The sequence below is a fragment of the Physeter macrocephalus genome, chromosome 3 (assembly GCF_002837175.3).
Source record: "Physeter macrocephalus isolate SW-GA chromosome 3, ASM283717v5, whole genome shotgun sequence".
NCBI classification, from domain to species: domain Eukaryota; kingdom Metazoa; phylum Chordata; class Mammalia; order Artiodactyla; family Physeteridae; genus Physeter; species Physeter macrocephalus.
This window is the reverse complement of record NC_041216.1, coordinates 18,485,033-18,546,693: the sequence shown is the minus strand read 5'-3', so window position 1 is coordinate 18,546,693 and position 61,661 is coordinate 18,485,033. Positions and strand designations below refer to the sequence as shown.

The 61,661-nt window shown below is 40.3% G+C and overlaps 2 protein-coding genes across 23 annotated transcripts in view; both read right to left on the bottom strand.

Moving 5' to 3' along the window:
• Window positions 1-9,921: 9,921 nt before the first annotated feature.
• HP1BP3 (heterochromatin protein 1 binding protein 3) lies at window positions 9,922-45,990 on the bottom strand. 8 transcript variants are annotated; one of them, XM_024125346.3, is made up of 14 exons: window positions 45,879-45,990; window positions 43,557-43,668; window positions 40,798-40,993; window positions 40,254-40,353; window positions 37,257-37,410; window positions 35,778-35,937; window positions 33,244-33,387; window positions 31,315-31,395; window positions 29,931-30,085; window positions 20,356-20,446; window positions 15,517-15,676; window positions 13,743-13,854; window positions 12,178-12,291; window positions 9,922-11,699 (listed from the first exon to the last, which is right to left on the bottom strand). In XM_024125346.3, exons 3-14 carry the CDS (start codon window positions 40,891-40,893, stop codon window positions 11,405-11,407), a joined length of 1,662 nt encoding a protein of 553 aa, XP_023981114.1. In that variant the 5' UTR covers window positions 40,894-40,993; window positions 43,557-43,668; window positions 45,879-45,990; the 3' UTR covers window positions 9,922-11,404. The 8 variants fall into 8 exon arrangements, with proteins under 8 accessions (XP_023981114.1, XP_007120691.1, XP_007120694.1 ...); XM_007120629.4 differs by lacking the exon at window positions 45,879-45,990 and adding an exon at window positions 43,789-44,705; XM_007120632.4 differs by lacking the exon at window positions 45,879-45,990 and adding an exon at window positions 43,789-44,705 and having other exon boundaries at window positions 40,254-40,350.
• Window positions 45,991-57,938: 11,948 nt separating this feature from the next.
• EIF4G3 (eukaryotic translation initiation factor 4 gamma 3) overlaps window positions 57,939-61,661 on the bottom strand; it is a 384,857-nt gene continuing 381,134 nt past the window's right edge. For all 15 annotated transcript variants that reach the window (XM_024125370.3, XM_055083733.1, XM_055083722.1 and 12 more), the window contains 2 exons: window positions 60,441-60,587; window positions 57,939-58,727 (listed from right to left, as the gene is read on the bottom strand). In XM_024125370.3, coding sequence (XP_023981138.2) covers window positions 58,546-58,727; window positions 60,441-60,587 — 329 coding nt within the window. In that variant the 3' untranslated portion in view covers window positions 57,939-58,545. The remainder of the gene's footprint in view (window positions 58,728-60,440; window positions 60,588-61,661) is intronic.

The window sequence follows — 61,661 nt, the reverse complement described above, 5'->3', positions numbered from 1 at the left end:
GCGCTCACTCACCGCGGCCGCCGCGTCTCGACTCCCGTCCTGCAGCTCGGCGCTGCTACCCCCGCGCAGCCCCGAGCGTCTCCAGCGCCCACCCGGGAGCCCGCCCCGCCCCTGCCGCCTCCCTCCCAGAGACCCCCTCCCCGCGCGCCCCCCACGTGGCCGCGGGGACCAGCGCCCAGGTCACCTCGGCCCTCGCCCACCCAATCGGCGCCCGCGGGGCGGCTCCGCTAGGCCGCACCGTCCAATCGGCGGCCGCGAGGGGCCCTGGCACCGCCCCCGCCGCCTCGCACAAGGGCGCTCCGCCTTAAAGGGAGGGAGGGGCAGCTCCCTCCCGCCGAGGGCGCCTCTTCGCGGGTGGGGGACCTGAGTGCCTCGGGCCTCGCCGAAGGTTCCCTCCTCCTGGAGAGTCTTTCCCCTCCCGCCGCCTAGCTAGCTCCTCCTCGTCCTGTCGGCAGCGGCTGCGGCTGCTACTCCTCCGAGAAGCATCCCTGACAACCAGTGACTCCTCCACCTCCTGAAGAGCCCTCGCCACTCCTGCCCGTCATCCTACTCCTCTTACTAGAGTGCGCGCAGCCTCGGCCAGAAGGGCCTCCATCCCCAGTGCGCAGGACAGCCTGGCCCGCAGGAGGCCTTCAGGGATTGTCATCTTTTTTTTTTTTTTTTTTTTTTTTTTTTTGTGGTACGCGGGCCTCTCACCGCTGCGGCCTCTCCTGCTGCAGAGCGCAGGCCCAGCGGCCACGGCTCATGGGCCCAGCCGCTCCGCGGCATGTGGGATCTTCCCGGACCGGGGCACGAACCCGCGTCCCCTGCATCAGCGGTGGACTCTCAACCGCTGCGCCACCAGGGAAGCCCAGGGATTGTCATCTTGATGAGCGAATGAATGCGCGCAGGGCCCGGCCTCCGGGGAACTCGGCCAGTCTCTCTCTTCCTTCCCTCAGCCCCAGAGGGGTGGGGATGTGGCGCATCCCTTTCCTCGCCCTCTTCCCGCCGGCCGTTTTGGGCCTTTCTTGTAAGAGAGTTAACTAAGCCTGCCCAGCCCGCTGGAGAAATCTCCGCACGAACGTTATCACTTATCACTGCACGGGGCCGTGACCAGGTCCTTCGGGTTACACGGAAATCCACTGAGATGGGGGAAAACTGGTGAGCAAATCCAGCCCAGGGTGTCAGCCACAGCTTGGAGATGGAGAGCGCTTTTGTTCCCAAAGGGCCCAGAACCTTGTAAGTGCCAAAAAATAAACAGCAAGCCCAATTCAGTCCGGCCTTTGGCGGGTATGACACCTGAATTCTGCAGAGGAAACACCAGCATTGCCACACGGCAGGAAAGCAGGGGCACAGGGACGGCACAGGCTGCACCCCCGCAGGTGGGCACCCTGACAGAGGTAGGCGGGCACAGCAGAGGTCTGAGGGCCTCAGGGGAGTTGGGAAGGAGGCACGGGTGAGCCATGCTGGCCTGCGGGGCATCGCTTTGTCTCCCCAGAGCACCTGGATGCCCTTCCAAGAGGCCTCAGTGAGGTGTAATGCTTCGAGGCTTGGTCCCAAATCTGGGCACTTCCTCTGACTAGGTGTGGGACCTTGGGCAAGCACCTTAATCACTTTAATCCTCCAGCGCCTCATCTGCAAGCGTTACTAACACCTGAATCATAGGGATGTGAGGGTTCCCACGAGTTAGCGTGGGCAAAGGGCATGGCACAGTGCCTGACCCACGGTAAGTGAAGTGCTCAGTGGATGTTAGCTGCTGTTAGACTTTGCTGTTTTTCTTGAGTTTCTTTTATACATTATTGAACGGCAAGTGTTTGTTGAGTTCGCATGCCAGGTGCTCTGGAAAACCCTTCACTGAGGCCATGGGACAACCCCGAGTCCATTGATGAGAAGGACAGATTGATTTACAACTTGGTCCTGCTTTCTGAAAACCCCAATTTATGAAACTCAGGGTACACAAAGGATGAAGGGTTAATTCTTACTAGCTTTCCTAAAAAGCATGTAAATTTTCAATAGAGGACTCGCCACTTACTAGACCACAGTCCCCATTTTGAGGCTCTTCAGAGAAAACAACACAAGCCACAACAGAATTAACTACTGGCTCTCATGAGTTCCTGAGGCACACAATTCATCCTGATGCCTATAATTTTAAAAATAGCAACAGGAATTTGTTTCAGGTCAAAATGAAAAAAGACCAAGGAATTAAATTCAGATGGTGAAACCGTTAAAACCAGAGGGAGAATTTTGCCTTCTAAATCTTTCTCAGGAGAAAGGGACAGAGGGTGAAGATCTGAGTGGCAGGCACTGTGCTAGATCCCCGGGATACAGAAATTTACAACAGAACACCACAAAAACCAGACCTGGGAAGATACACGTGTGGAAAATGTATGTGACATTGACTCCTGACTTTGTGACCACCAAGGATCCTCTTCTTATTGGTCTTCACCAATACCCTCACTCAGGAATATGATGTTTCAAAACCAAATGGATTTATACATTTGAAGTTCATTTCTTCATTTTTATCTGTGTACCAGAGTAATGTAACTGCCCATCTGAGCTCAGGTTACCAAACTCAGTGGACCTAATTCCACCAAAAGCACAGAAACTCTGAGCTTCTACCATGCATGTAGCCTTAGTAAATGTACAAGAGATGTACAAGCTCAGAGGTTTGCACCAAGGGAAACAAACTTCAGTGGGAGTCAGCCATCTCCTGGGTGAGCCAAGCTAGTTCCGCTCAGGGCTGCAGCATGAAACAGCCACCACCGCATCATTATCTGCCCCACATATCTCATCCTACATTCCTGACAGCTCTTGGGAGCCATCAGGTATAGAACCTCAACCACTGGATTAATGACTCACTTTTGCTGGCAGACCAGAGAAATCATCTCTATTAAGCAGGGGAAGGAACGACAAGGCGAGTTAAGGTGGTGGGGTTGTGATCCCTGAACAGGTGAGGGCGCATGGCCCTGTCATGGCATTACCTGATGAGTCAGTGACAGTGACTAAACCATACAGGTATGATCTTGCTATCACAATCTTCCCTTTTCACTAGAAACCCCAGAATCTGGTACTGGAGTTGCCAGCTGATGAATGTGAGTGGCAAGTAACATCACATCCTTTCCCAGCCCGTCTCCAACAAAAGGACTGAAACTGGAGCCAAGATGGTGAGCTTGGAACAGGCCTCAGCACAGCATCCCACACGCATCTGGCTTTTACAGCGCACGTTTCCATGTTTCCTCAGCAATACCTTCCCATGTTGGTAGCTACTTTCAACCTTGAGCGCCATGCTTTCCTTCCCTCGGGTGTGTCCTAATGGCCATCCCTGCAACTTACCCCCCTCCCCCCAACATCTTGCACACCCCCTCAAGTAAGTGACCTAGAACAGAATTTTTTTTTTTAAATTCTAAGATATGTTATGGGCTGAATTGTGTCCTTTCTCCCCAAATTAATATGTTGGAGTCCTAACACCTAGTACCTCAGAGCATGACTGTACTTAGAAACAGGGTCTGTAAAGAGGTAATTACATTAAAATGAGGTTATAGGGTGGGCACTGATCCTATATGACTGGTATGCTTATAAGAAGAGGAATTTGGACACAGACACACACAGAAGAAAGATGATGTGCCTGCAGGGAGAAGACAGCCAACCACAAGCCAAGGAGAGAGGCCAGGAGCAGATCGTTCCCTCCGCCCTCAGAAGGCGCTAACCCTACTGACACCTTTATCTTGGACTTCTAGACTCCAGAACTGAGAAAATAAATTGCTGTTCTTCAAGCGCCCTGGTCTGTGGTATTTTGTTATGGGCCAAGGAGACTAATACAGTGATTAAAATAAGATTCCTTTCCATTCATTCACAAAGCAGACCAGACCACAACATTCTACAGCCAGATCCTCTCTCTTTCCGGTGTTTTCTGGGTGGCAGGAAGTGTGGAGGTTACAGGATCAGAGAAATGTTATCTAATCTAGTTCAACTCTCGTTTCCAGTTGAGAACCAGAAGGTTCTGTGGCTTGCCTGAAGTTGCAGTCTTAGTTCCAAAGGGGCACAGAATGCAGGCACCTCCACCCACCCTCTCACTCACGGTTAGGGCAGTGCTTCCAGTGTTTTTGGAGAAGAGGGAACGGGGACTCCCTGGGGATCACCTGGTAGAGCCTCAGTGCCTCCGCTGCTTTATTTCTAGGAAATCTCGTTTTATATTAGTGACTATTGTGGACTTTGTACTTCCTTCTACTTCTTTTGATATTAACATAAAGCACTGCCCCCAATACTTTGGAATAAAACGAGTGCCCCAGAAATAGGTACTTAATCTTGTTGCTACCTGTACCCCATTTAAGAAGCAGGGGAACAAGGAATAGTTCCTAGTACTTTTCCAACTGAAAAGTACAGGTTTAAAGAGGACCCCCCCCCGAAACACTCGTTAGAGGCTTTGTTGTCAGACAGAATAGGAGTCTAGGGATGCATTTCAGAAAGTGAAGAAAGGCAAGTAATATCAAATACTATCCAAAATAACGTCTGTGTTGAAAACATAAGCTGGTAATAATATTTAATGGAGATTTTAAAAAGATTGCACATCGAGTAGCTGCAGTTTCTCTGCAGCCCCGCTCTTCATCCACAGCCAGCTAAGGCCCCAGGTTTGGCCCAGGTGGCAGCCGATGGCTACCTAGGCCTCTGGTGACCCCAGCCTAGAAGGAACTCACTTCTCTCGTCCACCTGGCTGCTCTTCTCTCCTGCTCCCTGACATCTGTAACTCAAAGCTGTATGTTTCTTTTTTCCTGCTCGTCTTTTAACAAGTAAGCTCCTAGTGGTTTAAAAATCTGCTAACTGGAAAAAAAAAATTCTGTTAACCACTGCCCATTCATCTATGGTCTGTCCCTCTTGTAACTTGTTGCCAGACATCTTCCTACCTGAGCTCTCAGTGTACAAACCCGCTAAGGAAGGTGGGGCAGCAAGGTGATTGGTCGAGTCTGCCATGCCTTGGTTTACATCTAACTCCACCACTTACTACATGTTTAATTGGGGGGAAATTAGCAAAATTTGCTTCTGAAAATTGGGGATAATTTCACATACTTTTAAAAAAATAAATTTATTTATCTATTTTTATTTTTGGCTGCATTGGGTCTTCGTGCGGGCTTTCTCTAGTTGCGGCGAGCAGGGGCTACTCTTCGTTGCGGTGCGTGGGCTTCTCATTGTGGTGGCTTCTCTTGTTGTGAAGGACGGGCTCTAGGCACATGGGCTTCAGTAGTTGTGGCACACGGACTCAGTAGTTGTGGCTCACGGGCTCTAGAGTGCAGGCTCAGTAGTTGTGGTGCGTGGGCTTAGCTGCTCCGCGGCATGTGGGATATTCCTGGACCAGGGCTTGAACCCCGTGTCCCCTGCATTGGCAGGCGGATTCTTAACCTCTGCACCACCAGGGAAGTCCAATATCACATACTTTTTTTTTTTTTTTTAATTTATTTATTATTTATTTTTGGCTGCATTGGGTCTTCGTTGCTGCGCGTGGCTTTCTCTAGTTGTGGCGAGCGGGGGCTTCTCTTCTTTGCGGTGCGTGGGCTTCTCATTGCGGTGGCTTCTCTTGCTGCGGAGCACAGGCTCTAGGCGCGCGGGCGTCAGTAGTTGTGGCTCGCGGGCTCTAGGGCGCAGGCTCAGTAGTTGTGGCGCACGGGCTTAGTTGCTCCGCGGCATGTGGGATCTTCCCGGACCAGGGCTCGAACCCATGTCCCCTGCATTGGCAGGTGGATTCTTAACCACTTCGCCACCAGGGAAGTCCTCACATACTTTTGAGAATATATTTGTGAGGATTTGAGATAGCGTGATTAAAGTGCCTAACAACAGGAAACTACAATGAATGGTAGTTGAAACAACAAAACCACATTCTTGTGAAATTAGATGTTCTGTCTCATTTAAAAAGTCTTTCCTAAAATTCTAAAATGCCTTAGTAACCTCAGTGAACATGATTCAGTCTTTCTTTGATACTTGATCATCTCCCATTGCCTTTGGATGGCTATTCTAAAAAAACCCCAAGAACTGTGGGTTTGAACCCCTTTATTTTACAGATGAGGAAATCAAGGCTCAGGGAGATTGTCTTAGCCAAGGTCACATAGCTGGTAAGTGATACAGCCCCCAAAGACCACTGTGCAAGACCATAGCTAAAGATGTTATTAGTATGCTGGGCTGAGTCATATACTCTAACCAGGAGTCAATCCCAATTTGGAATTAGTAAAAATGTCTTATTCTACATACCAGCGAATTTAAGTTACAACGTAAGGATTTAGGTTTGACATGAGAAGAATTTCATCAGAGTAAAAGTTCTTAAACAGTAAAATGGATGAGCAAGGATGTTGTGCAACTCTGGGTTTTAGGAAAAAGAATTATCTGTTGCAATTGGGCGAACAAAGCAGACAGAGATGGTAGGAGAGACCGGATGACTAAGGTTTCTTTCAGAATCAAGGGCAAGGATTTCTAATATTCCAGTTCATGATTACTAAGCCGGTATTCTATACAAAAAATTCAGTTGTCAGACAATCCCCATTCTGGAATTTCTCTTGGTAGCCCTCATGGAATGCAAGTTTACAGTCTATAAGGGGTAAGAGCGCTGCTCTTAGCAACATAAAAGTTCTGATAGAAGCTGTGACCCCCTGGAGGGAAAGTGCTCACAACTACCAGCATCCTGTGAACTCACAGAATTTGCCTGGAATAAGTAAGTTGTGAGGAAACCAGAAAGTGTCCCATGGCTAGGATTTGAGAGTGATCAAGTGCCTGCATAGTGTCCTAAAAGAAAAACAAACAAAAGACTACCTTAGGGCAGCCTAGCTAACATTTTCCAGTAATCCAAGATCTAATTTTAATAGTTCTTACCAAACTTCTTAAGACAAAAGTCACACTGACTCCTAATTAGCAAATTTAATAATTTAATCTCATTTCCAAATCCTCTGCACTCTTAAATCCTTTCTTTTCCATGAATAGAACATAGAGACATTGTGCTGTAAGATAAAGGGAGAATTCAGAAGCTTGAAAAATTGTCAAGGGGAGACAATGGAGCAGAGCAGCTAGAGATGGCTCTGCATTCAGAGTGCCCGGGTTTAGGGTTTAATTCTGTCTTTGCCACTTTCTGTGTCCTGAGGCAAATTTCTTAGCCTCACTCTGTGCCTGAGTTTTCCCTTCTGTAAAATGGGAATAATAAACAATGACCATTTCATAGGGTTGCTGGGGTTAAACAAGGTTAATGTATGTACAGAGCCTGTCACATAGAAAAAATTCATTTAGTGTTAGCTATTATTGTCACTATTATTATTTAAGTAATAAGTCAAACTAATAACGCTTTGTCAAACATATTCAAGGCCCCCTAGAGAAAGAACTCTTCTCTAATAAACAAAGATTTAACAGCAAATGGTGTAAATTCTACATTTACATACAATATCGAGTTGCAATTTGTGTGTGTGTGTGTGTGTGTGTGTGTGTGTGTGGCTGAGCTGCGGGCATGTGGGATCTTAGTTCCCAGACCAGGGATCGAACCTGCGCCCTTGTAGTGGAAGCGCGGAGTCTTAACGACTGGACCGCCAGGGAAGTCCCACGAGTTGCAATTTTTGAGGAAAACAGCTTGGGAAGGTACCTTTAGAAACCTCCTTTGACATACCTGTTGTTGACAAAACAAATTAGAAGCAGTTAAAACTAAGCTAATGAATTTAAATAAAGGTAGAAAATTACTCCAACAGAAAAAAAAAAAGTTAAGAATCTTGTGGAAATGATACAAAGAATACAGTAATAAAGATGGCAGAGATTAGTTTCTTAAAAAAGGAAAACTCAGCACAGCTGAGGGATGCCGTTTAGCATCTCTCCTGGCTTCCAAGCACGTGTTCATCAAGGAGTTCCTAAGCCAAGAGCTTCAACAGTTCTAGCTCTTCAGCTTCAGCTCTGCAGAACTGAGTGACCATCTGTTCTACCACAAAAATGCAAAGCAACTCTACACGCTGGAAAGTAATGTCAGTCAGAACCTCTGACTGACTGGGGGAAACAGTTTAATAATGGTCTTTATCCAATTAAGAATAGACTTTCTCTTCATGGATAAGATTAGAACTTTTGCTTAACCCAAAGAACTGATTTATCAGGTTCCAAAGATGAGAAACTTCAACTATAATCCTAAATTTTTGGATTAAGGTTTCTTTTAGTTGGCTAAGTACAGCAGTTCACGTGTAAGGCTGGCTTAACCTCTTTCTCCTGACAGATCAGGATGGCAAGGGAATCTCGGCCTGAGCAAGAATAACTTCTTAGGTTCTTTAAAGTAGGTATAAGGGGACCTCCCTGGTGGCACAGTGGTTAAGAATCTGCCTGCCAATGCAGGGGACAAGGGTTCGATCCCTGGTCCGGGAAGATCCCACATGGCGCGGAGCAACTAAGCCCGTGCACCACAATTGCTGAGCCTGTGCTCTAAAGCCCGCAAGCCACAACTACTGAGCCCACACGCCACAACTACTGAAGCCCGTGCACCCAGAGCCCGTGCTCCACAACAAGAAGCCACTGCAATGAGAAGCCCGCACAACACAATGAAGAGTAACCCCTGCTCACCACAACTAGAAAAAGCCCATGCACAGCAACGAAGACCCAAAGCAGCCAAAAATAAATAAATAAATAAAAATTTAAAAATAAATAAATAAAGTAGGTGTAAGGATAGGTTAGCAAGCCTATCCTGGGGCTGACAAAATTTTATAAAAGAGCAACGATGGAAAAAACATCAACGTATTAGTATATTACCTAGCTCTTGTTTCCAAGTAATTTTCCTGTTAGTTATAGGCAATAGACATGACTGGACCAGGCCTCCTTTAGTTAAATCTGCATGGATGGTTAGGATAGAGTTCTACCTGTGTTGAATGCTTTTGTCACATCACTAAGGAAAGGACTCCACCCTTCCTGTAGTGGTATATCTCTTCTTTCTCATTTGAGCTTTAAGAAGCCAACAATCTCTCTCCCAGCACTTTGTGAGATTCATTTATCAAAGGCAGTTTGTAGGTGGTTTAAGGACATATGAAACACTGTAGCTGAGCTCACTAAAAGCCACTAACAGAGAGTACTGAAGCCACTGATCCACACGAAGAATTGCTGGGTTATCTCTTGGGTTTGCTGTTTTCCTTTCTGTAACATGGAAGTAAAAATTGTGTTCTGCTCCTTGAGAATGGCTGGAAGGGAAAAAACCCAAACACCTTTTTGTCTCAATGTCAGGAAGGTGCATGTCTTTGACAGCTGGGGATTTTCCCTGGAAGAGTGCAATGGCCCTCTTGTCTTTTCCCATGCTGAAAGCAAGGACAGTTTTGTTCTTACCTGAATTCTGTGAATTTAAGAGTGCCAGGGTAGGAAGGGACCTTAAACGATCTAAGTGTCTCACTCTATGGTGGAGTACCTGATATACAACATAGCCACCAGGTGACTGTTCAGGCCTTCTTTTTAAAATAAAATATCATAAAACACAGAAACCAACCAAAATCCTGTCACTTTTGATTCCAGAAGAGTATTCTTAGCACAGGTTCCTAACAACTGTACTATTAAGAATTATTACCTGCTAAATAGCATAACAGAAAATTAGAATTACTTTTAGAATTAGGTCTCTAGGGTTTATCAATTCTTTTGCAGTGCTGTATTTTTCTAGTCCAAGGACATATGTAGACATTAAACATGAAAAACTGGAATTTATGATCTTGAAAACAAGGACCTTAATAAAATACAAAATGATTTTTAAAAATCTCTTATGCCTTAAATAATCAGGTTCAATGTAGTTAGAAACATTTACCATCCATATAAAAATTCAAAAAGCAAATAAACTGGAGCTTGTATTTAAACAGAAAATGGTGGCTAATGCAAGGAGTGGAGCGGAAAAGACTCAAAGTAAGTGTAACACTTATGGCTACTTCAGAGGATATACTGGAAACTTTTAAATATAAGCTACAGTTCAGCAGCTTTTAAAATTTCATGTTTATTCATATTTTTCAAAATATATGTACATAAAAAAAGGAAGATTTACAACAGGAAAGATTGCTTTACATGCAACACAAATTCCAATAAACTCATGATGGGATCACACATGATTATGGATCTAATTCAAGCCAATCTTCTCAAGTCCAATTCCCAGCCACACTTTAGGCTGCAAATGGGATCCCAGGAGACAATGCAAATGGAATGAATTAAACAAACATCTTTCGCCTCTGGCAGCACTCAAGGGGCCAGAAGATGTACACCAAAAAGTTTAAGACAATTAAAATGTCAAGTGCCACAGGGAAGATAAATGATAACCAGAAATCAGTATTTCTTAGAAAGCTAGTGCTATTTAACACAACTTCACAATACTAAAACAAATACAAATAAGAAAGGGTTAGGTAGTCGGGCTTCATTTGTTTTTTTTTCTCTTTTTAAATAACTCAAAAAGGAAGCCACTTGCTTGTTATCAAAAGTGCTATGGAAAGAAAGAAGGGGAAAAAACCCACAGTTTATTTTAGCAAATTGTATGTTTTTCCACTTAACATTTCTACATTAGCAATGGTGTAACTCTCCAACATTTCCTTATAAAAAAGGCAAAGAGGAAGTGACAACTCATGCTCCAAATATTAAAAAATATATTTAAGAAGATTTTATGTTTTGATTTTTGGTAACACAGGTAACACCAGAAATCACAAATTCAGTGTGTTCCTATATTTCCCCTTCAGTCAAAAAACAAGTGGTGGAGAGATCTTGTGCTTGCTATTGAGGGAATGCAATGCCCAGGGGCCAATGAAAAATACCTAGAAATTGATCAATGTGAAAAGGGGCCCAAAGGAGTGGTGCATCTTCAGAATTGAAAGAGATCATAATGTTTTTGGCCTCTTCCCAAAGCTAAGACATCTCTGTGTTTATAGGTGGAGAGAAGGGGCTAGTGGAGTGGTTTTATAAATAAGATTAGTTATTAGAGCTATAACTGAAGTCTCCAGGCAGGAGGCTTTATGATTCAGTCAGTGCTATACTGCCTCCTTTTTACTTCCAGCACCTGACTAGCATCCCATTCTTGATGCTTTCTAACAAATATAAAAATCTTCGCAACTGTTTAGATAAAACTAGAAGGGAAAAAAAAAAAAAAAAAAAAAAAGCCAAAGCTGACCATAAAAAAAGAAAGAGGGTTGGGGTGGGGGGAGAAAAAAGGACAAGTATAGATTATACAGTTCAGGGAAGTCCAGAATTATCGCAGAAATTAAAATGACTGGGAGGGAGGGTGCGGGGGGAGGGGCAGGCACCAAGAAGAGCACCTAAAGCTAACAAATGGCTAAACTGGTTTATTTATATTCCTTCCCCATAATGTTCACAGGGGAGGAAAAAACTGTAATTTTAAAAGCATCAAACTAAAACAAATGCACACTGACCTTAGAAAATAAGATTTTGAATTTCATCATGATACCCTTTTTTCCTATAAAATTTACTTTTTTGCTTTGAAAGATTTCTTCATGGTGGATTTGCCCTTGCCAGGCAGTTTCACTTCCTTTCTCACACTAGCTGCAGGCTTCTTTGAAGAGCTACCACTAGGTTTTTTGATGACTGGGGGTGAGGGTCTGGCTTTCTTGGCAGGAGTTTTGGCCTTAGGAGGGGCTTTCTTGGGCAGGGGCCTAGCTTTCCCTCGCTGGGCAGCTGGGACTTTAGGTGCAGGCTTGGACCCTCTCTGCTTCATGGATGCAGCCTTCCCTGGCGACTTGGCTGGGGTTTTCTTCTGCAACCTGTGAGAACCAAAGAGCAAAGGCAATTACTTAGTACTTGAGAGATTCACTTCACCAGGATGACCAGATACTTTGCCAAAAAAGAAATAGCACACGTAGAAGTCACCTAGGTTAAGAAGAGGAACGTGGGTTATTACTTTTTACCTAAAGGCTTTACTAAAATTGTATAAAAACTCAACCAATTCCTGAAGTCTACACATAATTCCATGTTTTTCCTAGAAAAATATGGAATTTTCTTCAAATAACCAGACAAACTATGGATACACACACACACACACACAAAGAGGTTTGACCAAAGAGTAATTACATATTCACAGTGTTTCACAAGTTTAGAGAGCCTCTAAATGCTCAAGAACAAGACAAATTCAAATGTTACACAAAGAATCTGAGAAGGATCCTGAACTGTTACAACACTTTTCACAGCCTCTCCTAGTGCTGTCATTTTCAGCTCTAAGAAGGGTTTTCCACACGTCCCCACCTTCTCTTAGGTGGTGGCTCTTCATCCTCAGAGTCCTCCTCTGATGACTCATCTTCATCTTCAGCCTCATCTTTAGAATCATCTGGCTCTTTCTTTGGAAACAGAACTCCTGGGCTAGTAAGAAAAAAAAAAAAAGTTAGGTAAAGAGAAGTCCCATCAGGACAAGGAAAAGAATGTGAACCTAGATATGCTCTTCCCTGGACATGACCCACTTCCTCCCACCCTCCCCAGTTATGTTACAAATATCAGGTACAATTTAACCTATTCTGAACAAACATATGAAGTTATGACAAATCTATAAAAGTCCCAGACCATACCTCACTCCCTTCCTCCCTCCATTTAATAAAACTGATACTTCCATCATTTATTTAGTGAACAATTATTTAAGCTCCTGACATGTGTTTGGCACTGTTATCAGCCATTGAATATATAGCAGTGAATGGTCTATACAGCGGTGAACAGCCTACACAGCAGTATATATTTTTTGCCTTTATGATACTGGCAAAAGACCTCAAAAGTGTCATAAAGCCTGAATCTCTTCAAAGTTTTTGAGAAATTCAGCAAGGATATTCTAAATTTTCTTTGTCCTTAATGGTAGAAAACTTGATCCCACTGATTAATAAGTCCTTAAATTATAACACTGTACGTGCATGATTTTAAGATTTTAAGAATATTTAAACATTTGAAAAACTCAAATAATATACACTTATGTTTATGCACAAAGAACAATATAAGAAAGCTACACTATACTGCTGAAATAGGTTTTAGTGGTACATGTCATGGCACTTTACTAGAAACGAAAGTGTAAAAAGGCGAAAGCACGGGTACACAGAAAAATGCTTGGTCCATAGGAGGTGCTCAATACATTTTTTTGGTTAAATGAATAAATAAGATATGTATAAGAGGGCTTCCCTGGTGGCGCAGTGGTTGCGAGTCCGCCTGCCGATGCAGGGGAAATGGGTTCGTGCCCCGGTCCGGGAAGATCCCACATGCCACGGAGCGGCTAGGCCCGTGAGCCATGGCCGCTGAGCCTGTGCGTCTGGAGCCTGTGCTCCGCAACGGGAGAGGTCACAACAGTGAGAGGCCCGCGTACCGCAAAAAAAAAAAAAAAGATATGTATAAGAGACAAGTTTTCAAATAAATAGCCTTGTCTCTATAGTATGAAGAGGCAGATTAGGATTCTTAGAAGTAGCCAATGCTCTCCCTACTTGGTGCTGGACCATTAAAACATATATAATCCTCTAATAATCTTCCTGTCATTACCATGTACTTTATTCTTTATTAGAAGGAATGAACATCTAATCGACTGGCCAAGGATCTCAAAGAATTCAACGCTTGATTTCAGGAACATGTGCCTAACAATAAGTTCCAGCAGGATAGCCCCAATCCCCCTGTTCTTATATGAAAACCTTCAGCTCTAAAACAATACTGCCTTAAGTAGTCTTTATTTTCAAGTATATTCAGTTCAGTGTTAAGGGCAAAATAAATTAAGCCAAACCTGTAATCTGGAGTCAGATTTTAAATTTTCAATGACCAATACTTCACATTATGGGCTAGGTGCTTACCTGGGGTAATAGGGAAAACAGAGCTGGAAGGTGCCACTGAATCCTTTACCAGAGATCTGTTCCATCCACCCATTCTTTTCGCATCTCTGTAGGGTTTTCTTCAGCAAATGCACTGAACAATAAATTCAGAAATGAAGAAAGTACTTTATTCAGATTTGATAATTCCCTCAACCACAATCAGTTATACATCAATTTATTGTCCTGACATGTGCTAAGTGAATCCCTTGTGGTCACAGGGATTTTTAACTAATTCACTAAATTATTATTAAGTGTCCATAAATTTGGAAAGAGTTAAATTATAATGGGAAGAGACTTTACAGACCATTGTGTCAAATTCCTCATTGCACAGAAAGTGGAATAGTAGCCAAGGGTGGCTAATGACTTGCCCTACAGTCGCACATAAATGGTTAATAGCCAACTTAAAACTCAATCTCTCATTTCTATTCATTCGAACATCTACTGAGTGCCTATAAGTACTGATAAGCATTTAGAAGGATATCTATAAAGAGAAAACCAATTTCTCAAGAATCAGCAAACAGTAACAAAACAGTATCATGGCTCCTAAAGGCCTCACCAGTTCTCATCTTTCATATAAAAACACATAAAAATACACTTTATAGTGATTCAGTGTCCAAATAAACAGCTGCCACAATTATCAGTGACACCGAAAAGGTTAATAACCAAATTCATCTTCTAACACTTGGTCAAAAGAGAAAAACCACAGAATAATCTACAGGGTCAATATGCACAATTAAACACATTATATATCTTAAGTAAAGGAAGAGAAAAAACAGCCATACAGGGGCTTCCCTGGTGCCACAGTGGTTAAGAATCCACTTGCCAATGCAGGGGACACGGGTTTGAGTCCTGGTCTGGGAAGATCCCACATGCTGTGGAGCAGCTAAGCCCGTGTACCACAACTACTGAGCCTGCGCTCTAGAGCCTGCGAGCCACAACTACTGAAGCCCGCGCGCTTAGAGCCCGTGCTCCGCAACGAGAGAAGTCACCACAATGAGAAGCCCGCGAACCGCAACGAAGAGCAGCCCCCGTTCGCTGCAACTAGAGAAAGCCTGCGTGCAGCAACGAAGACCCAATGCAGCCAAAAATAAATAAATACATAAATTTATTTAAAAAAAATAAAGACTTCAAAATTAGCTTTTCATTTAAAATAATATATTCTAGTTTGCATTTTCTGTTACTTAATTTTCATATTCCTCACCCTACACCACTGTGCCTACTCTCATAGTTCACTGAGAAAATATACACTCTCACTAATCTGTATGTGATAATGCTGCTAGGGCAAGGTTTCTAATCTCAAATCACCACCTGACAGGGTAAATATACTTTACTGAAAGAAAGTATTTTCTGTTTAGGGCTTAAGTCAATAAGAAATAACCTAAGTGCTAAGTATTTTAAAACAATGGCTTGGATTCTGGGTGATATTAGATATTCTGGCAAACATTCAGAATTAGGTGAAAAGATACTATACTTGAGAGGTGTTTCGAACCTAGAAATTTGTCTCTATTACAATAAAAATAAATATCAGAGAAATCTTTATAGCAAAGTAAAATCAAATTCTGATCCTCAGCAGACACTATAAATCAAGGATAAGTCTTGATTATTTTTTTGTAAATAATAAATCAGTTTGTAAATTGTTCCCTCTTGGTTTTTAGTCAGTAGTTAGTGCTTTATCATTAACAGCATGATCACTAGGGATCCTTTCACAAGACAATCCCCTGGATCCCCGTTAAATGTGCTCAACTCTGAGTCTTACTTTGATAGTTAGAATTGGTCCCTGGGTGGTTCTCCAGGACATACTTCTTCAGAGCAGTGGTGGAGCAGGTCTTCGGCTCATTCATGGCAGCAATTGCAGACAAGATTGCATATTCCATCAGGCTTCCACCAAGCAGGGGTTTCTCCCCTGATTTCTTCAGCTGTTTTCCAAGGAGGAAGAGAAAAGCATCAAGACAACACTCTCCCAAAGCAGGTCAAGACAAGACTCCTCTGCACCAGGTGGGTCGGAGTTCCTGCATTAGCACAGATATGTTTTACAATAAATTGTCAGGTTAGGGACTTTCTCTTCCCACTCTTCAGGTATTCAACCTAACTGAGGAGTCCCAACCCTCCTAGGGATATTTTCTCCTTCTATCCACCCCTCCATCCAACTGAAAATAGCAAAAGCCAACCTAACCCAAAGAGAGTGACAGCTCTACTCCAATAAGGAGGTTAACTTGTTATGACCCCAATAAATTAATACTTTTGAGGATATTTCCTTTTTTCTGAATCTGAAAAATGGAGTATTTATAAAAATAATAAATAGCCTTTTTAATCCTGTAAGGAAAAGAGCAAAGGAAAAGTTTGATAAATATTTAGGGTATCATACAAAAGAAAATTAGATAGCATATTTCAAGGACAAAAGGCTGGGGAATAAAGGTTAGCACCAATAAGCAAAAAGGTTAAAGGACAACAAACTGAGGTATGGTCTACAATAGTGTGTCTCAAAAGAAGGTCCACAACCCCCCCCTGGGGTTCCTGAGATCCCTTCAGAGGATCTGCAAGGTTAAAACTATTTTCATAATAATACTAAGATGTGATTTGCCTTTTTCACTGTGATGACATTTGCACTAATGGTGGAAAAACAATGATGGGTAAAACCACTGCTACCTGGGGAGGCACAGAAATGTACCAGTAGTTACTGCATTCTTTACTGCTATATGCTTATGGTTAAAAGAAAAAAAAAACAAAAAACACCCAGTTTCACTTAGGAATGTCCTTGATATAAAAATGATTTTATAAAATCTCAACTCCACTGCATGTCTTTTTGATACTTTGATGGGGCAAAGTGAGAAGAATTTATAAAGCATGTCAGCTGCATCTGGAGGGATGGTGGGAGTCTCAAGGAAAAGCACCTAGTGATTGAGCTGTGAGCTGAATTAGCTGCATTTTTCGTGGAATATCCTTTTTATCTGAAGGAACAATTAACAGAAAAACTATGGTTAATGAGACTTGGGTATCTGGTAGACATTTTCTTGAAAATGAATTAAGTGAGCCCGTCATATCAAGGAAAACAACTAAGAGTATTTGTTGCCAATGATAAGTTCAACTTTTCAAGAGAAAATTTAAATTGTGGAAAACTTGTAACTACCATCATCAGCACAATAATTTCCCAATACTTAAACATTGTTCTGATGAGATCAGTGGGTGATTAATGATATGAGTTTTGTTACTGTCTGATGAAACGTGCCAATATTTTAAAAACTGTATAATTCAATGAACTACTATTCTTCAAATGACCAAGTGATAAAATTATGGTTAAAAGATACACTCAAAGTTCAAGACAGATCAAAGGATTTTAAGGTAACAGAATACAACGAGTTCACTGATACGGTTTCAGGTTCCACATGGCACCTTTAACATACTTCAATACCACAAAATCAATTAATGTAATATCATATTAACAGAATAAAGGACAAAAGCCATATGATCACCTCAAGAGTTTTAGAAAAAGCATTTGACAAATCCAACAGCCATTCATAATAAACTTCCAACAAACTAGTAATAGACGAGAACTTTCTCAATCTGATAATAGGCATCTATGAAAAACCCACAGCTTTAACAGTGAAAGAATGAATGTTTTCCCTTTAAGATGGGTAAAAAGACGAAGACATCTACTCTCATCACTGTACTGGAGGTTCTATCCAGTGCAATGAGGCATGGAGGAAAAAAAAAAAAAAGACATCCAGATTGGAAAGGAAGAAGTAAAATGGTTTATTTGCAGATGACATTATCCTATATGTAGAAAATCCTAGGCAATCCACCCCAAAATCCCAAGGAACCCACAAAAAAACTCTAGAACTGGGCTTCCTTGGTGGCGCAGTGGTTACGAATCTGCCTGCTAATGCAGGGGACACGGGTTCGAGCCCTGGTCCAGGAGGATCCCACGTGCCGGGGAGCAACTAAGCCCATGCACCACAATTACTGAAGCCCGTGCGCCTAGAGCCCGTGCTCCACAACAAGAGAAGCCACCCCAATGAGAAGCCCGTGCACCACGAGGAGTAGCCCCCACTCACCATAACTAGAGAAAGCCCGCATGCAGCAACGAAGACGCAAAGCAGTCAAAAATAAAATAAAAGTTAAAAAAAAAATTTATAGAAAAAAAACCACTCTAGAACTAGTAAATGAGTTCAGCAAGTCACAGGATACAAGATCAAAAGACAAACCAACTGTATTTCTATAGGCTAGCAATGAGCAATCTGAAAATGAAAATAAGAAAATTCCATTCACAATAGCATGGAAAAAGAGTAAAATATTTAGGAATAAATTTAACAAAAGAAATATAAGACCTGTACATTGAAAACTACAAAACACTGCTGAGAGAAGTTAAAGATCTAAATAAATGAAGAGACAGTGAATGTCCATGGATAGGAAAACTCAACATTGTAAAGACAGTGATTCTTCCCAAATTGATCTATAGGTTCAATGCAATCTCTACCAAAATCCTAGCTGGATTTTTTGTGAAAATTGACAAGTGAATCCTAAAATTCATAAGGAAATGCACAAGATCCAGAATAGTCAAAATAATTCTGAAAAAGAAAAAGTTGAGGACTTATATTTCCCAACTTCAAAACTTACTACAAAGCTACAGTCATCAAGACAGTGTGATCGTCGCATGAGGATTCACATACAGATCAATGGAACAGAACTGAATCCAGAAATAAACCCTTACACTCATGGTCAATTAAGTTTTGATAAAGGTACCAAGGCAATTCAGTGAGAAAGGGACAGTCTTTTCAATAAATGGTTTTGGGACAACTGGATGTCCACATGCAAAAACATGAATTTATAACTGCAACCTCACACCATAAACAAAACTTAACTCAAAATGGATCACAGACCTAAATGTAAGAGCTAAAGCCATAAAACTCTTAAAAGAAAAATAGGAGTAAATCTTCCTGATCTTAAGCTAGGCAATAATTTATTAGATATGTCACCAATAATATAAGCAATTAAAAAAAAATGATAAACTGGACTTCATCAAAATTAAACACTTGTGCTTCAAAAGGCACCATTAAGAAAGTGAAAGCATGGGTTTAGGAGAAAATATTTGCAAGTCATATATCTGATGAGGAACTTGTATCTAACTCAGTAAGACAAATAGCTCAATTTAAAAAACAGACCAAGGATTTGAATAGACATTTACCAAAGATGATAAATAAATGTCCATTAAGCACATGAAAAAATGGTCAACATCTGTAGTCTTAGGGGAATGCCAACCCAAACCATGAGACACCACTTTGTATTCACTAGTATGGCTATAATTTAAAAAAGACAATAAACATGTTGGCAAAGATAAGGAGAAACTGGAACCCTTATACATACATTGCTGGTGGGAATGCAAAATGATGCAGCCACTTGGGCAGTTTCTTAAAACAAATTTACCATAGAGTCCAGGAATCCACACTCCTACTTATATACCCGAGGGAAATAAAAATGTATATCCGCACAAAGATTTGGACATACGTGTTCATAGGCAACATTAACCATAATAGCTAAAAAGTAGAAATAACCCAACTTGTGAATGGATAAACAAAGTGTGTCAGGTCCATACAGTGGAATACTATTTGGCAATAAAAGGAATGAAAGTACTGATTCACGCTGCAACATGGATAAACCTAAAAAAATATTATGCTAAGTGAAAGACGTCAGACACAAAAGACCACATAATGTATGATTTTACCTACATGAAATATGTAAAAAGGCAAATCTATACAGAGAAAAAATAGATCAACAGCTTGGATGGGGATGGGAACAGGGAGTGATGCAAATGGGCCCAAGAGTTCTTTTTTGGGTGATGGAAATGCTCTAAAATTGGACGGTGGTGATGGTTATACAACACTGTAAATTTACTAAGAATCACTGAATTATACATTGTAACATAAAATGATTGTATCTTATAGTGTATAAATCATATTTCAATAAAGCTATTACAGAAAGCTATCATTTGTTGAGTTTTGGTATAGTATCAAAGAATAGTATCAACCTCTATCTGAAAATTATCTTAAAATACTCCACATTTATCTAACTGTACTCCTGTGTGAGCTGGATTTTCTTCATAGATGTAACCCAAAATGTATTAAAACAGATACCAGCTGTCTTCTATTAAGGTAGCCAGTAAAGACTTTTGTAAAAATGTAATAGATAGTAACCCTCTTCTCATTAAAATTTTTTTTATTTTGGGAAATACAGGGTTTTTTTTGGTCGTGCCACGTGGCATATGCAGAATCTTAGTTCCCTGACCAGGGATCAAACCCATATCCCCTGCATTGGGAACACAAAGCCTTAACCACTGGACCTCCAGGGAAGTCCCATGGGAAATACAGTTTTCATAAAAACTGTTATTTATGTTACATTCAATGGGTTTATTATTTTCAAAATGAATTAATATTTTAAATTTTCCTCAGTTGTAATTTCTAATATGGTAAATATTGATATGCATAACCCACATAAACAAAAGCTCTTGGGGCCCTCAATACATTTTTGGAGTATAAGGAGGTCCTGAAACCACAACTTCTGAGAACTACTTCTCTACAACCAAGCCTTTTTAGCCTCTAACCTGGAATGTCCCAGAAGCACCTTTGCCAGTTATTTGTTCTAACTGGCCTCTCTCTACTGCTCTCTGTAGAGCATTCTTCAACAGCTGAGGCCTGCAGAGAAAACATAAAATAACAATAAATATATTAATGAAGGTAAGATTTGAAAAAAACAGAACCAGGGTTATTCTAAAGAACTAAAGTTCTGATTCCTATTATATGTGTAGTACTTTGTTAAAACAGTAAAGTAATAAATTGTTGGCACCCTTAATAAGTGGTATTTCTTTTTTCTTCAAGCAAAGAAACTAAGTCGTTACCTGTACATACAGAACTATGAACCATACAGAACCAATTTCCAACTTGCCAGGGCACTCCAAAAGCCTCTTTTTTACCATCAGACTACAATAGCAACCTAACTTTGTAATCAAGCAAAGAATGGGTATCTTTAAAGTCCCATCTAATTCTGATATTCTCTGTGGCAAAATTCCTGATTTTTTAAAAGTATATACACATTAACAAAAAATGGAGTTGTTTTTTTACAAACCAGTATCTAAAGTCAGCCTAATAAAACACAATTCCCTGAGAAAGAAAATAGGTTGTTTTTAACATAGTATCTCTGCCTTAAGAGGGTTGTATTAAAAAAAGCAAAAACAAAAACAAAAAACTAGGTCATCAAAACCAAATGGCAGGCAAGAAGAAATTGAATATCATTAAAAACATAAGAACAGGAATTCCCTGGTGGTCCAGTGGTAAAGAATTCGCCTTCCAATGCAGGGGATGCAGGTTTGATCCCTGGTCCGGGAACTAAGATCCCACAGGCCACAACTAAGCCCCGGTGCCACAACTACTGAGCTTGTGCGCCTCAATGAGAGAGCCCGTGTGCCACAAACTACAGAGTCTACACGCTCTGGAGCCTGCGCGCCACGCTAGAGAGAGAAAACCTGCACATCACAACTAGAGAGAAGCCCGTGTGCTGCAACCGAGGCCCGACACAGCCAAAAAAATAAAAGTAAATAAAATAAAATATTAAAACAAAAACAAAACAAACACATAAGAACAAAGTGTTGAGGCAAAAGCTGCTCTGTCAAGGAGCAATGGTCTGAATGGTGGGTGAAGAATGTCAGGTGCAGGGAGAAATCAATCAAGTTGACTTAGGGCTTAAAGGGGTCTGTGGTATGGAACAAGACAAAATGGAAAGCTATACACCCAGGCCAACGACAGGACATGTGAAGAAAGGGTTAATCGTAACCCAAAAGTTAAGAGATGTGTTTTGCCACACCTCCCCAGAATTACTAGGATAGCACCCAAGGAGCAGAAAATCATGAGACTTCTTTGAAACTGATTACTTGATAAGTTAAGTTGAAAAGATTAACAACTTGGCAGCCCAATGAGGGGCAGAATGATGAGGGCCAAACTATTACCACTTGAGGTGCTTTATCGAGCTTTGATACTTTTGTTTGGAGAAGAAATTTTGAATCTTTTCTCTAACCACTAAGTATTACAGCCTGAGCTGACACTAGAGTTATTAATTACATTATCCACATGTTTGGGGCGGAAGGGTGGAGGGGATCCCCTGTTCTAACAGGATGCTAAAGAGCAGAAACCATGCTATCAAATCTTGTACATCCTGGCACTCCAAATGAAGAAACTCCCTCTCCGCCAAATCACAATCCAAGTATTTCTAAGCCAGTGCTATTCCATTCAGGACCAACAGGATTTATGCCATAACCCAAAACACACTCAAAGTCATTCACCCCACAAGTATTTACTGAGTATTTATTATGGTTATGCAGGAATAAACACTTAGATCTAGTCACTAAACTCAAGGAATTTAAGAGATGATGAATACATAATAATTATGGTAGAGAATGATAAGGTTCAGGGTTGAAGTATGTACATAGAGCTTTGGGAACACAACTGAAGGAATGATTTAACTGTCAAACAATTTTACTATTAGTTGCTCTGTAAGTTAGATTCCAACGGAGCATCATACAGCTTAAGTTAAACACTGAAACCCTAGTCTCTTGTATCAAATTAAACAACTAATCTGAGAAGAATCTTCTTTTTTTTTTTTGGCCATGCCGCGATGCCTGCAGGATCCTAGTTCCTCGACCAGGGATCGAACCCAGGCCTTTGGCAGTGAAAGCTCGGAGTCTTAACCACTGGACCGCCAGGGAATTCCCTGAGAAGAGTCTTCTTTTTTTTTTTTTTTTTTTTGGTGGTACGCGGGCCTCTCACTGTTGTGGCCTCTCCCGCTGCGGAGCAAAGGCTCTGGACGCACAGGCTCAGCCGCTCCGCGGCATGTGGGATCCTCCCAGACCGGGGCACGAACCCGTGTCCCCTGCATCGGCAGGCGGACTCTCAACCACTGCGCCACCAGGGAAGCCCATTTTTTTTTTTTTTTTTTGCGTAGAGTCTTCTTCTTAACGAAGGTTCAAATGCTTCAGGAATGAGTTATCAGTTAAATCGGTTACCTTAACATTTTTGTTTTCTCAGCAATACCAATCACTACCTTAGCATACACCTTATCCTGGGCCTTTAGAAATCTCACAATTCTATCACTCACTCCTACCTTCAGGTAAGACCACACTTACCAAGTGCTTCAAAGCTTCTCAGATCGGCCCTTTCTCTCTCATCACTCTTATAACCTTAGTACAAGGCACCATGGTCTCCCTTCTGGGCACCGTGCTGCTGTTTTCATAGTGCACACCACTATTAGATCAATAAGCCTATAAAGGCCTCCTTTAATATGTTACTCAGTTGATCAGGTGTCAGATCTTAATGCTTCCACCCAGCTTCAAAGCTTTCCATGGCCTGGTGCCAACCCTTGTTAGTCTAGATCCAGTCAGACACAGGCTTCTTTCCGTTCCCCAAAAAGAATGCCAACTCCTGCCTCCGAAATTTTCTCATGAAGCTCCTTTAAGATGCCTTCTCTACTCTATCATCCCATCTAAACTCTATACATTCTCTAGACCCATCTCAATGGGATGGGACCCGACTAGATCCTCATCTTGACTGGATGGCGCCCAATCAATCCCCATCTTTTTAACTCACTGCTAACTCCCAGGCACAACTCCTTTTTCTGAAAAATTCTAGTCTGTATCACACCATTCTGTACTTATGATGGTGCTAACTAAGTGCTGCTGTAAATGTTTTACATGTGTGGAATAAACAAGAGAATACAACAACCCCAAGAAATGGGTACTACTATTGCCCATACTTTACTGAATGGGAAAAGTTAAGTGACAGAAAAATTAAGTCATTTCTCCCAGGTCACATAGCCAGGCCGTGGAAGAACCAGGTTATAAATGTGAGCAGTCTGATTCCAGACTTTGCATTTTTACTTACTATGCTAGGTAGGCCTGCACTTTCCAATATAAGACAGCCCTGGACAGTGGAAAAAGCAAGAGGTTATAATAGAAAAATGAAATAAAGTTCTGCTTTCACCAGTGAATATAGCCAGGTAACCCAGGGTAAGATTTTTATCAGCAAAATTGAGGTGGGAATACCTATTTTAAGTCTATTTTGAGAATTACAGAAAACAATGCAAACTGTTTTTAAAAGCCCTATACAAATTTATTTTATACAAATTTGTTTATTATAACAAATTTTTATATTTATTGTAACAAGTTTTTCTTTTTAAAAATAAGATGAATAGACCAGTTTAATTAGAAAGCAGGGAATAGTGAGTGATTGTTGGTGGCTATGTTTTTCAACTGTGGAGAAAGTTAGTCTGCACTGAGAGAGAAAAATGAAAGCAATGCACAAAGCGAATGGAAGGTAAGGGAGGGAGTGGCAGGAATCTAAGAGTTACATCAATCTGTTAGAAACGCATGGACAGAATTAAGAAGATCAAAAGACGCTTGAAATTACTTAAAGAGTTTAAACTGTTAAGAAATTAAGGGATTGCCAAAGAAATTAATATGTTTAGAGAAAAGTATAGGCAGTAAAATTGAATCTTGGGCTATGCTCATATTTTGGTATGCACAGAAAGAAAAATCAAAGAGAATACGATGAAGTTACACCATACACAAGGATTAGACATTAAAATTTGATTTCTAATGTCATATGACAGAATTACCTTTGAGAGCACCTTCTTAGAGGCCAACCCAAAGCCTATGTAAAGCCAACATACCCCATTTTTCTCTAGGGTTGCAAAAAACATTGTTAACAAATAAAGGAGGTGACTTGCATGTTACATAAAAATACTGTCTTTAAACATTAGAATCATATTTAGTATGGTGTGATGCTCATACCATGAGAACTACGTTGGAATTGAGACTGACTAATAATACTAACATTATTAGTATTATCATACATTATTAACATTATTAGTATTAACATTATTAACATTATTATTATTATTATACATAATAACATGAGTTATTATTATGTGCCAGGCACTGTTTTTTATTTATTTATTTGGCCGTGCCGGGTCTTAGCTGTGGCATGTGGGAATTTTGTTGTGGCATGCAGGATCTTTTCTTTTTTAAGTTGTGGCATGTGGACTCTTAGCGGCAGCAGCATTCGGGATCTAGTTCCCTGACCAGGGATCGAGTTCTGGCCCCCTGCATTGGGAGCGCAGTCTTCACTACTGGACCACCAGGGAAGTCTCAGGCACTGTTCTAAGTGCTTAACACACACTAAGGTTCCTAACAACTCTATGACTTATATACTGTTTATCAATGAGGAAACCAAGACACAAAGAGATAACTTGTTCAGAGATATAAAGCTAGAAATGACAGACTCAGGATTTAAACATAAGGGTAGGGTTCCAAAGTCTGTGCTCTTTAACACAATGCTCTACAGCCTCCAGTGTATGGTAGCAGAAATTCATGTCTCATCTCATATGCTCCAGGGCAAGAGTTCCTTCAGTGAAATGGCCAGGTGAAGTGCCCATATTAGTTCACTTATTCAACTAATATTTATTGAGGGGCTTCCCTGGTGGCACAGTGGTTGAGAGTCTGCCTGCCAATGCAGGGGACACGGGTTTGAGCCCTGGTCTGGGAAGATCCCACATGCCGCAGAGCGACTAGGCCCGTGAGCCACAACTACTGAGCCTGCGCGTCTGGAGCCTGTGCTCCGCAACAAGAGAGGCCGTGATAGTGTGAGGCCCGTGCACTGCGTTGTAGTGTGGCCCCTGCTCGCCGCAACGAGAGAAAGCCCTCGCACAGAAACGAAGACCCAACACAGCCAAAAATAAATAAATAAATTTATTTTAAAAAACCTAACTGAAGTCAATTAAAAAAAAATTTATTGAGCATGTACTGTGTGCTAGGCTTGGGAAAAACAGAAGTGAACAATATAAAAATCTGCCATTTTAATGGGATAAACAGGTAATTTAAAAAAAGGCAAATAAAATACATAGTATGTTAGAACATGATGAGTGCTATGGAGAAAAATAAGGCAGAGAAATAGAATTCTGCACGCTGGGACAGGAGGGAAAGGTTGCAAATGTAAGTTAAATGGTCCTATCAACCAAATGCAATGAGTGGACCATGTTTGGATATTGACTTGAAAAAAACCAACTGTAAAAAGTCATTCTGGAGACAACTGAGGACATCTGAACACGGCCTGGGTACTGGATAATGTTAAGGAATTATTAATTTAGTTAGGAATTAAGTTAGTATGACGGTTATGTTCTCTCTACATTTAAGTGTATGTTTGAAAATTTCCAAAATAAAATGTTAAAAAATGGTACGGGGTTTCCCTGGTGGTGCAGTGGTTGAGAGTCCGCCTGCCGATGCAGGGGACATGGGTTCGTGCCCTGGTCCAGGAAGATCCCACATGCCATGGAGCAGCTGGGCCCGTGAGCCATGGCCACTGAGGCTGCGCGTCCGGAGCCTGTGCTCCGCAACGGGGAGAGGCCACAACAGTGAGAGGCCCGCATACCGCAAAAAAAAAATTAAAAAAATTAAAAAATGGTACGGTAATCAAGGCAGGCATGTGGTGATGGACAGTAAAAACTTAAAGGAAGTGAAAGAGTGAGCAAGGTGGGTTATGGGGGAAAACCACCCAGGCAAAGGGAACAGCAAGTGTGAAGTCTCTGAGGCCAGTAAGGGAGAGAAGAGTAGTAGATTAGGTTGGAGATGCAATGGAAGTATAGTGTCTTGTAGGCCATTTTAAAGACTCTAGCTTTAAACTTTTTAACTGTGAGGTGGTTGGGAAGCCACTGGGAGGTCTGGGCAGCAAGGTGGTATGGTCTAACTTACATTTTAAAAGTCTCACTCTCACTGCTATGTTAAGAACAGACTGAAAGGGAGGGAAGCATGGGAGAAGCAGGAGATTATTGCTCTAATACATGTGAGAGATGATGGTGGCTTCAAAAAGAGTGAAAATAGTGAAGGTAATGAAAAGAGGTCTGTTTATGAATATATTTTAAAGACAAAGTAATTTTTTATAGATTACATTTAGGTGTGAGATAAAGAGACCAGGACAAACCCAAGGTTTTTGGCTTCAGCAACTGAAAAGATGTTATTGCTACTAACTGAGATGGAGGAGGTATGGGAAGTGCAGGGCCTTTCTGGTGGGGCAGGAGAGATGGGGCAGGAGGGACGGGCGAGGGGGGGTGGGGATCAAGAGTTTAGTTTTGGACATGTGAAAGCAGCCACACAAGCGGTGATGTCAAATAGGTGTCTGTATATATAAATGTGGAGTTAGGAGGGAGGTATGGGCCAGATTTATATACCTGTATACTAGTATTGTATAGGTGCTATTTAAAGCTTTGAGAACGGGAAGAATTACATTCATTCAAAGTGAATGTGGACAGAAAAGACTAGAGGCCTAAGGTCTAACCATGGGGCACTCGTACATTAAGGAGGCAGGAGATGGGAAATCAGGAATCCTTAGGAGGCTGAGAAAGAATGGGTGGGTAGTGAAGCTGGAGGTAAATCAGAAAGGTGTGGTGTTCTGAAAGGCAAGTGAAGAAAGTGTTTCAAGCAGGTGGGAGCCATCAACTGTGTCAAATGCTGTAGAAAGACCAGCAAGTAAGTCAAGGACTATGAACTGACTACTGTAATTTGCAACATGGAGGCCCTCAGTGACACTGACAGGAAGAAGTACTTCAGGTAAAATGGGGTAAAGTGTAACAAAAGTGGGTTTAAGACAAAGTAGGAGGAGAGAAATTATACGCAGCAAGTATAGATGGATAACTCATACTTTAAAACTGTACTTTTGGGCTTCCCTGGTGGCGCAGTGGTTGAGAATCTGCCTGCTGATGCAGGGGACACGGGTTCAAGCCCTGGTCTGGGAGGATCCCACATGCCACAGAGCAACTAGGCCCGTGAGCCACAACTACTGAGCCTGTGCGTCTGGAGCCTGTGCTCCGCGCAACAAGAGAGGCCGTGATAGTGAGAGGTCCACGCACCACGATGAAGAGTGGCCCCCGCTTGCCACAACTAGAGAAAGCCCTCGCACAGAAACGAAGACCCAACACAGCCAAAATAAATAAATTAATTAATAAAATAAACTCCTAACCCCGCCCCCGGCAAAAAACTGTACTTTTCTTGTTCTTTTGTTCGGTCAAGAGTTAAGTATGGCTAAACTGTCACGTTAAATATATGTATGGCAGGACTCCACTACAGTCAGTGGTAGAGAAAATCCAAGTAAAGGAAAAAAGAGCTTCAAAGAAAGAAGTTACTATTTAATAAGGTAATAAGAAAAGGTCTTCAGGTTCATCATCATCTATGGGCTGACAACCCACCTATTTTCGGGCAAATTTTGTTTCAACATAAGATGACAACAGGACATGTTCCCAAAGACATGGAGCAAAGTTACACTGCAATCACCAGCATGTCTCATGTAAGTAAAGTCGAACCGTTAAGGAAAGAAAAAAGCTGGGGGAGGATAGTCTCCAGTCACCAAAAACAGAGTAAAAAGAGATGAGTGAAATGTATTTCCATCTTTAAATGCGCCAAACAATGCGTATTGGACCCAAAGTTATATCTGTGGCTCATAATCAGGGTATAAGAAGCATGAAAAAATCCGGATATTAATTTCAAATTTTCTGCTTCTATGATTCCCCTTTCTTTGGCACTTTCACTAACTGGCCACTCTGAAGACCACTAAGTGCTCTTCTGAAAATGTGGCTTCTGGGCTGAAACCCCTGCAATTCTAACTGTATGCCTCAGTAATCCAAAGTAAATACCAGTACTAAACTATATCAGGACAATGTGCATCCAATACAGAAATTGTCTGTAGAAAGGACTCTGGATTAAACACAATTTCCCAGAAGTCAATACAACAAAGATGTTATACACACACATTCAAAACGCAAACTCTGTGAATTACAAATTTAAACACTGTCTGCATGAATCCACAAGCACATGTGACAATCTAATCAGTCTAGATGTTTTTAAGTGGCAATTATTTTACAAATGAATTACTATCAAAATTCTCTCAGAATTTTACATTAAATGTTTAAATGATGAAAATATTATGCTATTTCTATGTAGAAGTGCTACAGAAGCCTGAATTCTCCTATGTTCTCAGTTATACCTCTAAATAAAAAATAATGAGCTACCAACCACCTCATTCCCTATTAGGACGGCTACTATCAAAAAAACAAACAAAAAAACACCAGAAAATAAGTGTTGGTGAAGATATGGAGAAATCAGAACCCTTGTGCACTGATGGTGGGAATGTAAAATGGTACAGTCACTGTGGAAAACGGTGTGGTGGTTCTTTACATAGTTAAAAACAGAATTATCGTATCATCCAGAAATTCTACTTCTGGGTATTTGAAAACAGGGTCTCAAAGAGATATTAGTACACAAATGTTCACAGCAGCATTATTTCACAGTAGCTAAAACATGAAAGCAACCCAAGTGTCCAATGACAGATGAACGGACAAAGAAAAGGACAGACAAAATGTAGTATATACATACAATGGAATATTATTCAGCCTTAAAAAGAAAGGAAATTCTCTAACACGCACAACATGGATGAACCTTAAGGACATTATGCTAAGTGAAATAAGCCAGTCACAAAAATACTGTATGATTCTACTTATATGAGGTATGCACCTAGAGTAGTCAAACATCGTAGAGACAAAGTAGAATGGTGGCTGCTAGGGACTGGGGGATAAGGGGGAACAGGGAGTTCTTGTTTAATGAGTACAGAGTTACAGTTTACAAGATGAAAAGAGTTTTGGAGATGGGTGGCGATGGTAGCACATTATGGAAGTATTTAATACAACTAAACACTGTTACCACTACAAATGGTTAAGAAGGTAAGTTTTATATGTATGTGTATTTTATCACAATAAAAAAATTAGAAAAAATTTTAAAAATAATAAGCAGCTGAGAGGACATAGTTTAATGCTGAATATTCTAGCAGCTGACATCATGAAAAGAGTTACTCTATCAGAGTCTTGTGAAAGTCAACATGCGGTTTGAGTTTCAAAAAGAAACTACATATGGAGATATGAAAAGGAAAATATAATGGGACAAAAAATAAAACCCACAAAAAAAGGTTTTATTCCTAGCTCAACTGAAAGTAATCCTTACTGAATATTTAATCTTTCCCCTTTCTCATGAGAAAGGGGCTAAGGAAGTAACACAGACATCTGTGCTTTAAAGTCCAGGCCTCTGGCTCATACCTGATGTCCACTCTAAGTTTAGGGTAATACTGAGACACGTATTTCCTGATGAGACTGTAGGAAGCTTCTTTAGGTTCACAAAGGCGAGTAAAGGCCAGTGGGAGGATATCCTCCAATTTTACTTGTGGTTCTGGATCCACTGCAGAGCTCCTGTTCTGAAATGTAATATCAAAAATTATCATCATTACAGGATATAGAGCTTTCTTTTCTAATGCTTCTATATGCAACTCAAGGGCTTTCCCAAGCTGACTGCCAAATCAAATAAGCAAAAGAAAACTACTCCTTTTTAGCACATTCAAATAATTCATACCACAGTGGTATAATGTCACTTGAGTGGCAATTTCTTTGAGATAAAAGTTTCAGGGACTTCCCTGCTGGAGCAGTGGTTAAGAATCAGCCTGCCAATGCAGGGGACACTGGTTCGATCCCTGGTCCCGGAAGATCCCACATTGCGGAGCAACTAAGCCCGTGTACCACAACTGCTGAGCCTGCGCTCTAGAGCCCACGAGCCACAACTACTGAGCCCACGTGCCACAGCTACTGAAGCCAGCACACCTAGAGCCTGTGCTCCGCAACAAAGAGAGGCCACCGCAATGAGGAGCCCGTGCTCTGCAACAAAGAGTAGCCCCCGCTCGCCGCAACTAGGAAAGCCCACGCGCAGCCACAAAGACCAAACGCGGCCAAAGATTAAAAAAAAAAAAAAAAATTGAACTGGGAGAGTTAAAAATATATATAAAAATTAAAAGGTATTAAAAGTCTTAATTCATTCCTGGCCTTCAATTACAAAGAATGAAAAGGATCATGCAGCACCAGACAGCACTGTACAAAAAAGTTCATTTTGAAAGTTTGAAAGCCTTACCAAGAAAGTACAAAAATCTCCAGTGCTGTAACACTGGAGATGTAGAGGAACAGTCATGATTTCAGTTACTGACACAGAGGAAATATTACATATTTCACTTTACTATCGTATACTTTCCATAAATGAAATTATGTGTCTGGAGGAGGGGGAGTGTTAGTATGTACAAAAAAGAAAAACTGGCTTAAGGTATAGTTTTAGGGTCTAATATTGGGTAAACATGTACTTGTATGCCTCTTCTAGTTTAAAAGGTATTTCACAAAAAAGCAGTATAACTCATACAGCTGCCCATAGTTCAACAGAGGGCAGTTAGGCCCACGGGCTCCAGGGCTGGGGTGCCTGGAGTCGCACACTGTCCCGTCTACTCTCTGGCTGAACCATAATGAGCAAATGAATTATAACCTCTCCAGGCCTTCATAGAAAGGCTGCATCCTGCACAATGCACAAAGTGTACACTCAGTAAACGCTGTATTGTTAGCAATAGTAATAGTATTACAGTGCTCAATCAAACTGGTACAGACTTCTTACCTTTCTGTTTCTGGACTTCTGAGGTGTTTTTCTTGATTTCTGGACCACAATAAAACTCCCGGAAGCACCTTTTCCTTTTACCTAAAGTAAATTAACTTTAGTTGCAATAACAGGTATTTTCATTTTAAATTATTCTGGTACTCACATTGATAACTTTATACTAGACTAAGTGAATTACAGGGCATGGTGATGCAAGAACTAATGTAAAGTGCTGCTGAACTCTTCAGAGAAAAAAAGAATGGATGAGTCAAAAGACTTGGGATCAAATCCTATTTATGCTACCATTTAGCTATTCAATACTGGACAACCTCATAAACCCTCTGAGCTTTTGTTTCCTCATCTACAAAAATGGTGATACCAGGTTAAACAGTCTACTATAAGCTTTCAAAAAAAAAAAAAAAAAGTGAGAAAACCTCTATCTTGAAAGGAAGACAGCTCCTTGGCAAAAGTTCAGACCTAGTTAATCTCAGGCCACAATGCTTCCTACAGTTTGCCCATTACAGATTATTACTGCATATGGGAAAGGTTATCTAGCAATTTTAGACATTGCACATGACGGTACATGGAACTCTTAGAATATACTTCCACAGTTTACGAAGTGCTGTCATAGAACTTCACATTAACCTAAGTCCTCCACATCTTAGCTTCACCTATACTGCTGTGAATACAGCAATCAAACGGAAATGTTTTCAGCCTAAAAACTTGTTGAAGCATCAAACTGAGGGTCAGCCTATGAGGCAAAATAGGTCACAAACTATACTTTCAAAAAGAAAAACATGAAGCCAGCTAATAAACTGTGCTGACATATACTATGATACTAATTATAATGGTTAGATAATATCTTTTAAGCAATGATTATTTTAAAGGCCATTTAAATATCAGTTTTACAACATTTTGAGAAAGGCAGAATGTAAGCTCATCACAGGAACCTGTTTTACTCACAGATGGACCCCCCAAGCATCTGGCACACAGGACACACTCAATAATATATTTATGGAGTTAAGTAGTTGTTGAAAGTTCCTAAGAGGAGTTTAAATGCCTGAGTGGCACAGTATTCTATATTAATCAAACCATGCAGAAAGACATAGAAAAAAGGCAATAGGACTCTGGGAATGCAGTGAACTAGATCTTCAGAACCATCTTTGCTATTACCATGGGACCTTGGTAGTTACTTCCCCCTCTGGACCTCTGAAGACTGACAAGAAAGTTCATTCTAGCTTTAGATTCTGATGATCTTAAACAATTATTTTTTAAAGTTGAAGTATAGTTGATTTACAATATTATATTCGTTTCAGGTTACAATATAGTGATTCAAAAATTTTATAGATTATACTGCATTTAAAATTATTATAAAATATTGGCTATATTCACTGTGTTGTACAAAATATCCTCAGAGCTCTAAGTAAAGTTTTGATGTACTATGCAAAGTAACATGGATTTATGCCTGAAATTAATATTGGTTTTAGTATTATTCTCAATTTACTCAGGTTTATCTGATGATCCCAAAAGCCTTAACAGTTTCAGATACTAGTAAGTTAAGGTGAACCTATGTGCAAATCTAATTTATAATGATAACCAGTCTAGCCACAGAAGTTAGGCCTTAAAACTAACAACCCTAAGATGAGAACAGTTACCTTTTCTGCTGCTGCAGTAACTGGACTCCTCAACCCCACTTCTAATCTGCAGCACTACATAATCTCAAGCACAAGCAGCCCCCCAAAAATCCAATTAAAAGTACAGGCCGCTAGAAGAAAAGTTACACTACCATACTGCTTCTGTTCTCTAGAATAGTTATCTTCAAGCTTTTCATCATCATGTTAACTTATTTTAACTAACAAATTCAAAGCACAAAAAGCCTAAATGTTACTAAATATGGATTTACAGCTAATACATGTTGAAATGATCTTATTACAAACAACCATTTAATACCTGTTTGATAACACCTCTATTTAATTCTCTTTTCAGTGCTTGTTTAAGGAGGTAGCCCCTTCTCTCCAGCTCCAGAGAAGGGTACTTATGGATGATATATTTTCGAATAGCAACCACGGATGCACCGCTCTTCTGGAAGCATGCCTAGGAAACAGATTTATCAAACCATACGTATTAATTTAAACTAGCTGTTTTTCATGTTTTCTGACACCTATGTTTTTCAAAATAAATTATTTTGGAAGTGAACTTGATAATGGATGATAAAAATGGCAGGAAAGCGTGAACAGTATTGCAGGTAACTTCAGTTCATCATGGCTGTGGAGAAATACAGAATTAACAATATTTCTGCAACAATTTTAAATTGTTCAAAACAGCCAAAGAAAAGATACAACATGTGAACAACATTCTGTGTGTTAATGAAGCAGCTCTTTCCATTCTAATTCTATTCTGTATTTAGAAAACAGATCTTTAGCATTAAAGTGAGGAAAGCAGGGCATTTCTATCCCTTGTAGGTTCACAGATCTGGCCCATTTTATGGAATGAACTTCAGCACACCAGAACCAGTATTCCTCTGCAGGCTTTGTGTGAATGCCAGCAAATATCATAAGCAAAGATAATCTGAATAAATGGCACAAAACTGGGTTTACAGATGCAAAGTCTTAAGGGGCGTTTTGGACAACAACGAGAGCATTCAATTGCAATTTAAAGTACCCTCTTCCTTTTCCAACCTATTTATCTATATTCCATTTGACTAATGCCCATGGAAAACTGAAGTAGGTCATTGCGTCACAAAGGCAGCAATTCTGTTTCAAAAGCTTTACATTTTGAAGCACACAAGCAGCATCTATTATCTAATGAGCTAGTCCACCAATTTTGTGTAGCCATTGTCTATAAAATGACCATAGGATTTACTCATTGTCGTTGCATAAAGACTTGGTTGAATGTTATTTTATACACTGACAATAAAGAAAAATAAATCACAGACAGATGAACCAGAAAAGACTGTACAAGGCAATTTAATATGGATTGTGTTAAAATGAATCACCTGCTTCAAGTAAATGTCTCTGACCTATTACAACCTACTGAAGTTTTCTCCTGATCTTACAAGAAAACACAGAGTAAAGAAAATCAAGCAGAAAAGCACATTCTAATGCTAAAACAATCCCTTGCTCCACCAAACTGAATAAGACAAAAACAGGTATCAAAATTCCTGTTCAATTCAGAAAATGGTGTCAATGGTCTGAAATCGTGATTTGTTATACTGCATGGAATACACGATATATATATATATATATATATATATATATATGTATTTCATTTGTACAAATATGCATAATCATATTCAAACTATTTTTCAGGCCTAATTATACTGTTTAAATTTTTTGTTTTATTATCTTAGAATTTTAGTCCCTTCTCCACCCTCACTGTAACCCTGCTCCTCCAAACCTAAACTGAGCAGTCACAAAGTGAAATCCTTGAAGAAAGGCTACACAAAGAAAAGAGATCTCACTATAATCAAGCTATATAAACCAGGAAAGTTTTCTTAATGAGTTGAGAGTTGTCTTGAAGGAGTGTAGGGAGAGGTCTGAAGGCAGACTTTTTCCAGTTTGTCAGTGCCGTCTTCTCAAATTCTAAGAATGACCACCAAGCTCCTCTTTCCTATGTAAACCACCGTTGGTTAAACTGATCTGTAGCCTTCTCTCCCCAATTCTGACTCAGATCCTAGCAACAAGGTTCCTGAAATCAGAGTGTCTATGGCTTCTACTTTAACTCCTCTTGTCATCTGATCATGTGAAATAAACATGGCAAAATGAACCAGAAAAATTTACACACAAAAAGGCCAGGTCAGATTAGAAGATACCCTTAAAACAGGAAAACAGTATCTGATGATCACACAAGCTAATGAAAGTCAATGAATTAGAGCAAAGTTATAAAGCTATGGAAGGAGGATAGATTTTGCAAGTATTTTGGAATGACTAGGTGATGAAGCAAAGTAGTGAGGTTTCTAAGAGTTCTGGTGTGAAAGATAACCAACTACTAATATTAGACATAAGCTTTGAAAATGAACCTAAAGATAGTATACTTTTTTGAAATAAAAATTTTCTCATTGCTATTGTTACCTTGAGTCACAATTCAATTTCATAAGGGCAAGGACTCCGTCTTATTCTATGCTATATCACTAGTAGGATTGCCTGCTACAGAGAAGCTAGTCCTTAATTGTTTGTCGAATGAATTAACATGTTCAGCCTTCAAATAAAAACTATACTGAAAATAAACTGAGTTTTTAAAAAAACATCTAAATATAAGTTAAAAATACGTGCTATAGTAAATCTGAGTTTTTAAAAAAATTAACAGTGCTCACCAAACGTGATAATATTATAAAAACATGAACTTAGCAATGGCTTTCTTCTATTTAAATCTCTTTTAGGAAGCAGAGCAAGATTTCTGATGTCTGCACAGGAGTATGCCATTTTCAAATACGCAAGAGACAAACAGAATAAATCTAAGATGAACTGCTTGAAATAAAAACTTGCCTTAATGGCCTCAGTTAGGATTGCATCCATCTTGGGACGTGGGGAGGAAGCCATCGGTGTTTGTTTCTGGGCCCTGGCTAGCTGGCTGGCAGAAAGGGTAGCCCAGGAAGGTATTGTTTTTTTCACTTTCTTCTCCTTTTCTTTAGACTGATCTTTCTCACTTTAAAACAAAGAATTGTTATTATGCAAGATAAACTCTTCAGAAAGAAGTATAAAGTCAGAAAGAAGAAAAGACCAGAGAGGGATAAAATCAATGCTTTAATTCATTCCCACACTGAGCTGATACGTAAAATAAGCAACATTTTACAAAATAAAACATTTTTTAAAAATTGGGTTCTACAAATGAATCAAAAAGGTGTGCTCTCCCAGCTGCACACAGGAGAGAGGAGTCATATAAATCAGCACTAGTATGAAGGGCCAGTACATAAAAGAAATGAGAATTTTAAAATGAATTCTAGTAACAACTGTAACAGATGCGATTCAGTACAGTGCGAAGAACTCAAGCTCTGAAGTCAGAAAACTTGGGTTTGAGTCTCAGCTCCAACATTTACTAGCTATGTGATCTTAGCAAGTGACCTGAGTCTCAATCTCCTCAGCTGTAAAACAGTAATGTAATACCAAATACTTCACAAGGTGCTGCAAGAAATGATGAGATTACATTTATAAAAAGTTTTGTGAACCATAAAGCATTATACAAATTTTATTCTGAGTAATAACACTCCATGTACCTAAAAGAAAGGGTAGCAGCTAAAAATTCCACAGACCTTACATATATCTGTGAAACTGGGATGAAGGATTCCCTGAGGATTATACCTGGAAGGTATAGTTATTTCTAAGTCATTCTTTTACTTAAAAAGTAATTCCTGTTCTCACCAATTATGAAAAGGATAGAATGAATGCTACCAGCTGTCCTGCAAAAAAATTTAAATTAAAAAAGAATCACCATCACATTTGTACAGATAATCAATAGTGAATTTTGCCTTCAGATTCTCAAAGTCACCCTCCAATTGAATACTTCATCAAATATATACAGTTTTAGGTCACTCCAGCAATGTCTTGGTATAGATTAATGCTTTCTAACATAAGCACGTAAAAATAACTCATTCCTGCACAGAGGGAGGAATTAAGTGAAGAAGAATCTCTCAGGTCAGATTTTTACAGTCAACGTTCCATTTCTTATTGAAATTATGTCAATGTGTACAATAGCAGACACTCCCACAATGAATTCTAAGCACAAAAACACATGCCAAAGCCAAAAAAAATGAATTTTGCATCAGTTAAACCACTGTTCTGATAACTACTACAAATTCTAATAGGCCATACGACTACATCGTAAGCCTATTCCAAAAATTCCAAAAAAAGTAAATCCAAATAGCATGTATCTAGCATAAATTAAGTTGTATCACTTTAAAAAAATCTGACCTACAGTCGTTTTACATAGTCTTCACTTATAAATAGCAAGAAGGCATAAGTCCTTACTCCTTTTTGGTTTCCTCAGAAGGCTTGTTTTCTTCCTTCTCTTCATTCTCAGGTTGCCCCTTTGGCTGCTCTGTCTCACTAGATGTAGCAGGTGGAGTTTCATTCTCTTGTTCTTCTACAGTGGAGACAGATTCCTCTGAACTTACGTCTGGTTCTAAAAAAAAAAAAAAGAAATCAGGTGAGTAGAATTGCATCAAGTAAATACATTAGAGCCTGAGTCAATAAAAGGGTAAAAGTTTATCTCTTTAAACAGATAAGCCAAATGTTGCAATTAACAGCTGTATCCTAAAATGAACAAATGACTATGAGTACAGTTTTTTTTCCCTGCTTTATGTCACTCAAATTGCCTATATAAGGGGTTGCTGATCCAGACCATTAGGTGAGAAAAGGAGAAGGATCAGGAAATTGCACAGAAAGGGAAACTCATTTTACCCCAAATCAGATCTCTTGAGTATTTTACTCTATAATATTAATGATGAGACTCATAATTAAGAAATTAGCCATTTCATAATTTAACAGGCTAATATTAGTAAGGGAATAATAGAAAATTAATATTTATTTTCCAAGTGAAATGATTCTGGCAAGCGTAGAAATATGAGAGGGGGAATACTGAGGTCTGCAGTTGCTTGCCTGTGTCTTTTCTCAGTAGGTCTCCTTGAGCAGCCACTACAGAACACAGAACCCCAGGAAATGGTTAAGCAGAGACTTCAAAGAAAAGGGCATCAGTGGCCAAAACTAGGCAAAAAAAACAAAGGATATGCTTGAAGAGTTTAGTCATTTAAATTATGTGAAATCATTACTGGCATAATGAAGACTTCTTTGGGGCCTTCACATAAATAAGAGAATTTTTTAAAATGCCACTTCCTTCTGATAGCCAAACCACATACATACAATGCTAAAGGAATTCTACAAATTAATATTCTAAACCGTAAGTTTCAGGATAGTCAACTATAATTTGTAAATCATCCTGGATTATGCTCTTCAACCAGACTTGCATATAAGTGAAAAATCCTCCCATATATGCTCAGCAAAAATCAAGGCTCTAGAGTCAGATATATCTGGGTTCAAGTTCAGACTTTCTAACATTCTAGCTTGAAATCTTAGAGCAAGTTCTTTTTTTTTTTTTTTTTTTTTGCGGTACGCGGGCCTCTCCCGTTGCGGAGCAGAGGCTCCGGACGCGCAGGCTCAGCGGCCATGGCTCACGGGCCCAGCCGCTCCACGGCATGTGGGATCTTCCCAGACCGGGGCACGAACCCGTGTCCCCTGCATCGGCAGGCGGACTCTCAACCACTGCGCCACCAGGGAAGCCCATAGAGCAAGTTCTTTGACATCTCCAAATCTCAGTACCCTTACTTCACAGAGTTATTATGAACATTAAACAAAATGCTTTAGGGGAAACCTGTAGGCTAGCACTTGTACTGATTCCCATCCTCCTCTGGCCTCTTCTACTGCTTCTAGAGCTGTTATGCAAATATTAAGGCTAGAACTTCAGTATAACAATGGTTATCTGGTGATACAGATAACTACAAGATGTATATATTTTTTAATCACGATGTATCTTTTACAGCCCTTCGCCCCAACGATCTGACCTAACTGGCCGACCTCTCTGTGGAAGAACTTACTTTTAGTTAGTCATGTTTACTTATTTTTACATTGCCTTATTCTAAACAAATTGAAGAGCCAAGACTGTTGACTGAGTTTTACCGTAACAGCAGGGCTACAAATTAAATTCCACATTATTTTCTCTTAAAGCTTACGGTTTAATAAAGGTTCAATTGCACAACAGATGATGAGACGTTACATACGAGACATTGTTTCCAACTCACAGAACTACTGTGTCTGCCTTTTTGGATTTATAAAATTTAAAACATGAGTGAAGTCCAATTATTTTCATGTACAAAATACTATAATGGGACAGAGATAAGATAAACAAACACAACTTGTGAAGTGTCTTACTGGTCCTTTATAAATTCTCGGTTGACTTTTCTAATACCTTACACCTGAACACTCTGGTGTACTCTGAAAACTCACGTTATTAGTGACTTAGTGACTTCAGCTGGCTGTTAAATGTGGTTCAAGATGGGCCATCAAGTGGCTTATCTCAGTGCTGGAAAAAATAACCTATCCTCAACTCACCAACAACTATTATTTTTTTAAATATGCTGATTCCCATGTCTCCTCACTGCCTTAGGCCAGAGTACCCCAAATGCTTGTAGCATTCATCTGAGGATTCTGAGACAAAATCCAGGCTCAGCTGGAGAACAGCAGATTCCTAGTGCACCAAGGATAAAGGCATCAAGGGTGCATGTATTATTTTATTCGTAATATATGCTGGTCAGCAAATATTTGGTTCTAACAGCCACGACAGGGACAGCACCATGTGCTCATCCCTGGCAATGAAAAGAAAAGAAAAAGAAAAAGGTCACAAGAACAAGAAAAGCAGTTCCACTTGAAGTGGTTAGAGGTGCCATAAAGGAACACGAATACTCCAGACTGATGGTTCTACCTTTCTCTTAATTTATTATGTTCCCACCTCTGCCTGGCCAATCTTCTCTCCACCAACACCAAAGTTACAAACCAATGCTTTGTTCGCCCATTTGCTCCCTTAAGGCCTCTTGATGATTTCTGGTTGAGCCTTCCGCTGTCCATCTTGAAGGCCCAAGCCCTCCATTCTTCCAGGGTCTTCATCCCCATGACACTGTATGCCCAGAAGCTACTCTTCGACCATTCCTGTTCTCTCCAACCATCTTTCTGTTTTTTTAATTCCAAGAACATGAAATTTTCACCTTCTAAAAATCTTCAGAGACAAGATGAAATTCTTTCTTTGCCCACATGGTCTGGAAATGACAAACCAACAGGTACCACCTCTCTCTCTAAATGCTCCCCCCAAACACTGAAGCATAAAAAAGGAACAATTAAGTTCAAGGGAATTTATGGGACACTCCAAACTGGAGCAGAAACTTTTGCCTTTTGAAGTTGTCCACCGCTTTACTTTACCTGGCTTTTCTTCCTCCCCTTCAGCGAGCTTGCTCTTGGGAGGAGTTTCCCGGGTAGAATTCACAGCTCGACGAATCGGCATGGTGTTATCTTCTACCTTCTAAGAAAAGAAATGGCCATAATCACACATGCAAACAAAATTTCTCTTTTCTCTCTTTCTCAAGGGGCCTAACTGGGTGTCAGAAGATGTAGGAGAATTCTTCAAGTCGACTCCAGGATCTGATGCAAATTACTTATAACAAGGTTTTTTGAAATGAAATACGAGTCTTAAGAAGTACTTTTCAATGTATTTTATTTTACCTAGAATTTCAAATGGAAATAAGTAATTATACTTGATTTGGAATAAATTTAGAAGGTTGGAGGTTTTCTCAGGAGTTTGAGGGGAAAGGGAAGATGAAAAGAACTTTGTATCTACTTGATTTGTTCAGATTCACAACCCAGACTCCCCTAAGTAGAGGAAGGAACAGGTACCAAGAAGGACCCAGCAGGGCCTGAAGTCAGGGACTGATCCAAGAGTGAGCTTCAAGAATGTGTCAGCCCCTACCTCACCTAACTTGTCCGCGTGGATCAGCTGAGCTCCTACTATAAGTGGGAGTGCCTTAGGATGGACGAGTTCACCTTGAGACGTATCAGTCGCCATTTAAAATAATTTCTAGGCCCGAGTACAGGTTACACTCTGAAGCCTCTGCTGTTAACCACAAGGATTTTTCCTAATGGTTTCAGTGTGATGAAGAATCAACCTAAAGCACAGAAAAGACCTGGTGTGAAGATTAACAGAAACAAAACTAAACTAAAACGTCTAAGTTTAATATACATCCAAAGGGAAAAAAAATTCACTATAAAACTTATAGTTAAGTGACAGATGACTTGGTCAGTTATCATTCAGAAAGATAAAATCACTATCAAAATACAGACTATGTAAAAGCAGCGACTAAGACAAATGCACAAGCCACAGCAGCTGTTGCACCTTCCACATGAACAAAGGCAACAAGGACAAGAAAGCTCATAAGGAACCTAACCCCATCCCCTCCTGCTAGTTATCAGGAACTTAGAAAGAACAGAATAAGGAGACCTAGAAATAGTTTAGTCAATGTTTACTCAAAGATCAGTTTACTAAAGAGAGAGGCTACTGCTGTTACTGTTCTCAAAGGGGTCAGGAAACTTAACTGTAACCTTAACTCCATTTCCGTCAGAGAAGTAATACAAGGGCAAAAATACTGCTGAAGAACATGACAGTCTAAGAGCCTCCAGACTCAGAAAAGCAAATTCAGACCATCACCTAGGAGAATAAGTATGCCTCTAAGACCTTATTTGTCATATTTTTAATGTTAAGCAAATCAGCACAAAAGAACAAAATTAAAGATTTAAAAATAAAACGCATGTAAATCACTCAAATTTACCTGATCATTAACACCCTCTGCCCCGCCCATCCTCATCTGGGACTCAGTAACATTTTATAATAAAATCTCTTCCAAAATATAAGAAAATAATCCGTTAGGCGTTTAGATCTTTGTGCTACTGAACATTAATGAAGACTTGGGAAAGAGTAGACTAGTCATTCAGCTTCTATTTTAAGCTCTAACCCTGTCTAGGAATTTAAGAGCTTTCCATCTGTCAGGTAATAGTTTCAAACTCCAAACATACAGAATGCTTTCACGTTTACAGGGAAAACCTTTTTATGGGAACACCAAGAGCAATGCCAGACTTGTGAACTATCCGTCAACTGCAATGAAAGGCAGCTGAAAGAATTCAAGATCATATAATACGCTAAAAACTTATTATCAAGAGTAAATTAAGAATATCCACGAATATTTAAAAATTATTAACTGTTAAAAAACTACTTAAAATGCTCATATAGTAATTCACTTCAACAACTATAAAACGCAAAAATAAAAATAGTTGTTTTCTCATTTGTGAAAAGTTCGGTTTAAGGGCATTATTTAGGTTTGTGAAAGCTAAAAGTCTATCCTGGAATAATTTCAACACATAAACTTGCTCCCTCATCCAACTAGAACTTACATAGTAATATATTTTCCTTGATTAAAAAAAAAGCAAATCTGATGATACTTTTACATGTAAATACCATACAGAAGTAAAACTTCATGACAGGTTATTCTTGGTGAAGTGATACTGCTAATGAATTCATCTTTCTTAACCCATGATAATACTAGCTAGGTTGAAAATGATACTATGAAGTCAGCAAAACCTTCAGGAGTCTGTTTGTAGAGGATCTTTAAAAAATATTTTCCCTGTAAGTAAAATACTAAAAAAAAAAAAAAGTCAAAACCCAACCCTTCCAGTCAACTCTATATTTACTAATTGCTCAAAACTGAAACAAACAGGTTTTAGAAAAGGAGTGGGGGTGCAAAGGAAACTACTCTCAACGCCAATATGATAAAATTGACTGAACTCAGGGCAAACAAGTACATGGTCCATAAAGACATTAGACATCATTAACTCGAGAACAAGAATGTTAGTTTAAATTAGGTCAGGTAAGAAGTATGCCCAGGGTGGAATAACTGAGAAATAAGTTGGTTTGCCAATCTTCCTGGCTGCATCCACCAAAAAAAACAGAGCCTGACACTTTCCTGCTTAAAACCTCCCCATCACCACCCCCCCTTATTTCAGTAATCTCACCCCTTACTACTCCACCCATCACTCTACTCTCTGGACTCCAAACACAAAGATCTTCTTTTGGTCCTCAGTGTGTGCTTTGCACATGCTCTTCTTTTACACTGCAACATTCTTTTCCTAGACACGTCAATCAGGTTTCTGCTCAGTGTCACCCCCTCAGAAAGCCCTCCCATCCTTCTTATTCTTTTTCAGGTTTCTTTATATTGCATTTGTAACAGCATTTAACACCACCCGTAATTCAATATATGTCTATTTACTTTTTTATTATGTGTCTCTTCCAGTGAAATGTAAGCACAAGGGCTAGGACTAGTTCATCACTGTATTCCCAGCACCTAGAAGGATGCCCAGCACATACTGGGTGCTGGATAAATATTGGGGAAAAAAAGTTGAATGAACAATGACACCTGACAGTACTTATTACTATATTCAGCAAGTGTGAAGAACACTTAAAAAATAAAACTAAATATTTAAAACTTAATATAAATATTAAGAAACGTTTGCCTCAGCTCTGCATTTCCTTACTAAAGGTCATGAAACTTAAGGCTTCAGTCTATAGCACTTTCTTTATAATAGGTTGGTTAATGAGTCATTCCATAAGTTCACTGTTCATCACAGAGCTAACAAAACTATATGAATGGTTAATTCACACTACCTTAACATCACACGTACCCATTAATTTAACTTTTGTTGCTACATTTCTGAATGATCAGACTTTTAGGCCGCCACACTTGTTTCCTGGCAGGAATCTTATCTGGCTGGTTCACTGCTGCATACTTGGTGCCTAAGAAACATGCCAGGCACAGAATAGGTGCTTAATAAATATTTATTAAGTGAAAGAACGAATAGACGAAACTTGAATAAGTTTTTCATCTGGGTTCTTATATGTGCCATCTGAGTTTACCTGTGGTTTATGTGGTCCTTCTGTGGTCATCAACCTGTTTGTTTTTTAAATTTAATGTCAGATTAACATAACAAAGATTTGCTTTCGTCAAGGGAAGTGCTAAGTTGTTTAAATGCAGGCAATAAAGAAAAGGTTGTAAAAGTAGAAAGTCCGTAATTTCAGAGTTTAAATTTACTTTCTCTACATTGAGAAAGCCCCAGAAAAATAAGTTAATTCAACAATGTATTTCAGTTTACTGATATCCTTGAAAGTACGCATTTTAGGGAAAGTATTATTTCATAGTTTACCATAAAATGTACACAAGACATTACACATTATAATTATCATTAGCTATGCACTGATTACATCAAATTGTTCTCAATCTAAAATCTCTAACTATATTCAGACTTAACGGGTAATGTCACAAAAAGCATGCGTATAACTAGCTAGCAACTTCTTTTCCACTTTCGTATTTCAATATATCAGTGTCTATATTGGGCACAGATGCTATGGACACTACAGGGATCTATTCCTAAGACACGCACAATCTAACTGGCTAAAGAGTTAGAATTTTCATCTATACACGAAGAGTTCAGGACACTTCCTCCAAGTTCTCGCCCTCAATTTTCCAATTAAGCTTAAAAACAAGGCCAAAAATAACCTCTAAAAATGTTACTTCTACTTTGAAACACATTACACTAAACTTTTGAAAAGAGCAATAAGAATTTTAAAAGCTCTTAACAGTTTTATGCCTATGCCAGATTAAACAAAACTAAACTATCTTCCAAAATAAAACTAGACACGTGTAACTTCTAAGACAAGCCAGCTTTGTCCATAAAGTCCCAGGTGAATTGCTAGCTGTACTTTTAACTAGATTCTCACTCTTCAGTGTAACATAAAGTCGGGAAGCATGATAAACAACAGAGAGAAAATGTATACGCGGAAAGGGCAGTAAAGTTCACCTTGGCCGTCCTCTGTGCAGGGGTGAACACTCCCTCAAAGTGGTTAAGTGACTCGTCCTCGGTCACAGACAGTGATCAATTCGGTATCAAAATCTCAAATCTGGGCCTCTCACTTCACCACTCCTGCCTCCAACTCTTTACAAACGCCCCTATTCACAGGTTTGACTTTATTAGCTAAAATCACATCACCTAAGGAGCAGTGACTAACAAGCTCTAGGAAAGCCATACGGGAAAACGAAAGCTTAGGCCCGCGTCGCGGCGGCAGCAGCAGCAGCAAAGGGTTTTCAGGGGCGCCAACAGCTGACACCGAGCCCGGACCGCCGAAGAGAACCGGTTAGAAAGACCAGCAGAGACAAAGGCGGGGAGCGGCCGGTGCGGCGCCGAGCACAAGGCGGGGGGAGAGCGGAGCCAGGATGAAGGCGGCGAGGCAAAGGGCGGCGGGCTCAGCGGCGGCGGACACCGAGGTGCGCGCTCATTGCAGCTGACAGCTCGGGCTCCCGCTCCGGGATGCGCGCGGGAAGGCCGACGCCGCGACCCGAGCAGCGCCCGCCAGCGCGACGCAAGAGGCGGCGGACCGCGAGTCCCAGCGCTCGGCGCACTCACCGCTGGGAGCTCCGTAATGGCGGCGGCGGGGGCGGAGAACCCGGGGGGCGGGTTCGCCACAGCCAGTCACCGCCGCCGGCATCCTTCGAACCGGCTCCGAAAACCGCTGAGAGTGGGGTGAGGGGGAGGGCGGGAGCGGACAGCGGGGCCCACCGCGGGCCTCGGGAGCATGCGCAAGACCTCAGCCAATCGGAGCGGGCGGGAGGACGCTGGCGCAGGCGCGCTGGGACGCAGGGCCCTAGATCAGGGAAGAGCTCCCCCACCTCCCCAGTCCAAACAAAACAAGGGCGGGAGTGCGCGCGCGAGAGGGCCCCGGTGGAGGCTTCCAGGAGAGAGGCAGGGGGCTAGGTCGCAGTGGGGGGAGGGGAAGGGGGCGGAGCGGTCGGAGAAGGCAGACAAAAGGCACCACCTCCGGGGACGCGAGCGCCCCGCCCCCTCCTCTCGGGGAGCGGCGTCGGCGCCCCAGGCGAGCGGCCTCCGCCACTCGTCCTCGGGGTCCAGCGGGCCCTCTCCCACTCCCCACCCGCCTTTTCCGTCCTGAGTTACCTCTGCGCTCCCCCCTTCCTGTCGCCCGCGTCCCGCAAGGATTCTCGGCGCCGCTCCCGCTACTGCTTGTCGCCTCCGCCGCCGCTGTCCTCCAGGCCCAGCCGCCGAGCTCTGCCGCCCCGCCCCCCTGCCCGCGGCCCCGCGCGCGCGCCCCCCAAGCCGGCCCCGCCCCCGCGCGCGCCGGCGGCCGCACCCCCAGCCCGCCGGAGCGGAGGGAGCGCGCGAGACTTGCCTCCCCGGTCGGGCGCGCGGGGGCGCGAGAGGGCGCTCCGGAATGTGGGGACGCCCGGGCCGGGTCTGTGTATCCTCGCATCTTCCACCCGGCGCTTCCCGGGTGGCGCCCGTTAGCTTGGGTGATGCGGTTTCGGTTTCCTCGGAAGGGCGCTCTTTCCACTTAACCCTTCTCTACTCTGGTTCAGTCCCTGGTTTTGGCGATCCGTCTGCCTTTAGAGGGGTTGGCATTTCCCGCTTCTGAATTTAGCCACGGCACAAGAACTACACTTCTTTGAAGGCGGTTGGAATAATTAGAAACCCAGAGAGCGGAAAATTCGGTACCTCACGTTCGTTCCCATTAAGTATCCATACAGTACAGGGTAGCGTAATGACTCAGGAAAAGAACTGTAAAAGTTGATTTTCTAATCAATGAAACGGTCTTCCCTGGCTGCCTAATCTGCATATGCAGGGACAGTTCTCAACGAGGAAACCGTGGGATTAGAAAACAGGGAATTCCCTTTGGATTGCCATTTTACGTTGGTATCAGCGTACTTCGGCTTGTACGTACTGTTTAAAAATGTAACTTTTCAAAGTCGGTTTGGGAAAATCATTCGATGTACCTAAAGTAGTAGGTGTTTTGTCGCGGATAGAGGGGGTTCGGGTAATGAATGTAGGGAAATAATAAACACTACAATTGCCTTGAGGCTCAGAGCAGTGTGACTAGCACTCAAATGCATGTGGCTGTCATCCCAAAGATTTATTATGAAATCATTTAAGCACTTGCTAGTCCAGTCCTCAGGCTCTGGCATTGCCGTTAGCACTTTAACTGTCTCACCAGCTTTCCCAGGCATAGCCGTCCACTCCATCAGTTCCCAAGGGAGGTATATAAAAATTTAACCACCACCACCAAAAATTCCTTACAAGGTGAGTGTTACCATTAATGTCCCGATGGCATTACCAATGCCCTGGCACTCTGGTGTCCCATTAAACATGTTCACAAGGCGTTTTGGTCATTTTGTGCCCAAACTTCAAACTGCTCACTTCCTTCCTTATCAACATTTCTATCTTTTGTCTCCTTTTTTAAAGACTTCCATTTTTATGTGTTCATATGCTTAAAACGTCCTACCTTTCTTCTTTTTCCCGGAAATGTCTTTAGCCCCATCTCATGCAAGAAGCTGACACAGATAAGGGCAAACTAGATTTCTCCACTCCACAGATTTTCGCTTAAAACACACACACACACACAACTTATCTGTTGTTTACAACATGTACACCCAAGGAGGGAAAACCCTGAAAACAAAATTCTTTCTCCAGAGTGTGCGCATGGAGGCGCTTGCACACCACCGCCCCCCCCAACCATGCACTAAAGCTACCACTCGCTGAAGTCTGAAGCTGTTTTTCACTTCCAAAGGGATTTGAAGTTTTTATTGGACATGTATATTGCTTGAGGCATTTTACCTCTGCTAAATGTAACATCTGGTCAGTTTTGCTTTTTATACTTAGCCGCATCCGAGTTAAGACTCCATGGGGTATGGTTTTATAGTTTATCTCACTTGGCTTTCTTTGAGCTATACTAGTAAAAACATCATTCAATTGTGTTTGTTAAAAACAGATTTACATGATGAATTTTGCACCCTTTACTTAAGCTGTTAGGCTGTTTGATGTTCTGCACGGAGGGAGCACGCATCTTGGCAAGTTTAAGAGCAGCTTAGTTCTTATGGAGTGTGTGGAGTTCATGGTCAGAGCACCCGTAAGGCCCTCTTGCACAGAGACCTCTCACACTGACTGATATCAAAGTCCCTAAGTTCCACCATTCATTCCTTTTAATCTCTTCTACAGCAATTTTAAAGTGCTGCTATCAAGGAGAGCTAACATACAGGCCTCAAACTGATAATTCAGAATTCATTGTTTTAACCTCTGAAATTGAGAATCTAAAGCTTTCCATTGGACAGTCAGGGATCAGAAGAGTAAGCTTAAACTCCGGGTGTCTGACTAGAGGAAGAGCTTCTAGGAGAGAGAAAAGGAGTAAACGTGCTGGCTTCTGTGATGACTTCACACTTCTGCCCAGGGCCAACCAGTTTCGAGGAGTGACTCTGGAGTCCCAGAAACATGAGGAAATGTAGGGTTTTGTGAACTAGAAAAGCAAGTGTTAAGAAGTCCCCAAAATGGATAACTAATAAGAACCTGCTGTATAAATAAATAAATAAATAAAATTTTTTAAAAAGTCCCCAAAATGCAACTGCATCATTTCTAGTTTTCAACAAAAACACCCATTTTCTTCAGAAGCCAAGTCACTGTTGCAACTTTAGCATACAGCAAGCTTTGCAGACTTCATGGCCTGTTGTCAATGTAATAGGTTTTTTGCTATTTCTCAAATTTAAAGCTAAGTGATACTTAAGTCTGTTAGGCTAAAAGGTCTTGTTTTGTATAGAAAAGCAAAATATGTAACTTTGGAGATTTAGGCATAAGGACAGAGGAAGTTGAAGCAATTGCAGATTCCAAGAATATTCCAGACCACAGCTATGACACTGCCTCACAAGGTTGAGCATGAAAGATACATCAACCTATTTTACTCACATTCCACCTCGTGTTAACACAGATGTTTGAAGAATAATTCTTGATTGCCTGGTGGGGAGAGAAGTTTCTGTTCCTAGCAAGCCTGATCTTTATTTTCCCCACAAATCAAGGCTGAGGGCTTGCAATTTCACACAGCAGTAACCAAAAGCCAGGCTGGAGCTTCGATCCCTTAAGAAGGTATGGTCCTGGTAGGGTTGGGGGTCAATTGACTTTTCTGGTTTCCAGCCAGAAAGACTGGAAATGGCTCTCAATTTGGCTGCAGCTTGGAAAGGGATGGTAAGAGAATTAATTTATACGATTAGGCAGAAAGTGGAGACTGATGAAGAGATTTAATATTACTTCACTACTGCCACCCCCTTAATGACCCTGGTTTAGAGATAAGCAACACCCCTGGATCCTCCTCTGCCGATGTTGCACTTTCTTCTACTCACTGGTGGCAATAATTTTAACTCTATTCAGCATAGCAGTCATCGAACTGAAACACTTTTTTCTAAACTCTGAAAAATTCTGAGTCTAAAATATGTCTGATCCCAATCGTTTTGGATAAAGGATCATACATAGATCAGAATATAAAAACCAAATACATTTTACAAAATAACATTTTCTGTCGTATGTCCCCCCCTTCTCTCTCTCTCTCTCTCGATATATATATATATATATATATATATATATATTTAATGCTGGTTGTAATCCATTAATTTTGTCATTCACAGTTTGAGAACCTCTGTCCTAGATGTCATTAGCCCTTCAGTGTTCAATTGGAGTCAACGTTTCTAGCTCCTTGAGGGGGTCTGAAAAGTGTTAGTGCCAAGAGTTTACTGTCATTTTGAGGATAAGGGTTTTAAAAGCTACCCTTTAAGTTTGAAGCATCTGACATTGAAGTTACAATTCAGACTTCAAAGGAACAAAAACATTTGGGAATGTTATTACAGGTGTCTTTCAGTGGGAACTAGAACCTAGAATTAAGGTCCCTAAGGTACTTAGTCCTGTCATCTCTAGGGAAAGCAACAGGATTTGCTTTCAAGCCTGGTTCATGTCAGGTTCCGGGAATTGTATGTGTTGAACCATCTTTTACTCCTTTTAAACACCAGAGGCAAGACAACCGCAATTTAGACATAATAAAGACACTCATTTATCAGATTTACTAAAAATCAAAATATATCCAGTTTTGACATTGTAATAGGAAGTAAATTTGCCAACAGTACTATTCTTCTCTCTCCACTCCTACTTTGTGTCTTAAAAGGCAAATCTTATTTGCAGGAAGATGCCTGAAGGGGAACCAAGCCTGTGATGGTGGCCAGAGATAAGTGAGAGTCAGATCAATGACACCTAGGGTGGTGACTGTCAGGGTTTACTGATGGGGAGGTTGAGAGTTAGTGGGAGGCAGGACGTTCAGGTTTTAAACCAGGAAAATCCCAGCAAAATGAGTTGGTCACCATAACACATCTTTCCTTCGTGGTTATGGGGAAGTTTGAGAAAGTTTCTTTAAGCTTAAAGGGGAAGATATTTTTCCCAATAAAACCCAGTAATTTAAAGGAAAACATGAATCAAAATCTATGACTGAAAAGAAGACAGATTTTTAAAGTCAGAATTATGAAATTGGATCCATTTGTTAAAAAAAACCACAAACCTGAAGTTCCAAAAAGAATGGTGATGGAAGGACTTCCCTGGCGGTCCAGTGGTTAAGACTCCATGCTCCGCTGCAGGGGGTATGGGTTCGAAGGTAGTGTAGTTTAATTTTGTAGGTGGCTGAATATGACTAAGGTTGTAGAATGGGATAGAAAAAGAACATTGGACACAGGGAGGACATGCCCCAGGTATTCCAGGCAGAATGCTGGGGGCTTTATCTGATCTCCTTTAATTAATCCTCACAACAACCTTATGAGGTGGATGGTGTTTATAGATAACCTTAATCTTAGATATAAACTTAACTGTTCATTCTAAAGAGCCAGAAGTTATTCCCATCCACTAACTGTGTGGCTAAATTTTGGGACTGGAAATGATTAAAAGTACCGCCATTCCTTTTACTGAGCTGACAACTTATTAAAAAAAAAACCCCAAACATAAAAAACCCAACTAAGGTTGGTCTCTAGCGAATTCTACTAAATTGAGAGAATACGGCAACTTTCAAAAAGTTCTTCCACCCATTTGCCCAGAGGTGGTTTGTCTGGATTAATTTGTCACAGGACATGTTTAAATTCTATTTTTGCATGTGAAATGGACTCTCACCATACCTGCCACTCTTTCTTCATTTTTCAAATACACCCTGCATCCCCTCCTACCACAGAGCCTTTGCACTCATGATCCCTTCTACTTGAACCCACCCCCTTAACTATTTAATTCTTTAGATTTCTCAGTTTAAAATTCTCTTCCTGAGGGAAGCATCCCCTAACCCCCCAGTTTACACAGGGCACCCATTATATACTCTCATAGCACTGTATTTTCAAAACATGTGCCATTTGTAATGCCACATTTGTGTGTCCAATCACCACCTTGCAGTTTAAAAATATTTTTAAAATATCCGAGGACTTCCCTGGTGGTCCAGTGGTTAAGACTTCGCATTTCCACTGCAGGGTGTGTGGGTTTGATCCCTGGTCAGGGAAGTTCCTCATGCCGTGAGGTGTGGCCAAAAAAACCAAAAAAACAATGAAGATATGAAAAAGGGTTGTAACATGACTGAAACTTTAAAAAAAATCTGAAAATATAAATTGTTCTCTAAACTGTTTGGTAAATCAGGTTATTTTCACCATTCCACAGTGGTCTCAACCCTGGCTCACATTAGTATCACCTAGGCAACTTAAAAAAAAAAATGATGCCAAGGTTTCATCCCCAGAGAGTCTGAAATAACTGGTCTGGGGTGGAGTCCCAGGATTTGTATTTTTGAAAACTCCCAGGTGATTCTAACACACAACAATGCTGAGCCCCGTTATTCTATGTTCTAGGAGGCAATTAAGATAGGACAGCCATTAGAGCTTTGGCAAAGATAGTTTCCTAGGACTTCAGGTCAGAAGACGTATTTTGATTAACGAGAGGTAAATATTTCAGAAGAGTCAGAAAGGAAATCACCGGTAGAACAAGTTCAACTGCTGGATGGTCATTTGTTTTGAAAATTTCAGAAAATCTTGATATTCTTACTTCTTCGAAAAGTTTAATATCCTATTTCACCAAGACTTAATTCACTGTTAAGCTTGGTAAACAGTATTTAAAGTGATTCTGGATGTGCGCATATGGTTGGCATGAGTGAACCCTTTTTAGAGAGGACAGTGGGGGCCCATACAAGTGAGAGTGAACAAATTAGCAGTAAACAGTAGCATTAGCATCAGAACACAAGTCTCCTAACTCTAGTCAAGATCTCTTTTCCACTACAGCATACAAATTCTTTCTATATGAACTCTTGCTATCCACTCAGGTAACATTTTTTTTTTTACTCAGCTGCTTCCTTTGATGGCCTAATTTGTTTAACTCTTTCATGTTTCCTGAATAAATCTAAGACTTTACATTTACCTCAAAGTACTACTTTAGTTGCATCTCATCAAGTTTTGATATGCAGTACAATGGTTTCCATTGTCAGTTAACTTCTGGTTATTTAGCAATTTCCATTATTATTATTTAATTGAGTTAGTCTCAGGTAAGATTTTAACACTGTACTGTATGATACTTTAGTAGATTGTCTGAATATTGCTAGCTAAGGGAAAGTTAAAACAAATTATCATAATAGGGAAAGAGAGGGAACAGTTCTAATCCTTTTTTCTTGTTATGTAGGGTGAGCAAAAGCATAATTGTCATGTCTATAGGGTGAAGTCTTTTGGGTACCAGAGTTATCATATAAAAAATGAAGCAGTATTTGTAAAAAGTCAGTATTCCTGTGAAACTGGCAAGATCTCACATGCAGTATTAAAAAGAAAGAAAAAAGTTTACAGTGCTGGCAGAACTAGAAGCAGAGAAACCCCAGTAGTAATGAGCTCACCCAGTGCCCAGATCTTGGTTTCTAAACACTATTCTCCTAAAAGAAACCAAGGCTCCTTGAAGAAATGACTGACTCTATGACTAGGGCAGGAAAAATAGAAAAATACAAGATACTCCAGTGGCATCTTGTACTGTCACAAAGTAAGTGCTCTAAAAACAAAGAGATGAAGAAATGTCGAAGAGACACATGAATCAACTTGAAAGAGCTCCCAAGGCTAAAGCTGGAACAATCTGGATGACAAAATAATGTGGTATTGGATTATAACTCAAAGTGTAAGATAAATATACATGAATCTGTCTGTACTGATATATATAATATAGTAATATGTGTGTGTGAGTGTGTGTGTATTTACACACGACGTAATAAACAAATAGAAGAGACAAATCTTTCTTGCAGGAGAATTCGAAATAATAAGCAGGTATCTCCAACTCCAGGAAGGAAGTGGAGCTTAATTCTCTCCTATTCCACCCTCCCTCCCTCAATGTGGCCTAGACATAGTGACTAGCTTCCAAATGGACCAGAGTAAGAAAGGGGGAAAAGAAAAACAACTTTAGAGTGGAGACCTCACAAACCTTAACCACGTAGTCAAGGTTAAACATCACCAATGACGTCATGGGGGCATCACATACCCTCTGATATAAGGAGGGCACTTCACTTAAAAGGTATTTTTACCCCAAACTCTAATCATGAGAAAGACACCCGACAAATCCAATTGAGGGACATTCTACAAAGTACCTGACCAGTGCTGTCAACGTCATGACAAACAAGGAAAGATTAAGAAACTATCAAAGGCCAGAGGACACTAAGAATACATGATGACTAAACGCAACGTGGTATCCTGGATTGCATCCAGGACTACAAAAAGGACAAAAGGGACAGTAGTGATAAAGTCTGGAGTTAACAGCAATGCACCAATGCTGGTTTCTTAGTTTTGATAAATGTCCTCTGGTAGTGTAAGACATTAATAGGGAATTGGGTGAAGTGTATATGGAACTCTCTCTACTAAATTTGAAACTTCCCCATAAGAGTAAAATTATTTCAAAATAAAACATTTTTTAAAAGTTTGGCACATGGGTCTCTGTAGCTTTTTTTCTTTGATATGTTAAGTCATTTCATGATTTGGTAATACAAAAATGATGTCTTCTTTTTTTTTTTTGGTGGGGGGGATGGTTGGTAGTCCCGACATTAACAGATTATCATTTTTCCCTCTGAGGGATACATGTGATGTTTGAAGCTAGTGAGCATATAGTGTATCTCTCCCTAAACTACTGGAGGATGTGGAGACTTAGAGCTCAAGTTTATTGAATAGGAAAAGTAATCTTCTATAAGATTAATAAACTGGGACTAACGAGTAGTAGGGGCTGTTTCAAGGCATTTTTATTCCTTAATGAGTAATTTTACTTTCATGACAAGTAAGCAGCCTCAACAGTCACTATGTACAAATGTGCCTCAATGGAGAGGACAAATAAAACCTCAGAATCCAAGTCAAGCTACATCTTAACTTTTCTAGGGTACACTGTAGTAGCCTCTAATTCATGCAGGAATTTCAACCCCATGGAAAAGTTATTCAAGTAGCAATAAATGAGAGGTCAAAACTGACCAGACCCTAGTTGCCAGTGCTAGGATGTCAGATATCCCAGGTCATATACATCAAGTTCACAGAGTGACAAAAGGAAATTCTCAGGAACTTGTTCAGAATTAGCTGATGGTTGTAAACATATTTCCAAGTTATACCTAAAGAAGTGACAGAGAACAAAAAGTCAAAAATGGGAAAATCAGGGTCTAAACCTTGCTGTCAGGTCCCTGATGTTGCAAACACCTGTGAGGTTTGATCATTTGCTAAATGTTGGATTGGAGGTCAAAACAAAAAGCAATGCAATGTATGATTTCATCTAAATGAATCTACAGAAACAAAAAATAGAATAAGTGGCTCTTAGAGGCTGAGGAGAGTAGAGAATGAGAGACTACTAAAGGATATGTGCTTCTTTTTGGCATGATGAAAATGCTCTGACATTAGATAGTGGTGATGGTTGCACAACTGTGAATATAGTAAATTTTGGGTGAATTTTATAGTATGTGAAATGTATCTCAACAAGAAAAAAAGCGACACAAAAATAAAGAAAGGAATGCAAAATGTTCTTCTCTCCAAAATGGGGAATGTAGGAGTGCATAAGGGCCAACGGCATGGTCAAAACTGAAAAACTGGATCCCTACTTTTTTTTTTTTTTTTAAAGTAATAAAACTTAAGGGAATTCCGGTAGTCTAGTGGTTAGGATTCAGCACTTTCGCTGCTGCGGCTTGGGTTCAGTCCCTGGTCTGGGAACTGGGATCCTGCAAGCTGCATGGCATGGCCAAAAAAAGAAAAAGAAAAAAAAATAAAAATAAAACTTAAGTAATGATAACACAGAATTACATCCAATAGCCCAAGACTATTTTTTCTAGCTTAGAATCCTTTTGACTGGATCAATTTTCCTTTTGACTGGATCAAGTTCACAGAGTGACAAAAGGAAATTCTCCTTGAATGGAGCCATTTGAAACAAAAAGATGTCAAAAACCCCAGAATGATAACTTGTTTGAAGAGTGGTCCTAGACCAGATAAAACTGTCTTTGGGTTAGTTGTTGTAAATAATCTAGATTGTATTTTGAAATATATTAAAAAAGACAAAAACCAAATCAAAGATCTGCCAGCGTAACAAGCAGTAGACAGGTCTTAGTGGGATAGTATGCTGATGTAGCAATGTAAACTTCTAGCTTTCTTTTTTTCTTTTTTCCATGAAAAATGTGACCTCTGTGTGAGTAAAGATTGTTTTGTTCACTGTTTTATTCCCTGCGCTTAGAACACAGTAAATGCTCAGTAAATATTTGTTGAATGAACCAAGTTCATGACGCAGCCATGAACAGGCTTGCTGGTCTTTGTAAGAATCTAAAATGGGTTTACTTTGAAAATTGGCATCATGTTCTTTTTCTAGAAAGGGAAAAACTCTCATTTAAACTTATTGAGTAGCTATAAGTTAGCTGGTTTGAATACAGGCATAAAGCACCTTAATCAATGAACTAAACCTTAATTAATGAACCTCCTCCCAAAGTTCAAATGGGTGAAAGAGCTTTTGTGACAGCTTGAAGGAGTTGCAGCCATGTCAGTGCTGGCCATGTCACCTATTACTTTAAACCAAAAACAACCAATCCCTGCTTTCCAGGAAGAAAACTGTGAGGGAAATCCAAAAGGGAGGGGATACATGTGTATGTATGGCTGATCCATTTTGCTGTGCAGTAGAAGCTAACACAACATTGTAAAGCAACTATATGCCAATCAAAATTAATTAAAAAAATAAAAAATAAAACACAAGAACAAAAAAAGAAAACTGTGAACAGGGTAAGATTCATGACAGTGTTTTGCATTTCAGCTGGTATAAGTGTAGATCAATTATCCCACCTTGCTCATATTTTGCCATTAGGTAATCTTGCTAATCCCATCTAACGTTCTGTGCGTAAAGCAACGTTACCCATAAATTACTTTGTAGTCTCCTCATCACACTTCACACTTATAGGTGAGATTTCAAACACTATTTCTGTTACTGTACTACAGACGTTTACAGCTGAAGCTTTTTTCAACCCTTGAATTATTTTCCCCCCAATATTATTCTCTTTCCTCCAATCCTTACACTTGTCCACATCTAAAATACCCATGAATAGGCCATCAGTACTACCTGAAGTTCCGTCCTGGCTAGACCCCTGCAGACGACAGCCACGGATTTCCAAGAGGCAGTCACCACCTTGCTTCTCCATCCCCACCCACCACCCTTCACCCCTGGTGAGTGAGTGCTGCCGACACCTAAAACTGCATCAGTCAGGAGATTCCTGGATCAGAATCCTCTGCACTTTTGATTCTGGCAGCTGTTAAAAACTCAATATAACACGGAATCAAGTTGCTTCTTCCAACTGAGGGTTCCCAGGCAGAGCCTGTAGCCAGACCCTGAAACTTTTCAGGCCCCATCTCTGATGACAGCTGCTGTCATACACCTGTCACAAGACTTTCAGGATTTTGTTCTTCGAGAACAGCTTTCCACCCCTGTGCAGTGGGCTCAGTGGGCTCATGTAGTGGGATCCTGTATTGTGTTCAACTACATTCTGAAGAAGAACTTTTTATTGCGATGGACAATTTTGTTCTTGTGCATCACAAGTCTTGCCAAGTCTCTTAATGTGAATATTTCTTCAGAGATGGAAGCTAGAAGAACTCTTTGGTTATCCAGATACAAAATACAAGATTGCTTATTTGGGAGCAGCATGGCTTTCTTCATAATACATTTTGTAGGGTGATGGCCTACAAACAACTGAAATGGAAAGCCACCTGTAGAGACTACAACTTCATCAAAGAAGAAAAAAAACAAAGCACAGCACAGCACTCCAATATCTGTCGGAGAAACAGAGGCCCAAACCACAGTTCGTTTTATACTCACCAGAATGGCTTGAGTGAAGTTGAAGTTGGGGAAAAATGTGATTCTCACACATGGTATTGGTTTGGTTTTAGACCCCACACCCACTTTTTAAAAAGTGTAATTTAGCTTTGGTTTCTTTCATTTTTTAGAAGACATCTTTGGGTTTCTTAAGCACTGGTAGCAATGATGATTTTAAAAATCAGTGGGAGTGGTAGTATCAAACTGAATTAATGCCCCTAATCCAAATACATAGAGTGGAACACGTGGTTATTTAAAATATTGCTGTTAGGTTTGTTCCCACCATGAATGCATTTCTAGTTGGTGTTGGAAAGAAGCATCCCCTGGACTTCAGAGAAGCTCTCCCACCCAAGCACAAGTGTCCTCCTTTACCCACAAAGTAGCTTCCCTTTTCCAACTGCAGACACACAGGCAGGCAGGCAGGCAGACAGACAGACAGACAGACACACACACACACACACACACACTCTCTCTCTCTCTCTCTCTCTCTCTCTCTCTCTCTCACTCTCTCCCCTACTTCAGAAGTGATTTTGATTAGACAGCGAGAAGCCAGACAGCACCTCCCAGAGATGGGCGCACATGCAGCAGCTGTCAAAGGAGAAGTCACTTTACTTTCTTTTAAACTTGCAATGTTTGTCTTTATTTTGTTCTTTATATCTTGAAAGTGAAAAGAAATAGTATTGAGTCAATTTCTTTTTGTTTTTTTAAATATTTGTTCTATGTATTTACAAGCCTTAAAGTTGCTCTAAAGATTTCAAAAGTATTAAGAGTATTTTTCCCAGGGTAGCACTTTTTTTTTAAACAATTCTTGGAGTTCTCTGGTCCACAGCATTTCCTTCTGTTCCAAGGTTATGTATGTTTTGATTACTATTTTGATTTTTTTATTTTCTGAAGCAAGCTGAGAGGCAGGCAGAAAGATTTGATGCCAAAAAAAAAATCTTTCTTACCTTGTTCACCCCAAACCTTCTTAAATCTGGACTAAATACTATGCTTTAAAACAAACGTGAGGTGCATCTGAAGGGGAGGGAAATTTATTTCTCTGCTTTTCTATTATACAAGTTGTTTACAGAAACTGCAAATTAAAAAATTACACTGGCATTTGCAGTCCTTAAAATAAATTAAAAGTTCTCAACTTTTCTTTTTTTTGCTAAACAGATGTGTCTTTTTTAAAGTATGAGTCCTCGTTTAAAAAGAAAAGATTAAAACAAAAAATACTTTCTATAAATAATACATGTATTTTGGTTTTAGTGCTCCCGCCCTCAGGTTTGAAGTTTACTTTTTTCCAGTACCTTTTTCCTCCATGATCACCTTTCTTTCTCTTTCCCCTCTCCCACTCGTGCACACGTGGGGGTTTCTGCGAGAATTGGCCTTGCTGCACTGTGATTGGCGAAGACGTGACACTTTTTATAAAAATACTTAAATTGTTTCTTTTGTTTCATTTTGTGTATTTGAAGTTTTAGTTATCCTCAGACTCCTCTTCTGCTTCCCGCAGCCATGTGAAGAATGCTGTGACAGATTTCAGGGCCACACCCTTCCCATTCTGCTCTGCGGGGTCCTTGCTGCTTTCCCATTTGTAGAAGGCATCCTCAGAGATCACCTCCTCGTCATACAGGCAATCAAAAAACATCCGTAGCAAATCTGCAAGGAGGTGAAAATAAACCATCAGTTTTGGGGGCACTGTAGCTGTGAGAAGACTGTATTTCCAAGCAGTGAATGGATGCACATGAACTCCCCAGGATAAGAGCATCCATGACACTTCATCACACTCCCTTCTTGAGAGCGTAAGAGCAAAACCATTTGTCTAAAGAATGGGAAAAGATTTAAGCAGTCTAAACTATTTCCTATTCCTATTATTTTGTTCAATTTGAACTATTTTCTGAAATTGCTGAACTGTTTGATATTATGTAGTTCTCACCCTAAACACTTAAAAATTAAATACAAGAATACTTTTTTTTTTACTTTCTTCTTTATATATTTTGCTTGAAATTTTACAATAAAAATACATTATTTTTACAAATTTTGGGAGGAAAAGGCAGAATGTACTCCCCCTCCAATGTTGTTTTCAAAATGAAAAGAGTAATAATTCATATGAAAAAAATGGGTAAAAACTATCTCATCTGGATTTTATCCAGTGAAATGATAGTCGTTGTTTATTGTTTTCAATGCCCAGATGATCTGGGCAATTTTAATCCTCTGTTTTGCTCTCACAATGGAAACTTAGCTTATATTATTGTTCAAAAAAGAGAGATTTATAGATAGAATGTCTCTTCAGTTACACCCTGAGGATTGTTTCAATCTTTTCCTTTATTTCCCAGAGGGATTTAACAGCACTAGCCAAGAAGGAAAACTCTGAAAAAGCTACAACCTAAGGAAATGCCAAAGAACTACTTTAGTGCTATCTCTAAAATAGCCAAGTATTTACTATCCACTTTCACAAGTTTCAACTGAATTTTCAAGATTTAATACAATTCAGTTAATTTACCAGCACCACTAAGACTCTGGTCTTAGTTCAGGTTAACCTTATTTGTCTGGTTAGCCAGAATTAATCATAACTCTTAACTGAAAATTAGTCTAAACTGCCTTAATGTCTTTGTTGGGTATCTGAGGATTCTGAAGAGTATCATCCTCTTTCATTATTAAGACCTGTGTCAAAGAAGGTGAAAAACTGTACTGCACATATGCTAATGCCAAGATGCCCTAGACCTGCATTGTCCAATAGGGTAGCCACTAACCACATGTGGCTATTTACGTTTAAATTAAATGAAATTTATTTCCTCAGTCACAATAGCCACATTTAAGTGCTCAACGGACATATGTGGCTCATGGTTACCATACTGCATGACAGAGATACATTTCTATCATTGCAGAGAGTCTATTAGACAGACCTGCCCTAGAATGAGGATTAAATCTCTAATATAAACTAGTGTTTTTGTTATCATTTTCTCATAAAAGTCAAACACTTAAAAACATTCAGGTCTATTAAAGTTATTGGTTATCTGAGTTTTTTTTTTTTTTTTTTTTTTTTTTTGTGTGGTATGCGGACTTCTCAGTGTTGTGGCCTCTCCCGTTGCGGAGCACAGGCTCCGGACGCACAGGCTCAGCGGCCATGGCTCACGGGCCCAGCCGCTCCGCGGCATGTGGGATCTTCCCGGACCGGGGCACGAACCCGTGTCCCCTGCATCGGCAGACGGACTCTCAACCACTGCACCACCAGGGAAGCCCTATCTGAGTTTTTATAACCAGTGATTCTTCTATTATCCACTGTTCAAGCCCATCCAACCATTTCTCATGTCTTGGCCTGGATAAATCTCACCCTCTGGTTGGGTTAATTGTAGCAAGAGGTAAACTTACTGGCAGGTTGATCAAGTTTTACTATTGATGCTTGTAGTGCATAAAGTGCTTGCAGTTCCTTCTCTGTATCTGAGTCTAGGTACTTGATTAAGATCGGCACTCTCTGCTTGATAACAGCAGTGTCTACTCGAAAGGTAGAACAGTCAGCTGGAGGTGACAGAAGAACTGAGCATTAACACACAGAGCCATTTTCAATTTTCTGAGTCGATAAGACACACATGACTCTGCAAGGAAAGAGGAAGCAAGGGGGTCCAAGGCAAAGATTTTCAAACCCAAAATTTTCTGAAATTCTTAATGGGATATTCTCCCTGAAACAAACAAACAAAAAATATAGAGGTGGGGGGGCGATACATTTAGAGTGCTGGGTTCCCTCAAGAGCAGCACACTCAGTTCTTTATCTTTAATCGTAATGAAACAGGGACAGTGGTTTCACGACATTCCAAACTACAAAAGGAATTAGAAAGGAAATTAAAGTGATAGTTCATATAAAATCTTTTCACAAGGGTAAAAGAATTAGAACCATTTTATTATTACTATCAGGATGAGGACTAACTGTGACAGTGGCAAACAACACATTTAACCTGAGCCTTCTGAGGGAAAGGCACAGTAAAAAAAGGGCTAAGAAAAGCATGCTCAGGGCCTAGAAGCATGCGTAGTTTTTTGTTTTTGTTTTTTAGCTTTATTGATCTTTGCTATTGTTTTCTTTGTTTCTATTTCATTTATTCCTGCTCCGATCTTTATGATTTCTTTCCTTCTACTAACCTTGGGTTTTGTTTGTTCTTCTTTCTCTTGCTGTATCCCATAGGTTTTGGATCGTCGTGTTTTCGTTGTCATTTGTCTCTAGGTATTTTTTGATTTCCTCTTGATTTCTTCAGTGATCTCTTGGTTATTTAGTAACGTATTGTTTAGCCTCCATGTGTTTGTGTTTTTTACGTTTTTTTCCCTGTAATTGACTTCTAATCTCATAGCATTGTGGTCGGAAAAATTGCTTGATATGATTTCAATTTTCTTAAATTTACTGAGGCTTGATTTGTGACCCAAGATGTGATCTATCCTGGAGAATGTACCGTGTGCACTTGTAATCTGCTGTTTTTGGATGGAATCTCCTATAAATATCAATTAAATCTCTATCTGGTCTATTGTGTCATTTAAAGCTTGTGTTTCCTTACTAATTTTCTGTCTGGATGATCTGTCCATTGGTTTAAGTGAGGTGTTAAAGTC

What these genes read in the sequence shown, in the direction of transcription:
- HP1BP3 (XM_024125346.3), bottom strand. Translation starts at nt 40,893, where the DNA reads ATGGCGACTGATACGTCTCAAGGTGAACTCGTCCATCCTAAGGCACTC. An exon ending in ACGCGGACAAGTTAGGTGAG is followed by an intron (nt 40,354 to 40,797) that starts GTAGGGGCTGAC and finishes TTCTTTTCTTAG; the next exon opens with AAGGTAGAAGATAACACCAT. An exon ending in TGTTTTCCCTATTACCCCAG is followed by an intron (nt 12,292 to 13,742) that starts GTAAGCACCTAG and finishes TTTTCTTACTAG; the next exon opens with CCCAGGAGTTCTGTTTCCAA.